The sequence below is a fragment of the Malaya genurostris genome, chromosome 1, assembly GCF_030247185.1.
Source record: "Malaya genurostris strain Urasoe2022 chromosome 1, Malgen_1.1, whole genome shotgun sequence".
Taxonomy (NCBI): Eukaryota; Metazoa; Arthropoda; class Insecta; order Diptera; family Culicidae; genus Malaya; species Malaya genurostris.
This window is the reverse complement of record NC_080570.1, coordinates 53306915-53379003: the sequence shown is the minus strand read 5'-3', so window position 1 is coordinate 53379003 and position 72089 is coordinate 53306915. Positions and strand designations below refer to the sequence as shown.

The 72089-nt window shown below is 37.8% G+C and overlaps 1 protein-coding gene across 1 annotated transcript; it reads right to left on the bottom strand.

Moving 5' to 3' along the window:
- Nucleotides 1–22334: 22334 nt before the first annotated feature.
- Nucleotides 22335–58848, bottom strand: LOC131439576 (retinal dehydrogenase 2-like). Its single transcript, XM_058610754.1, has 4 exons — nucleotides 58468–58848; nucleotides 23216–23996; nucleotides 22641–23148; nucleotides 22335–22573 (listed from the first exon to the last, which is right to left on the bottom strand). Exons 1-4 carry the CDS (start codon nucleotides 58501–58503, stop codon nucleotides 22429–22431), a joined length of 1470 nt encoding a protein of 489 aa, XP_058466737.1. The 5' UTR covers nucleotides 58504–58848; the 3' UTR covers nucleotides 22335–22428.
- Between the last annotated feature and the right edge of the window lie 13241 nt (nucleotides 58849–72089).

Below are 72089 nucleotides of genomic sequence, written 5' to 3'. Positions count from 1 at the left end.
TATCGCGTAAGACGTTGTTGTTCGATTGATGACGAACGAGTGATATATAGCCAGTATTACGGCTGCTATTTCAAAAAAAACAGAACACAATGAATTAAATATATGAATTGATAGCGAACCTCCCGACAGCCGATTACCCGGAGTTTTACGAGTTTCGGAAGAAATTTTTACATTATCATCAATTCCTGATCATTTTCTCGCCCCACTAACACCACCTCTCCTGTGACACTTGTGGTGATGCAGAGAATTCCTCGGTCACTAGTAGCAACAATTGTTGAACTAACATTCCTTCCCTTCCCATATTGACCTGTATGGGCGTGGCCATCTACGTTATTGGTCAGTCCATGTTCTAAGTCAGTTTAGGTTGCACATTGAGTATGATCTACGACTCCCCAAGTATCATGCATTTGGTTCAATATGAAATTTCAACTAGTTTCTGATCAATTACGAGAAACTCACGTCAACTAAGCTAAGTTAAGCTAAGCCAAGCTGAACAATTTCTGACAGATTGTTTCAGTTTACGAATTTGAATAGTGAGGTGTACAGTTTTAGTATTTCAATAGCATACTATTGAAAAATTTGTTTGAATCGACCTATGTTTTCACGAGCCAATCACACTAAAGTTCTACGGCGTTCAATTTCAATTCCGTTATTCGTGAAACATTTTGAATAGTTCTATGTTTGGCAGGCGATCTGTGGATGAGTCAGTATTTGACACCGAAATCGAGAAAAAATTCATGAAGAGAATTACGCACATTACGTGACCTTATGTAATGTTCTCGTTGATATATTTCATCGGAAAAATCGTTGCTACTCACTACTGCCGATATGAGAAATTAAGAAAAATCATCCTTTTCCTAATTTTAATTTTCGTACACAAAAGATGAAAGCGTATTTTTGTTTCTGAGCAAAGATTTACTACCATCGTCTAGCTAACTTTTCGCTAATGTACTTTAGTGGCAAAGCTCCACTTGCCAAGCACCAAGCCAAGTTTCGCTTATAAACGTTGAACTTATTATTTACATTTAGATTTAGCAGTTGATGCCCGGGTGAAACTCTAATTCTCGAGTAGAATTCGTAGGACCATCAAACATCAACAATTTCCAGTGCTGAGTGAACCCGCCGGGCTTGTAAAAAAGGTGATCCTAATGTACGTTATTTTTTTTTCTTCGCTGCTCTTCTCCGTAACTACGTCCATCATGCAACACCGAAGCTTCAGCCTGCACACCTTCCACCGGTTATATAACTACATCTTGGTCGATTTGTACGACAGCTTCAGAAGGAATATAATTACGGTTATGGAGCTCATTTTTCTTCCTCTGCTTGTTCCGTTGGCTGCTGTTACTGTTCGGCAGCCCTCAACTGGTCCATTGGAGCGGCGCGACTTTCGGATCCATCCAGCAATAATCTGCACACAAACGGCGAAGAAAGAAGTTTATCAAATTATCATACTCGATATTTACGCCTCCAGGTTTGACCGTGGCTTTGGAACCCATCAAGAAACCCCAGCGCCGCCGTCTTGACGTCACAATTTATGGCAATCGATTTACGGAATTCTTCTCCCCGACTAGCGGCCTGCTCACCGTGAGATGAGCATCGGACGGAACAGCGGCAAAGAAATATTGTGGCAATTTTCACGGGAATTCTCGGAACGGTTTTCACTTCCTGCGTAGGTGAAGAAGTGATGGATATGGTTGCTCGCAGCCAACAGGATCCACACACTCAGAAGATTTTGCGAACAGGAAAATGGAAAGAACCAGCCCTGGTGGGGAGTTTTTCGTTTCTTCTGGATGCGCTCTCGAAAACCTGTTCCGATTTATCCTATCGGTTTGATGATGCATTTTTTTACGATCATTCAACGTAATAATGGTACTCGAAGAACCTTTAAACTCCGTTATTGGTTAGTTATATTGTAGCAGTAACCATGCAATTGTATTGTGCTGATGCCAGGTCTAAGCAAGAGAAATCTTTTTCGGACCCAAAGCTCCGATTCGAGAGGCGCAAAAATTTAAGGATGACCAATCGTATATCAAAGTTGACATCGAACAGGATTAAAATTCTACGGCGTTCAATTTCAGTTCCGTCATTCGTGAAACATTTTGAATAGTTCTATATCTGATAGGCGATCTGTGGATGAGTCAGCACTTGACACCGAAATCGAGAAAAATTACATGAAGAGAAGTCTAGTAGTCGTATAACTATAAATTTTTCATCGGGGAAAAAATTAACAGGAAACAATACACAAAGGGTTTATTTTTAGTTTTTCACATCCTACGACAACAGAAGCATGCGGTGCTCTCGGGATCCTAGAGTTACGACAAACTTCGAACGTAATTCCGAATGGTCGGAAATTATGCTGACCGCGATATGCACGCACATTACGTCAACCTAGTTGTAAAATCGTTCGCCCTGAGCAGCTCCGTTCAATTGATTGGCGAAAGTAATTGTACAAGGATCCTGCCCTGTGATCCACAATTAAAGCATTTAAACCGAGGCGCAGTCGGTGCAGTGGCGGTATGCGTGTGTGGCCAGTTTCATCATCATCAGCAAATAAACACTACTCGTCGATCTCGACTAAATGAATAATCAACCATCAAAACAAGGAAGCTGCGCTCCGGTCATGTAATAATTGCACACTCGCTTGATTAAACAAAAATTTACGAGAAACGATCCTTTAATGAAATGAAATAACAGATCACGAGTAGTGCATACTGTAGAGCTATTAATCATTGCCGGGTCGGGTCCCGTTTCGCCAGTCGGGCGCTGCACACGAACGGACACCGTAAGGATAAACATAAAATTTTTCGAGATATCTGATTCAACCGTAATCAGAAGAATCAGAAGACCCGAGGAGCACGCGAAATTGCGAAAAGTGGGAACTAACAAATCCGTTAACTCAGGATGTTCAATCATTTCCATACTTGGAATGTGAAAACCGTTATGACATTGTGCTCAATATCCCGAACTGTACCTGAGAATAACTGGACCGATTGGTTTCTAGCACCAATATGCAGACGATATAAATGTTGGAGGCTAATGTTCATTTTAATATTTGTAATATAAAAATGAATAAATGTCACGAATAGGTGAAAGTTTTTGAGGCTTCACTCTGTTTTCTGAACAAGTAGTAAGACTCAATCGATACAAGATCAAACCAACATAGAACATAAGAACACAATAATTGGCAACTTTCTACTTAATGTTCTTCTTCTTCATTTTTGGTTGCTATATTGCCAGTTAATTTTCGTTTAAGGAGTGTATCGAAAATAAGCTATCCATAAATTTTCCTTTCAAATTATGATAAAAAACGATATTTTTTTCAAACTAAAAATTGATCCTTTATTGTATGAGTTTAAACTTAAGCATAATGAAAACCGGATGAAATTTAAATAATTTTTTCACAAATTTTCGAACTTTTGATTGGACGCTCTTCATCAAGTTCCGGACAAGTGTTGCATCGCATTTTTTGGACGCTTGAGCCCAAATTTTTTTGAACCCATGTTTTTTGAACCCATGTTCCCAGCTGCCTCACCAGTCTTCTTGAAGACCCTCTTCACGATTGCCCAGTAACGTTCGATGGGTCGAAGCTGAGGGCAATTTGGTGGATTAATATTTTTCTCAACGAAATTTATACCCTTTTCCACAAGACAATTGAGAGTGGTTTTGGCATAGTGAGCCGACGCTAAATCCGGCCAAACTCCACTGTACTATGCTTCTTATATAAAGGCAGCAATCTCTTCTGGAGACACTTAGACTGATAGATTTCTACATTTATTTATTTATTTCGTCAAGCAAATGTAGACTACCTATAAATTGTTTACAATGTTCACTTACATACTACGCATTATTTCTACGACAAAGCTGAGATTTTATTTGATTTTTTGACATAGTAAGGTCAAGATGTTCGCAGTATTGATTGTAATGGCGCATTATTCGATTGACTGGACTGAATTTTGCATAATTTGTTCTAGCTTGTTTTTCTAAAAATAATTTCCTGGAACGTAATTGACGGCTAGGTATATAAAAATTTAATTGCGATAATAATGGAGCTGATTGAATGCGTTGAGAAATAATGTCGCTGATAACATAAAGCATTGCAAAGTCGCGGCGTTCTTTAAGTGTTTGTATATTGATGAGCATGCAACGTGCTTCATATGATGGTAGAGGAAATGCTGTCCAGTTTAATTTACGAAGTGCATATAAAAGAAATTGTTTTTGAATAGATTCGATGCGTTCTTCGTGAATAATATTGTATGGATTCCATACTAGGCTGCAATATTCCAAAATAGGTCTGACATATGTAGTGTATAATAATTTAATTGTGTATGGGTCCTGAAAGTTATGACTGAAGCGTTTGATAAAGCCCAGCATGCTATTAGCTTTATTGATTATGGTATTGTAGTGTTCCACAAAAGTGAGCTTGGAGTCTAAGATTACGCCTAAATCTCTTACAATTTTACATTTTTCTACAAGTTGATTCCCTAGATGTATGTTTGTAGATATAGTTTCATTCTTCCTACTGAAAGTTTTTTTTGCAGCACCAAATGTGGAATAGATTGATTTCGTTCTGGAATATTACAGCGTCGTTGATATTTTTAATTTCCATGAAGAGTTTCATGTCGTCTGCATATATAAGCACTTTCAGATTTTTTAGTATGAAGGAAATGTCGTTTATATGTAAAATGAAAAGGAGAGGCCCTAAGTGAGAACCCTGAGGTAGGCCAGAAGTTACATTAATTGGTTCAGACAGAATGTTTTGGAAGCGGACTACCTGTACACGATTCGTTAAGTATGATTTGAGCCATTCAAGAAGAGTATGTTTTATGCCATATTTTTGTAGTTTGTGTAGAAGTAAAGGTATGTCAATACGGTCGAAGGCTTTGCTAAAGTCATTGTAAAGAGTTTCTACGTAGTTGCTGGCGTCCATTGCATTCAGAGTGAATGTCATAAATTCTAAGAGATTTGTTGTAGTTGAGCGGCCTTTAAAAAAACCATGTTGTTTGTTTGTTATTACATTTTTAAGTTGATGAAAAAGTTTTTCGTTTACAATTTTTTCAAATAATTTTGGAATGCATGAGATAATGGTTATTCCACGGTAGTTCCGAATGTTACATTTTGCACCAGATTTAAATATTGGTACAAGAAAGGAAGATTTCCATGCTTTAGGAAAAGTACATTTATTAAGTGATAAGTTAAAAAGTAGTTGTAGTGGTAGTGTAAGTTCTTCAGCAAGATTTTTTAAAAATATTGGTGGTATACTGTCAGGTCCAGGCCCTTTTGAGGCGTCTAAGTTTTTCAGTGCTGTCGAAATGTCATGTTCTGATAGATAGTTTACAGAGATGGAGTTGGAAAATGCAGGTATGAAAGAGAAGTATTCACGGTCACGGTCAGTTTCTGAATAAGATGTATATACTTCTTGGAAAAAATTTGCAAAGTGATTGCAGATTTCTGTACTATTTTTCCCTACATGTTCGTCGAGGTGCATTTGAGATGGAAAATTGTTGCTTTTTAGTTTAGTTTTTGTGTTGTTAAAAAAGTTCTTAGGGCAAGTCTTTATTTCAGTTCCAAATCAACAGTCGATGTGATCGGATGCGTATTTACGTTTCTCTTAACATTTGTCCAGTCGAGCGTTTTAATCCATTCTCAAGGTCATTTTGCTCTCTCTGTGTGCTAGCGAGTGTTAGTATCAATAGGCACAGTTGGCCAGTACCGGGTGCTATTGTGATATCACTGTATATTGTGTTCTGGTGAAAAGTGCCGTTATACGTTGAACATTATAGACAATTGTGTTTTTTTTCCTCGGGGAGGATTTTTACACACCATCTGCGGTGATACACCGATCTGCAAAAGCGAGAACTTGGTGGACGATCAGCCGGATTTTAAGATAAGTACTGTCTTCTCATTGTTTATTCTCCCGCCTTTCTATTATCGGTTCCTCATCATTTTATCCTCACAACTATCCGTGAGGACATGAGCAACTCTGAACCTGATCCTCCCCCTCCCGATGATAAGATGGAGACTTCTGCTGACAGCAGTAAGATTCGCATTAAGAGCTATCCGGATGGGCTTGCACTCCCGGTCGGACCTTATGCTGTATATTTCCGGACCAAATCAATCGACAAAAAATTGAATACTTTGAAAATATCTCGTGCCCTGTCCTCGCGATATTCTACTATAAAAAGAATAGATAAAGTACGACCAGACAAGCTCAAGGTCTTACTAACCAGCTCTCAGCAGGCAAACGAGATTGTTCGAAATGAGCACTTTACGCGGGACTACCGCGTGTACGTACCAGCTCGTGAAGTCGAAATAGACGGCGTGGTAACCGATTCGACTCTGACTTGTGAGGACATTCTTAAGTACGGAGCAGGTTGTTTTAAAGACCCCTTACTTAAGAATGTCAAGATACTGGATTGCAAACGCTTGCATTCAGTATCGATCGCCGGGGATGGAACAAAATCTTATCCCCAATCAGATTCTTATCGAGTTACCTTTGCTGGCTCGGCTTTACCCAACTACGTCCTCTTGGACCGGGTTCGTCTGCCCGTTCGTCTCTTTGTACCGCGAGTAATGAACTGTACCAACTGTAAACAATTGGGGCATACAGCTTCTCATTGCTGCAATAAGCCCCGGTGCGCCAACTGTGGGGGAGGACATGCGGATGGCTCTTGCGGTAAGGATACTGAAAAGTGCCTCTATTGTAAGGAGGGTCCGCATGACCTCTCGGCATGTCCCGTGTATAGACTTCGCGGTGACAGAATGAAGCGCTCTCTGAAAGAACATTCTAAACGCTCTTTCGCCGATATGCTGAAGAGTGCCACTCCCCCAAACAAATAACGAACCCATATGCCTGCTTGTCAAATGACGAGAGTGATTATGACGACCCTTTGGAAGGTACATCTTCGGCTGTCCCTCAAAGCTATAGAAAGAGAAGAAATATATCCTCCCACAAGCTTCCTAGTAAGGGTTCGAAGATATCCTCAGAAGGGCCTCTAAAAGTTACAGCTAGAGGAAGTGGTGCTAAAGCAAAACCGAAGCAAAATGCTCCTGGTCTAGGAAATCTAAATTCTACGAAAGAATTCCCACCACTTCCTGGGACATCAAACCCCTCAAGCGTCCCCGAAAATCTATCTGAGAACCAACTCAGTGCTGGACTTATCAAGTTCTCAGATATTGTGGACTGGATTTTCAAAAATTTCAACATATCTGACCCTCTTAAAAGCTTTTTAATTGCATTCATGCCTACAGTGAAAACATATTTGGAGCAGATGACTGCAAATTGGCCCCTTCTTTCAGCGATCGTATCCTTCGATGGCTAAGTCACCCACCGAGGTCACGGATACAATCACTGTTATACAGTGGAATTGTAGAAGTATCATCCCAAAAATAGATCCTTTCAAATTTCTAGTAAATAATCTGAAATGTGACGCATTTGCATTGTGCGAAACTTGGCTAACTTCTGATGTACCCCTAAACTTCCACGATTTTAACATTATTCGTCTGGATCGAGATGATCCCTATGGAGGAGTACTTTTAGGGATCAAAAAGTGCTATTCTTTCTATCGCATTAAGCTCCCCTCGATACCAGGTATTGAAGTTGTCGCATGTCATGTTACAATCAAAGGTAAGGACCTTTGCATTGCTTCCATCTACATTCCCCCAAGAGCCTCGGTTGGGCATCGGTGGCTCAGTGATATCGTAGAGCTCCTTCCTGCACCGACGTTGGTTTTAGGAGACTTTAACTCACACGGTACGGGATGGGGCTGTCTTCACGATGATAACAGATCAACTATGATCCATGATATTTGCGACAACTTCAATATGACACTCTTGAATACGGGAGAAATGACACGGATTCCTGCACCACCAGCAAGACCAAGTGCGCTGGATTTATCCCTCTGCTCGACATCGCTACGGTTAGATTGCAAGTGGAAGGTGATCCCTGATCCCCACGGTAGCGATCATCTACCTATCGTAATCTCAATCACCTGCGGATTAAGACCATCGGAGACAATCAATGTTTCGTATGACCTCACACGAAATATTGATTGGAAAGACTACGCAAATTCGATATCTGAGAAACTCAAAACAACACAAGAACTTCCTCCGGAGGAAGAGTACACGTTTATGGCTGGCTTGATTCTCGATACTGCGATTCAAGCTCAGACGAAACGTGTACCTGGCGCGAAAACTAACATCCGTCCTCCCAATCCGTGGTGGGACAAAGAGTGCTCATCACTGAACGCTAATAGAGCCTCCGCGTTCAAACAGTTTAGAGCCAATGGAACACCTGATAATTATCGTAATTACGCAACGTTAGACACGCAAATGAAGAACTTAATTAAAGCAAAAAAACGCGGTTACTGGCGCCGGTTTGTTGACGGATTAACAAAAGAAACATCGATGAGCACTCTTTGGAACACAGCCCGACGAATGCGCAACAAAAACACCACAAACGAAAGCGAGGAATATTCTAACCGCTGGATATTCGATTTCGCTAAAAAGGTATGCCCAGACTCTGCTCCGGACCAGAGGATCTCCCGCGCCGCGACGTCAAATGCAAACGAAATACCGTTTTCGATGGTAGAGTTCTCACTTGCGCTTTTATCGTGTAACAATAAAGCTCCGGGGTTAGACAAAATCAAATTCAACTTGTTGAAAAATTTGCCTGACTCTGCCAAAAGGCGCTTATTGAATTTATTCAATAGGCTTCTTGAGGATAATATTGTCCCACATGACTGGAGACAAGTAAGAGTTATTGCCATTCAAAAACCAGGGAAACCAGCCTCCGATCACAATTCGTATCGGCCGATTGCTATGCTTTCCTGTATCCGGAAATTGTTCGAAAAAATGATTCTGTTTCGTCTAGACAATTGGGTCGAGACTAATGGCTTACGTTCAGATACACAATTTGGTTTCCGCAGAGGAAAAGGAACGAACGATTGTCTTGCGTTGCTCTCAACAGAAATTCAAATGGCATTTGCTCGTAAAGAACAAATGGCATCAGTTTTCCTAGACATCAAGGGGGCTTTTGACTCAGTTTCCATAAATATCCTATCTGAGAAGTTGCATCAGCATGGTCTTTCACCAATTTTGAATAACTTTTTGTACAATCTATTGTCCGAGAAATACATGTATTTCGCGCATGGTGATTTGTCGACAATACGATTCAGTTACATGGGTCTTCCTCAGGGCTCATGCTTAAGCCCCCTTTTATACAATTTTTACGTAAACGACATCGATAAATGTATCAATACATCTTGCACGCTAAGACAACTTGCCGACGACAGCGTTGTGTCTATTATAGGACCCAAAGCTGGCGATCTGCAAGGGCCGTTACAAGATACTCTTGCCAACCTATCCATATGGGCTCTTCAAATGGGTATCGAGTTCTCTACGGAGAAAACTGAGTTGGTTGTATTTTCAAGGAAGCGAGAACCAGCACAACTACAGCTTCAACTAGGGGGTGAAACCATAGCTCAGGTCTTCACATTTAAATATCTCGGGGTCTGGTTCGATTCCAAAGGCAACTGGGGATGTCACATTAGGTATCTGAAACAATAATGCCAGCAGAGAATCAATTTTCTTCGCACAATAACCGGAACTTGGTGGGGTGCCCACCCAGGAGACTTGATCAGGCTTTACCAAACAACGATATTGTCCGTTATGGAATATGGATGCTTCTGCTTCCGATCCGCCGCGAACACCCATTTCATTAAACTGGAAAGAATTCAGTATCGTTGTTTGCGTATTGCCCTAGGTTGCATGCAATCGACTCATACGATGAGTCTCGAAGTGCTCGCGGGCGTCTTACCGTTGAAAAATCGATTCTGGGATCTCTCATACCGATTGCTTATCCGATGCGATATCTTGAATCCGATGGTGATTGAAAACTTCGAAAGGTTAGTTGAGCTTAATTCTCAAACCCGTTTTATGTCCTTGTATTTTGATTACATGGCTCAGAATATTAATCCTTCTTCGTTTGTTTCCAACCGTGCTCATTTCCTGGATACTTCTGATTCTACTGTGTTTTTCGACACATCCATGAGAGAAGAGATTCGTGGAATTCCGGATCACATACGCCCTAAAGTGGCCCCTAATATTTTTTATAATAAACTAAGAACAGTCAACTGTGAAAAAGTGTTTTACACTGACGGATCAAACATCAACGAGTCCACAGGCTTCGGTATCTTCAATCAGAACATCACCGCTTCGTACAAACTCAGTGATCCGGCTTCAGTTTACGTCGCAGAATTAGCTGCCATTCAGTACACCCTCGAGATCATTGAAACCTTGCCCAAAGACCATTACTTCATTGTCACGGACAGTCTAAGCTCAATAGAAGCTCTCCGGGCAATGAAGCCAAGAAAGTATCCCCCATATTTCCTGGGGAAAATACGGGAACATTTGAGAACTTTATCTGGACGGTCTTATTCAATATCGTTAGTCTGGGTCCCTTCGCATTGTTCCATTCCGGGCAATGAAAAGGCAGACTCATTGGCTAAAGTGGGCGCATTAGAAGGTGATATTTATGAAAGACCAATCTGCTTCAATGAATTTTTCAGCATTTCTCGTCAGAAAACTCTCGAAAGTTGGCAAACTTCATGGACGAATGACGAACTGGGACGATGGCTACACGCCATTATCCCTAAGGTATCGACGAAACCTTGGTTCAAGGGGATGAACGTGAGTCGCGATTTCATTCGCGTTATGTCGCGGCTCATGTCAAATCACTACACTTTCAACTCACATCTCCGGCGTATTGGGATCGTGGAGAGCGGGCTCTGCACCTGTGGCGACGGTTACCAGGACATCGAGCATGTCGTGTGGTCGTGCGTAGAGTATCGTGACGCCAGGTCGAAGCTACTGGAATCCCTTAGGGCCCGAGGTAGACCGCCTGAGGTTCCGGTTCGGGATGTGTTGGCGAGTCGGGATAGTTCATACATGCTTCTCATATACCAATTCCTTAAACACATTCGTATACAAGTGTAATCTATTATATCTTGCAGAGAAAGTTCCTCCCATTCCTCGACGATATTTTAACTATGGCTAAGAATAATCTCCAACTGCAGGTTCGACACTAACATCCGCCCGATTCTATCGACCCCTCGTCCTGTCCACCATCTTCATTGGAACTAACTAGATCTTTTTTTGTCACTAACTTTTCTGTTCTCCCTTTCCCTGTCTCTTCACCATCTCGTTGTCAACTAATTAGATCTCTGTCGTTTTCTAGGCATTTCGTTCCCATATCCCCTTTTTACCCCGTTTTTCTACAATATTTACTAGTCTATGTCTCTTTTATTCTCTTCCGTAACATAACAATCAACCCCAATGGAAGACCGCTCCAATCGATGACCAGCATGCGGGCCACCCGCCGTGTCTTCGTAGCCTGGGGGTGTTTTCCGCGGACCCATACGGACCAAAGGATGCGGCCAGCATAAATATTTACCAATTCATCTGGAAGACACACGCTATATTCAGTTCAGTTTACAGTTTTATGTTAGTCGTTAACTAAAATTAGAAAAAGCCGGCATCTTAGAGCTTAAGCAGTGTGCCTTAAAAAATTATATTATATTGTTGAATAAAAAAAAAAAGTCTTTATTTCGTTTTCAATTTTGCGGTTGTATTCTTCGTGTGCTGTGTTAATGGCTATTTTGAGTTGATTGCATAGATTTAAGTAATTTTGAAGATGAGCGTCACTTTTTTCTTGTTTGTAAGTTTTGTGTGTTTTTTGTTTCCTATTTTTCAAATGTTTTAGTTGTGAATTGAACCATACAGGTAATTTGCTGTTATGATTTTTTCTTCTTCTTCTCATGGGCAAAGTTTCGGCTAATATTTTGTTTATAATGTGATAGAATTTGTTTACTTCGACGTCGACATTTCCTTCTGTACTCAGTATGTTCCGCCAATTTATTATACTTAGTCTACACTTGACTTCTTCAAAGTCAATTTTATTGTATTCCGGCACTTCCTCATATTTCAAGTCGTAGGGAAGGGATGCATTGTGTGTAAATAATGAATATTCAATTGCGGTGTGAAATGCTTCATTTTTCCATAATGGCAGGTTTGATGCGTTCACACAAAAGTCTTCTGTGCAATTTGTGAAAAGAAGGTCTAAATATGCGTTTTGTTGATTTTTTACGGAGTTTACTTGATGCAGGCCAAAATTAGAAATTTTGTCGAAAAAGTAATGCAATGTTGGGTTTTTTCCTACGACTGGAAGTAAGATTTATAGTTCCGGTAGTACAAAAAATGGTTGACTTCAAATCACAGGAACATATTGCCTGCCATACCAGTACCTTTCGACCGAATTTCTCCACTTTAATCGACCTGTTCGCATCGCTCACAACCTACCAATCGACGACAGTAAAGTATTGTGGAGCTGGAAGGGTTTTTGAGTCCTCCTTCACATAAGTCTCATCGTCCATCGAAACGCATTTTCGGGTCCTTGGCTCGCTTCTTCTGTTCTACACTTTGTTTCGAGATTTTCTGCTTCTTGTAGGTCTTCAGGTGATTTCGCTTCTTGATACGCTGGATCATTCCGACACTCGTTCCGGCTTTTTTGGCCAAATCACGTATTGACATTCACAGAAAGAAAAGAAACTTACACGACATGTAAACCAATAGTACTATTAAACAGACGTCAGTTGAAACGAAAATCTGATTTGAAACCATGATTGATGTAAAATTACATTGAAATGCATTTACTTTTTCATTGAACAAGGCTGTATATTTACAAATCGCTTAGTTTTGTGATGTAACTATCCATTCAATTACCTGCTCCAAATATGTGCATGAAAATAAATGTAAATTCACAAAATATGTTTATCTGTGTTGATTTATTCTTCATGATTAGAGATTCCACTTTCAGGTCCAGTTTTGGGTTGGAAGCAGAGCTAATAAAAGTCATTTTCATTGACTGAAAAATAAACGAAAATGACAAGAAATTATTGTCACTCTCAGTTTCGCTTGCAAACTATGAGAACGAAATCAATGTCCAGTCAATGACATAAACGGGAAAGTAGTTTCAAAATTATGTTTTTTCTTTCATTTGCCCTTTCAGTCATTTGCAGTTTTCAGTGAAAATCCTATAGTATTCAGTGTCGATATTTAACCAAAGCTGTGAGAATTGAAAACGACAGAAAAAGGTTTCACAATAAGTTTTAACTGTTGGTGCTCGAATTTGTAGTAGTTTTGGTTTCCAAAGAAGTTCTGGGATGTAATTACTTCGATTTGCCATATTTTAGTCACTTTTTATAGCCAAGCGTCACATATTTTCAATAAACCGATGCAAGAATGAAAATTTGAATTCTGCTGTTGCTACCTGAAGACGTTAGTTTGGTTTCGTCTTGTCATAGAGGAAAGAGTGACGTTGGCAATTATGCTCTCTCATTTTTTCGATGAGAAACTAAAATGCTTCGTCTCTCTTCGTTTGTTCTGGTGTCAGTCATTTGCGAATGAGACAGTAAAACATTGAAAATGAGACTGCTGAAATGGTTTCTTTCATTGAGAATGTGTGACAATTTTAAGCTCTGGTTGGAAGAACCGGGTTTTCTGCCTCTTCCTGGTATCTCATCCAGGGTTACCAGATATACGGATTTTTCAGTATTCTACTGATTTGTACATTGGTAAAATTTACTGAATTTTATACGGATTTTGCAAAAAATACTGATTTGATACAGATTTTTAAGGAAGTTTGTTTTTCCGTAATATAATGTTAATCGGTTGGACAATCGGGACGATTCCGACCGACAAATTTCACTGGGTTAAATCATTGAAAAAGTGCAGGTTGAACTCAGTAGAACTAATTACCCCTTGAACTTCCAGAATGCACCTAAAGTTTGTAGTACATGTCATAATTTTGAACGATAATAACTCAGTCATTTGTTTCGAGATTGATATATTTTAACAATCAATCGATATGGAAACATTTAACTTAAACATGAATGTCAACTTTGTTTCAGTATTTCAGTAGCGTACTACTGAAAAATTGGTTTGAATTGACCAATGTTTTCACGAGCCAATTACAGCATTCCATAATGATGTCATCCTTTAGTCACTTTTGTCACTGGCTGCGACCGAAACATGTAGCTTGTCTAGTGAATGGGTGACAAAACAGAGTTACATTCATTCGCTCGCTGGATAGTCACTTTTATGCGGTGTATGGATGTTATTTTCCATCTGTTGCATAGCGTGTTCGCTTGAGTATATTGAATACCGAGCAGCTGTTGATTCTCCAGTAACTAGCAGGCAAATTTAGAACTATCAGCATAAAGATTTTTCGTACCTAATTTGAAGCGCTTGTATCTCGGTGACTTGTTGATGGATTTGTCACATTTAACTTGATTCGGAAGCATTACTTGAATATTCTAACTTATAAATGAATTGATTTGTCGATGGGGTCGTGCATATAATGGAAACACAAATTTCGAACGAAACGGTAGCTTGCTAATGGATTCAGTTCAAAGTTGTGTTATAAAGATAATCATAGATACTTCTTTCTCATAAAAATGTGCAGCTGACGATGATATATTAGTAACTGAAGGTTCTAATACATTTGTCAATAAAGCAAATTGTATGTTAGGAATTTATTAAACGTTTCAGTCATAAAAAATATAAGACAAATTATGCCAAAAATAATCCTGCTAATAAAATGATGCGCTTTAACAACGAAAATTGCCAAAAAATTGATCTAATTACATTCAGGAAACAAATTAAAGAAAAATTGAGACCAAATCGTAGAAATAATATATAGTAGATAAGAAACCTTTGTTACTTTTTTTTGTACATTTGGAAAAATGCCTTTACTGGTTGTTCCACAATTATTTGCCTGGTTTTCAAATTTGAACCTGTTAATGGGAGAGTTGGACAATTGCATCTTAATGTCATCATGATCGGTCGTGTATCGTACACAACACTGTAATTTTTTCGTATTAAATAAAAGGTTCAAAAACCAAAAAAACGCCCTTGAATAAATTAAGCAACAATTGATATAAAGAGATATAATAGATGTAAAATAATTTATACGGATTTATACAGATTTTTTCTCCCCTGTCACCATTTCGACACAAAATGGAATACGGAAATTCAGTGCGCACGATCTGGTATCGCTGATCTCAGCCAAAGAATAGTGTTCCCCAAACTTATTGACGATGGTTTTAACACTGGCATGATTAATTCCAAACCGCTTCGCCAATTTTCGCATAGTAATACCCTTCTCACTTAGCCATGTGTCCAGAACCTTAAATTCCTTTTCAATATGCGACATTTTGAAAATGAAGAATTTCAACCGCACAAACAAGTAAACAAACGAAAGCTGACAGCCAAACACACAGCATGCTGTGATCTGTGCATAAAAACCATCACAAATACATGCATACAACACAAATGTATGTGAATAGCTTATTTTCGATACACTCCTTACAGTCCAACGGACTTTCATTTCACTGGACTACCAACGAAAACTTCGCTGTGTTGCAGCAACAACTCGCCAAAGAACATACTCGAATTTTTGTCGCACCAACACAAGATGACGTGTACTTTTTTACAAAAATCTGTATACCTAAAAATTGTGACGGGTTCATTTTATTAAGCAAAAAAAAATGTTGCTCAATGTTATACGAGCTCAAGCCAAAACCGAAAATCGGTATTTATCTATATGAACAGTTAACTATCGATATTTTAGGAGAACATATCTGTACTACTGTCAAAAATCGATATAACCATCGGTATACCTGACAACGTCGAACAAAATAATGTTTGGATTAGTTCGTTTTGGATTCACATTTTTGCGCAGTTCTTATTGTATAGTAATTGTATAGTAAAAGATTGCGATGCAACAAGATAGTGACAAAATACCGCAAAGATAGCAAAACAGTCATTCGCATCGATTCAACTCTTTCGAGACCACAAACCAGAAAAATATTGTTTTTAAATTGACCGTTTAATGACAATTGTTTTTATAACAAGAATAATTATACAATAATACTTTGTATTAATCGACGTCTTTGCCTTCAAAAACTCGTACATACTTGATGCTTTTAGTGAAAAAAAACTAATTCTTGCGCTAGAGAATATTACCTTCTAAATCTGTAATCAGCGATGGCCCAGCACACGGGCTTTATGAGAACTGGCTGCTTTAAAAAAAAACACGCACACGAAGTCTGAAGCACACGCTCGTGTGCCGTTTTGCTACTAGATCGAGAGTCGTGTGCTTCGTAGAACCAGCTCGCGATTCAACTGGTGTGCTGGCTCATCTGCTGGCTCATGAGCTGGAATGGGGGGCTAACTCGAGAGCTGACTCATGTGCTGACTTGATTGTCCGTTCTTTTTTTTTATTCAATAATATAATATAATTTTTAATCACACAATGTCCGATTTTGTCTTGTCTCTTGTCAGTAGGTGGACTACACAAATAGCACACGCTCATGAGGCTGGTTTGAAAGAGCAGCTCGTGTGCTGAGCTCGGACATCACTGTCTGTAATTGCCGTTAATCCACCAGACGATTCATTTATCTATTCACACTAATGCTTGATATGAAAATGCTGTAAACTTCAGAGCAACAGACAGCGAAGGGATTAAAGCAACTATCCAACTTTTGGTAGAGATACCAGGTAAAATTTTCACATCTGAATACTAGAAATCCTACGATCCAAGTGTCATAACTTGCTATTGAATTTCATTTGGATCCGACCTCCGGTTCCGGAGTTACATGGTAATATGTGAAAATCAGAGATAAACTAGACACTAGATTTTCTCTGGAACGGCTCAACCGAGTTTTACAAGTTGCAAATGAAAGGTCTTATAGTTTCCTAAAAATTTCTAGAACATTTTACCCGAATCCGACTTCCGGTTCCGGAACTAAAGCTTGATATGTATAAAATTACCAATTTCATTAGTATTTTTTCACGAACGATGGTCAAAAACAGGTACAAATCCCATGAAATGATAAATTCTTCTTGTTTGCAGAGCTTATTAGTTTGTAGGCACAAAAACTTGATTTAGCATTATTGGTCACCGCTTTTCCTGTTCCGGAAGCACCGAAAGTGGTGAAGAAAAACTCCAAAATTAGAATTGACTTCAATTTTTCTGCGATGCTTGAACCGATTTTTACAAATCTTGATTTGAATTATTCATCTGGATTCGACCTCCGGTTCCGCAGTTACAGGGCAATGAGTGTCAAAATTTTCAAATCGCCATATAGAATGACAATATGTACAACATCAGCACGTGGTGATACGGTGGAAGATGAAAGTACAAAACGAACGATGCGTGCTCTATTTTGTACACGCTATTAAGAAAACGAAACGGTTACGGATGTCTGCTACTGGTGTGTGATATTGGTAAAAGACGGTGCGGCGGTTGATAAAAAAATCAGCTATTTAATGATAAGTGCGACCGAATAAAATGAATGTCATGCCAGGGTAAAATAAATGATATAAAAAAATAATAGAAGAATGTCCATGAATTGAAATTTATTTGAAAAAAATATGCAATTTACACAGCCTGTAGTGCAGTAATACCGTACCGGTGGTGTAGCGATGCCAAAAATAATAATAATAATAATAATAATAATAATAGTAATAATAATAATAATAATAATAATAATAATAATAATAATAATAATAATAATAATAATAATAATAATAATAATAATAATAATAATAATAATAATAATAATAATAATAATAATAATAATAATAATAATAATAATAATAATAATAATAATAATAATAATAATAATAATCCGGATTCGGAAGAATTGGAAATTGTGATTAAAAACGGCAAATCGCCAAACTCTCTTCTAGATGCCCAAATCGATTTTCAAAAACACAAACACAAACAGTTGTTTTTGAAAATTCCACAGTGTTATATAACATTCGACTCAATTTGACGAGATCGGAAAACGTCTCTGTGTGTATGTGTGTGCGCTGTTCGAAGATATTTTTACCGCTCCATTTTCTCAGAGATGGCTGAGCTCTTTTTTCACAAACTTAGGTTCGTTTGAAAGCTGTTAACGGGCTATTGATCAAGTTCGAAGATCAAATGGCAGTGACTTCTCGTTCCGGAGATATGATGGTATAAGTGACGTAGCTGATAAAACACGTTGTTTTTTCACCGCTCAAATTTCTCGGAGATGGCTTAACCGATTTCAAAAAGATTAAGCTGGTTTGAAAGCTACTATTGGGTTGCATCTGCGATTAAAGCTTACTTCATTTAGAATTGGAACAAACTTTTGCTCATATTGTGGCGCTTCTGGTGGACGGATTTGGAAGTTCTTGGCGCTCACTTGTCGGGAATTTTGTCAGCTCCACGTATGATTTTTGACATTCCGCAAATCGACTGTACTTTGTAAACAACCAACATGGAAGTCGAAAGAAGGGAAAAATTGTGCACAGTTTTTTTGGAAAATGCATTGTGGTCTGCATCTAGGCTAGCTAAACAGCTGAAATTGCCCAGAAATACCGTATGGCGAGTTATAAGGAAACATTGACGACGATTTGGAAGCCTCAAGCCAATCGTCGGAGTGGAACTGTCGACCGTAAACTGCGTGGTAAGATTTTGAAGACGATTAAGAGAAATCCTAATCTGTCGGACCGTGATTTGGCCAGAAAATTTGGTGCTGCCTGTAGTACCGTGACGAGAACTCGTCTTCGGGAAGGAATCAAGTCGTATCGAGCTAGCAAACAGCCAACAGAATAGCGTTCGGCACGTCAGAAAAGACATTGCACTTCGTTGCAAAACAAAAAGTGTTCTGTAAGTAGCAGAAACTTTACGTCTGCTTAGCGGTTCAAATTGAACTGCCGAGTTTAGCACTAAGCAATTCAATTTGAACTGCTCTGCACTGATGAGTCAAAGACGAAACGTAAAAATAATGAAAACGGTTATGTGCCCTAGCACAAAATTTGGCTAACCCCTAAATGACCATACCTGCATCGGCCAGAAATAGTCGAAAACACGTTTTCGTTCGGCACGTCAGAAAAGACATTGCACTTCGTTGCAAAACAAAAAGTGTTCTGTAAGTAGCAGAAACTTTACGTCTGCTTAGCGGTTCAAATTGAACTGCCGAGTTTAGCACTAAGCAGTTCAATTTGAACTGCTCTGCACTGATGAGTCAAAGACGAAACGTAAAAATAATGAAAACGGTTATGTGCCCTAGCACAAAATTTGGCTAACCCCTAAATGAGAATAGTGTGGTCAAAATTCGTGCTCGGAAACTATATGACCAAGTGTTGACCAAGTTCGACGGGTGTCTTCTGATGGACGATGAAACCTATGTCAAGGCCGACTTCGGGCAAATCCCATGTCAAAAATTTTACTTGGCAACGGCTCGGAGGGATGTTCCAGCCAAATTTAAATTTGTTTTTGCCGACAAATTTGCAAGAAAATTTATGATTTGGCAGGGCATTTGCAGCTGTGGCAAAAAAACGAAAGTTTTCAATACAAATAAGACAATGACATCGGAACTATACCAAAAAGAGTGTCTCCAAAAACGAATATTGCCGTTCATTCGATCCCACGACCATCCCGTAATCTTTTGGCCAGATTTGGCAAGCTGTATGCTATGTATGGAATGGTATGCGGAGAAAGGGGTCCAGTTCGTTCCGAAAAACCTTAACCCACCCAACTGCCCCCAGTTCCGCCTTATTGAGAAATACTGGGCAATCATGAAAAGGAGACTCAAGGCAAAGGGAAAGGTTGTCGAAGACATCAATCAAATGACGACCTGGTGGAATAAGATAGCTAAAACGATGGACGAAGAAGTATTTTTCGTATCCGTATTTTTTTTAAATATGAAGAAAACGCTATATTTGTATAAAAAAAGATCTTGAATTCAGTAGGGGAGAGTGGGACTACTTGAACCACTTTTTTTGTTAATTGATATATCTTTTAAACTATTTGGGGTAAAATATGTTTCACATATGGTTAATCGGAACAAACCTTTCTTTTCGATATTCAATGTAATCAATAAATGTAAATTCGCTTCTTGACATAAATAGCAGCTTTTTACAATATTATGTCAGATGGTTCAAGTATCCCCATGCATGGGGATACTTGAACCACCCCATGGGGATAATTGAACCACATTTAAGGAAAGAATAAAAATATATAGAACTATATGAAATTTTTTTTGTTATTTTTGTTGTCTCTTTTTTTACAAAATAAAAAATAATTATCAGATTTATTTAGTATAACGTATGAAATGACTTTGTCTGCCTTTGTTTGAGAATCTGTAGCGGTGATACTTTTTCCTCGAGTTTTATACTTTCTTGGTTTAGCCTTTGGGAACCTTCGTATGTTTTCTGGAGATTGTCCTTTAAGAAATCCACATTTATTTAGCATTCTATTGTCTTTTTAGGCATTATGGATGCCAACGGAATATTGTCAATGTTAGAGAGCATGTCAGACTGAATTGAATCAATGTTAGAATTTTCGACGATGTTCTCGGTGCTAAAGCTTCTGTTGGTAAATTTACTTCCTAGAAAATCTGATACAGAAAATGTTTGTGGATTAAAAGGAAAAATTCCTGTCTAATTTCCAGTTTTTACATTCGTTGGAGTAATTGCAGTGTCATGCGCAGCATTCATGCATTCTGCAACCTCGTAAGTTGTAAATCTGCATGCAGAGAATGGTCGTAAGCTGTTTTAAATGAACTGTAAATGAAGTTCTGTCTAATGGTTGCATTTTATTGTGTGGTGGTGTAAAGTTAAAATTGTAATGCCATTTTTCTTTGATAAATCCAATAATTCCAATGCACAGGTGGCCTTCGTGGTTTTCGAAATTTAATAATTTCAGATTTGTTTTCAACGTGTTCGAAAATTGAATAAAATGCTTCAACACCTCTAAAAACTATTCTGCATTCATGCATCCTGTTTTATTTGCAAGGTCGAGTGTAGTCGGCACACTGTTTTTCAACATTTTAGGAATGAAGTTATCCAGTGGAAATACCGTCGCATGTGGTAGAAAACCTCCAGCAGCATTGACGAAAGTGGTTCATGTAACTCCACAAAAAGTGGTTCATGTATCCCCACAAATCATTAACAGATTGAAAGTGTTTTCAAGACGGCAAGAAATTTTTTATCTTTTCAAACTTTTTGTGAAAATGAATGAATTTGTGTGTATTTACTATAACAATTAATGTTATGCAGTTATGTACCACAGGTGGAACACAATAAACATTTTCCAGAATAAAGTGAGGTCGCGATTCGTGCAGTTTCATGCAGAGAATAACTTTTATAATTAATAACAGTAACAACAAACGTCAGAAGCGTGCACAAATATGTGTGAGGTTAGGTTACCGATAGGGTTACTGGTACACCTTATGATCGTAGAAAAGTTTTTAGTCAGTGAAGAAATATCCCTAATGGTTCATGCATCCCCGTGGTTCAACTAACCCCAGTCTCCCCTAATATATAACTGAAATACAGGCAGTTGAGTTTGTTCTAATTCTATCTGAAGCAAGCTTTAGCAGCTTAATAAAAAAACCTTTCTGCGCAATACAGAACTTTTTGAGCTTTGAACATGTTTTGTTTTTTATACTCAACCATGGTGAAACACAATCTTAGATAAAAAAAAGCCGACATGTGTCAAAAATGAGCTTCGTATAATTATCTCATGCTACTCAAAGTATAAGAGAAGAATCAAGAATTATTTTATATTTGCATTGCAGCGTGAAATGTTCTCGACTCTTTCCACATGGCGTATTTTGAAGAGGGGTAAAAACACACTGTACGTATTACGTTCAGAGCTTTAGAGCCTAACAAAGCAGTAGTAATTCCTATAATTACTTGTGCAACTGTGATAGGGACACCAAAACCGCATTGCCGGGAATATTCATTTAAAAAAACCTGAATATTTTAAATTCAACAACCAGTGAATCAGTTCAAAATGTAATCAATATTGGTTCGATTTGTTTACTTCGCAACGAATACACGCCATTGCTATATGCTCGCGATTTCAATTATTGCCTACCTTCTTTAGGCTCATCATTTCGCTCGGAACCGTATTGGGTCCTTATCAAATCCAGCAAAAGCAGGAACAAACCTGTCCAGTCGTACAAAGTTGCCCATCCATATGATTTCGACAACTTTCTCAGAATTCGTGCGCTGAGCACGAGGCAGCCGGTTAACTTTCTTTTCTTATTCGTTTGAAAGTGAATTAATATACCGTCATAAATAAATCGCGAAAACAAGCGAATATCTTCCCGTTTATTAAACCTATATCGGCATCGGTAGCCGGAGCAAAACGGAGAGGAAACATTGCTCCCATGGATTTCGGATTATTTTACCCAGCGGCTTCGCGGTTAAATAAACAATAAATCGAATGTCAGTGATAATTTTAACTGGGCTTTTATTACAGTGAACCGGTAGACCTTGAGACAGTTACACATCTATATAAGCTCGCGTAATGTTGAATGCGGCTTTTCATTAGACTTTCGTTGGAAGCTTGATAGTTACGGTTTTAGTTTCGGTGTACAGTTCGATGCCACTATAGCCTAGTTCCCGACCGTGGCCCGATTGTTTGAATCCTCCGAATGGAGTTGTTGGCACAACATAGTCGTAACAGTTGACCCTATTAAAAATACGGTAGTTTGTAAAGCACACTGTAATGTCAATGTTTCATCGGTCAGTAAACTTACCATACCGAGCCAGCTTCTACGGCATTTGTGAACACCAAAGCATTGTTGAGGTTATTGGTCAAAACGCCCGCTGCCAAGCCGAATTCGGTGTTGTTTGCTCTCTCGATAACCTCATCCAGTGTCTTGAACTTCAGAATACTCTGCACGGGACCGAAAATTTCTTCACGGGCAATTTTCATATCGTCAGTTACGTCCGAATACACGGTTGGTTCAACAAAGTACCCGACTGTGCCGAAACGTTTGCCTCCGGCTTGTAACTTGGCTCCCTCTTTGTTGGCGGAATCAATGTAACTCAAAATTTTGTTAAACTGTTCCTCGTCGACTTGAGGACCCTGCTGAGTACCTTCCGCAAACGGATCGCCTACCTTTCGTGCCTTGGCCATCTCAGCTGCTTTAGCTACAAACACATCGTAGATACCTTCTTGCACGAATGTACGACTTCCGGCACAACAATTCTGTCCGTGGTTGGCGAAGATAGCATTGTGCGCGATTTCAACTGCTTCATCCACTAAAAAGAAAAAAAAAAACACTCGATTAAAGGCTCAAATTACAAAACACGTCAATTTATCACATACAATTGGCGTCATCGAAAATAACCAATGGACTCTTGCCGCCCAGTTCCAATGAGACACGTTTTAGGTTCGACTTGGACGATCCTTCGCTGATGATGCGTCCAGTTTCTACCGATCCAGTGAACGCTACCTTTCTGATTACGGGATGATTTACGATAGCAGCTCCCACCGTGGGACCATACCCATTGACAACGTTTATAACACCATCCGGAAAACCGGCCTCCTTGGACAGAGCCGCCAGATACAGTGCACTCAATGGAGTCTGTTCCGCCGGTTTCAGAACCAAAGTACATCCTACTGCCAGGGCTGGGGCCCACTTCCAGGACAACATAAGTGCAGGATAGTTCCACGGGATAATTTGTCCGACGACACCGACGGGTTCTTTGCGGATGTACGTCAACACCGGGCCATCCGAGGGTATCGTGCTACCATGTACCTTATCCGCCCAACCGGCATAGTACCGGAAGACGTCAATCACGCAGTTCATATCGAACAGTGAGTCATCGAATGATTTTCCGTTGTCCAGCGATTCCAGATTGGCCAACACATTGATGTCACGTGCAACCAAATCGGCCAGTTTATTCAGTAGCTTCCCACGCGCAGAAGCATCCATCTGCCGCCACGGAGAACTGCGAGCAAAGGCTACCTTGGCCGCTTGAACCGCTGCATCGACGTCGGCACTGTCGCCTTCCGAGACATCGATGATTTTCTGACCGGTGGCTGGATTGATGGTCGGGAATTTCTTGCCACTTTTTGCTTCCACGAACTGATTGTTGATGAAGAGCTGCAAGAGGTGAAAAATGAAAAACAAAAACAATCAGAAATTGGGATTTCTCAGTCTTGATGTATATATATTAAGGCAGAAAAATGTTGTATGAAAGAAGAGGTTACCTATCTTAGAAAAACTGTTCGAATTCTATTTGGATCCTTCAACATCTACAGAAAATATAAGCTTAATTATAGTATGTTTAAAAAGCAGTTTCCTATGAGAAACTCGTTCTATCCTGAACAATTCTTATTGAGACTCTTAAATTCTTTTGAAGACCCTGTAAAAACCTTGTGGAAAAACTTTTTTAGAAACAATCGACTGCTCCCCAATATATATATTTCTTCAATTGAACATTTTTCCTCGTGCAAAGTATTCTGCCAACATGAAATCAGCATCGGAAACAATGAACCTGGATATGAATTCAGACTAACCAATTTTAAAATGCAAATACATAATTTAGAAATAAAAATTTGTAATTTCAAATGCACAACAATCATTTCGAACGTGGTATCTTGATTTAATTAGAATTTTATACGATCAATACTTTTTATACCCAAGGAAAGAAGTCTGATGAACATTTAAATATTCGAAAACAAACTTGTAGTAGGTAATGTTAGAGACATAACCGCGAGATTGACATAGTTGTTGACAAGGGACGGAGAACTTTAAAAATACACATCTATTTTGGTTCTACTAACAAATTATCCATTTCAAGTAAAATATCATTAGATCTTTGTAAAATGCTTATGATTCTGAAAAGTTACCATTTCCCCAACTTTCAATACAGTTGACAATTATTTCCACGAGCAAAAATCCCGAACAAATCGGTTAGCTCTCGTGCGGCGATCGGCGCACAAAGAAAATCTACCGCATGCTTGTGTTCCCTTCCCTACAGCGCTAACATTCCGCACCGAGTCGTGGCATTCTGATGGAAAATCGATTTTTATATAACCAAATTAATGTATATGAGAAAATCCAATTAACTCTTTGCTTGATTCTATGTAGATAAAGACTGTCCCAGAAAGTATGGATGCGTCCTGTTGTTTACACTCTTCTCTAACCACTTGTGCAGTTGTTCATTCGCTTTCATTAGTTTGTTTCTAAATGCGTGGACTTTCAGCAGAACAACGTCGAAAAAATGTGTACAAATGGTGCATAGAACGCGGACTGTCACTGAGAAAGATAGCAAAAATGGAAGGAGTAAATGAAAAAGCCGTGCGAAATACAATCAGGAAGTTCGGTGAGGATAACGAAAACGGGTCGAAAAAAGGTCCTGCTAACCCTCAGTTGGATAAACGTATACTGAAGGCGTTCGAGCAGTAAAAAAAGGAGGTTTCAGTTCGAGATGTGGCCAAAAAAGTGGGCACTTCGAAGTCAAATGCTCTTCGTGCTAAAGAACGTTTGAATCTTCGAACCTATAAGAAGTAGGAACAACCAAAACGTAGTCCGAAACAAGAAGCATCGATCAGGCCAAAGATTGGAAAGCTGTACAATACGATTCTTGCTGGAAATTTGAACTGCATAATCATGGACGACGAAACCTACTTGAAACTTGATTACAAATCCTTGCCGGGACCACAATATTATACGGTGCGATAAGGGCAAGTGTTAAACCAGTCCGAGACATCAATTGAAGTCGAACAATTTGGTAAGAAAACTATGGTCTGGCAAGCAATTTGTAGCTGCGGTAAGATTTCGAAACACTTCATCACCACTGCTTCAACGAACAGCGAACTATACATCAACGAATGTTCACAAAAACGACTTCTACCCATGATTCGAAGCCACAAGGATCCTATTGTCTTCTGGGAGATCTTGCTTCTTGCCACTACTCGAAATCAACGGTAGAATGGTATACTACCAAAAATGTCACTTTCGTCCCAAAAGACATGAATTCACCAAATTGCCCACAACTTCGACCAATTAAGGAATTTCGGGCATTAACGAAGACACATCTTAGGAAACATGTCTCGGCAGCCGAAACCATTCAACAGTTGGATTGGAAAAAATTGTCAAAACTTGTCGCCAAGAAGTCTGTACGGAATTTAATGAGGAACGTTCGCAAGAAGGTGCGCCAGCTAGTCTACAATGGCTAAGTAGCAAATGTTGAGAATAATTTTCTGTTGTTGTACTCTAATATTATCAGTATATCGAATAAAATTTGAATATCTGACACTTGTGAATTATTTACAGCGAAATCAAAGTGCGTCCATACTTTCTGGGACAGTCTTTACACTGAAAATGGTTTGGAACTAAATAATTTTACCGTAATTGCGGATTATAACACTATCATTGATGGCCTTTAGAACTGTCGATTTGTATATGTATTCTCTCCGTTGTGTTGATGAATTTTTCGCACTTGTTCGAAGCGAAAGCCGCACTGCACAGTGAACACAATAGATCAAAAGTTCAAAAGAGCGGTTCTAACAACTACAATAATACCAACGTATACAATAACGTATTGATTAGTAGCGAGCAGTGCCCTAGTTTGTCTGCTAAAAATCTCCGGCTTACGAATTTTCCTGCCATAGACAACGGTTTTGAAGGAGTAAGCGATATATCAAAAGGGCATCAAAAGGCATAATTCTGATTGGTCAATCGATGCAAAAGCGAAGCGAATTTATCAATAGAAATAAAATTATAACTAACGTTTCAGTCCTACGCGTAGCATGCTAGAGGTAGGTTGTTGCTAGACAGCAAGACAAAAAGTGCCATAAAACGATTTGAAGCTTTAATTGGTATGCACTGATCTTGTGTCATGCAAGATCTTGTGTCGGATGAAATTCCATGTTATGTCGTTTCGCCTGACAAATTGAAAAATACCCTAGGGCAAATTTTGAGTGCTTAAGATTAATTTCTAACATATATAAGATGAACTCGATTGATAATCAGAAAAAGTTTATCGCTTCAACCGACATCGCAGAATGGTAGAGAAGCTTAACGCTATAAAAATAACTGCTTGCATACAAAACTTGAACACAAGCTTGGCGAAGAGAAGCTTAAATATCGAAATCGTATCGCAAGTATGTACAAAGATATAATTGCATACATTTGGAATATTGGTGTAATTTCGTCGGCTATAAAACAAACAATGTTCGGTTTTTTTAAGCGGATTTCTCAAGTTACGCGGTTTTCATATTTTGTCTTAGAAATGCATGAAACGTCGAGATCTGGTATAATCTTCTAAGACATTTGGCATCAATTTTTTTTTCCATTTTGCGATTTTTTTCTACGGGGATTTTCGAAGTTACGCGCTCTCAAATTCTCCCGAAGTCCCGAAGTCGATTAGAAATATTTTTTTTGAGATTTTACTAGATCTGGACGTTTCATGCATTTCTAAGACATTAGGAACCAAAAATTTTTTTCTTTATTTTTACAGTTTATTTTTACGCGGATTTCCGAAGCTACGCGGTTTTTTTGCGCGCTTTTTGTTTACACGGTACGTATTCCCCGCGTAAGAAGAAACCTCCGTGTACAAAAATTCGTCCTATACTTGTACGTCTTTTCCTTAGCTTTCAAATAAGCGATTCCATAAAACAATCTTTATAGTTTATTTAATGATAAAAGTTAAAAATTAATAAACAAATCAGAGGTTAACTTAATGTTGGCAAAGTTTCAGAGTGGAAAGATTAATACTTTCGGAGCAGTGAATTTTTCAATTATTTTTGCTTGCAAAATATCGAATTTCTCAAGAAGGGAAGAAGAAACTCGACGCAACGAATGCTTTTGATTTTTGAATTCATTTTTACACCGCGATCTTAACTGTAACGTTGCCAACAATAAACTGTTATAGTTAGCATTCGATCAGTGGCGCGGCATGTGTCGACAAGTTAAGCCCGCATCCGTGAGAGTTGCGCTGCAGTACGCTTCGCGCGTGCGGGTCGTGATTGAAAAATTCACTGCTCCGAAAGTTTTAATCTTTCAACTCTGAAACTTTGCCAAGATTAAGTTAAATCTCTAAGGCTAACTGAACTAAAAACAGAAAAAAGTAAGCCCCACGTTTGAAATTTTTGATTTGTTTATTAATTTTCATTTTTTTTTCATAAAATAAACTCATTTGAAAGCTAATGAAAAGAGGCACATTTCAAGTTTTGAACAAATTTTTATATCTTTATTAGATTTTACAGTATAGGATGTTGAAAAAAGGCTCTTTTTTGTAAACGCGAAACTTCAAAAAATCATATCTCGAAAATTACACGGAAATAAAAAAATACGTGTCAAATATTTTCGAGTTCTTTACCGAAAAAAATAGATAAAAAAATTTTTTTGGGTCATTGATTTTGCGTGGAATGCACCATATGTTTCTTCAATACACTGAAGTCTTTTTTTATGCGAGTATACGTACCGCATAAAAAAACCGCATAAGAAAACCGCATAACTCTGAAAATTCGCATATAAAAAACCGCATAACTCTGAAAATTCGCATAAAAAAAATTGGATAAAATAAACCGCATAAAAAGACCGCATAGAAAAAGACCTTAGTGTATGTGTGTATCATGTCGGGTTTTAATGCAATCAGTAAGAATATGTTAGATTTTAATTACGAGTTTAAGGCTTTTTCTGACCGTAAAAACTTCATGCGCTTTAATTTTTATCGTAAATGTATAGATAAAATTAAGAATTACAACTAATCGCCTTGGGGACGGGTGTAGCGTAATGGGTAAGTCGATGCCTTTCACGCAGCCCACCTGGGTTCGATTCCCAACCCCGCACATAGGGTCAGACAGTTTTTCTGGCCCGAAGAGGCGAATGACCTTAAGGTTAAAACCTCTATAATCGAAACAAAAAAAATCTAATCGCCTTGAAATAAATGCGGTATTTGCGAAAGTTTGCATGATTGTAAAGTTAAATTTTTATGATTCATCGTTATTTTTGTAAAAATTTTTTTCGTTGCATCAAAACTTTGGCAAACATTCTGAAAATGTATCTTAAAAGTCCATCATATTTCCTCGTTTTTGTATTTCGAAGATTATTTGATGTCAAAAAATGCTATGGTCAAAATGGTAGCCATGAAAATTTTTTTAATGCAAATTACACTTAACTTAAGAAGTAATAAATCAAATAGCACACAACAGATGTGTAATAAATTTTATTTAGAACCATCAAATTTGCTCTGAGTGAAACTTTCATCCAATGAACCGGCACACGCACAGAACTAGATTTATGAAAGAATTGAACTGACAATAATGTTTTAAAGATAATATTTAAATGCAATGTTGAGGGTGTATGCATGGTTTTATTTTAGTACAAGTTGTTTTAGTTGTTAGTCTGGGTAAAGGGTTTTATAGAAGCTTTAAAAACTATTATATTGCTTGTTAAAAGAGGCACTTATTATAGTTGTCATAAAACTTGAAGTGATTACAGAATCATTTACAAAACTCTTATAAAGTATAATCAGAACCATAAGCCGTTCGAATTGTTGCTTTTGATTCATCAAAATGGAAATTGGAAACATGAGCCGATTTTTTAAATAAAAAATTCTTTGTATTCGATCTCGTTGTCACCCTTTTTCTAGGGGGAGAGGAGCTTCCATTTCCCTCCTGCGAGGATTGTGGGGCACTTTGTTCGTGGCTCGTCTCGTCGTCCATTGACGCATCGGTGGCATTGTTGATTTCCGTCTTCTTTTCGTTTTCCTTGTTATTCGCAGTCTTGATCTCGTTGTTAGTTACTGTAGAAGCGCCTTGTTGTACATTGGTTGCAGTTGCTGTTTGGTTAGATGGTGAAGGTGATTTTGAAACAGGAGCACTGCACTCACTTGTTTTCGCAGTTTCAGTGCTAGGTTTGCCGTAGTGTGCAGGTTGTTCACAAAACTGACATCTAACCAGTTGATTTTCATACGTAATCAGCGTTTTACACGGATGTTTCCCGTCTTGATTAAAAATGATGTAAGATGGAATTGCTTTACGTAGTTGCATACGTACCACTCGCACGGCATTCCGGATACCCGGAAAAAAATTCCGCCATACTTCCCTTTCGATGGAAAGAACTTCACCGTACTGCGACATAGTTTCCCGAACATACTCATCGCTGGACTGCGGGGGAAGGTCATGCACGCGTACTTGTATGGCATTGTCCACCATGTGCACAGGAATTTTGTATTTAATGTTGTCACACTCAACGCTGTGCACCTCGTTGTTAACCGAAGCGAATGCAATTGCATCGCTTTCACGTTTAAACATAATGTACACACAGTTAGACGCCTTGTTGAATTGAATCTCAGTTACATTATTAGCGTCTAGATGCATTCGTTCTTTAAGTAAGATTTCAATTTCATTTGCTGCTGGTCTAACTTTGCAACGCTTGAAATCAATACAAATTGAATTTGGCCTTGTTGGCCAAGTTTCAGGCTTTGTTAAATCGTATTTGACCATTCCGTACACTCTATTGTTCACTGCACTGTATTGTCTTTGTTTCTTTTGCTTCGACCGCAAACGATTTTCGACTGCGTTGGCTGAGATGCGAGCACGAACTGGAAAAAATCCGCATTTGTTCAAATAGAGTTTTTCGTTTTCTAAATATACCATCATAAAAATAATCAGTTGTGAACTCTATACCTACGCCAACCATATTAGTACCTCATCCACGGACAAAAGGTCACTTTCCAATCCTTCATAAAAGGTTATTTTCAGGATCGCCATTATTTTATTATAAAGAACTATAAAAATTACTTCGTACTATTTAATTGTGTGTCAGAACGTTTGATGTAGCTTATCGTTACTTTGTTTTGTAGAACATATAAATATAATTGCTTGCAAGCAAAACTTGAACAGCAATTTGACGTAAGCTGATAAAATAATTCTTCGAATTTTCACACACGAGAACTTGTCGTGTTGCTGTGTGGACATTTGCATATCAATAATTAAGTATAAAGGCAACAGATTGAGATGTTTAATAGGCTTTTTTTAATTTGGCTGCCTTGTTTCACATCACCAGCTTGAAGAATTCCAATTGATCTTTGCAGTTTTTATACCGTCTGGTTTTTGAATCAAAATATCTAAAAAGTTTACAGCTTTTTCAAGCCTATCCATTCACGTAACAAAGCAATCAAACTTTTCCGAGAATTCAATCCTAAATATCAATTAGTAGTCTTTCTCTCTCATCCAGCTATGGATTTATAGCAACATAAAAAGACGGTACGTCTAATCTGCTATTTGCAAATCTAATTGACAGAGCAATGTCATAAACTTTTAATGGCGGAAACAAACCAGTGACAGGAATGTTAAAAATTTACAACACCTTTCGCCAAGAGCTCGCAAACAACTGGCAATTTATTTGTCCTAATTTCAACCTGTCGGATAAGGTGCATACATTCAGCTCGGCTTCTAAGGTTCATCATCTCATTTTTCTTCTAGTGAGCGGCCAGCTCTAGCGGAATGCCAGCGAATCGTGGCTTACGATGGTTATCGTTGGCTAATTGTGAGAAATTCCATCCCCCGTAGAGCAACGGTAGAGGTCTGTGGAACCAGCGGCTGCCAGATGAATAATTGGCAATGATAAAATCTCATTTACGGCATCGGAGACGGATTGTCCTTCGTTTGGGTGATCCATCTTCCGTCGCGCCTTCAACCAACTTAACTTCAAGCGTTGGTAGTCGTGGATCGTCCTCGAAGATAAACACTGTCCAACTGTGAATAGCGATCGTAACTTTAGTACAAATGAAGAGATTAGAAGCATCGGAATTCGCTTCACTTGCTTACGAGAGACGAGCCCGATCAGGGGAGTGTACTTTCTTACATTGCAAGTGACTGCTAGAAGAATCGGTTGGCAGGGAGCTTTTTGTATAATGTTCTGAAAACATTCGAATTTAAGTGTATGAAAAAACTAGATGTATTTTTCTTACGCTGGAATCTTTGAATCATCAGTGGCAATAGTACCTAACTAGTCAACCTAACGGATCAAAGTGAATCATTAGCAGACACAAAGTTCAATTCTCATATAACTCACATTTCTATAAACAGTACTCCGGATTCCTCGAAAAACTATTCTTTTAATCTCGAAGAACAAGGAAGTTTATTTGGGCTTAAACTGGCATAACCTTTACAATTTGTGTACAGATTTTGGCCATGCTTGGAGAATTTTTGGATTTTATGCATTGTCGCTCTTAATGATAGATTTGAAAACCTATTTTTTATATTTTGAAAAAAGTTTCCTCAATAATAAAGTTTTCCAATAATAAGATATCAGTCACCACTCATTTCTACAATCGATTTATTTCTACAATAATGACTTCCTTTTTTTTTCGAGTGATAAATCAACATGACAAATGGCATGTTAAAAACCAATAAAAGATTGCATCGAGCATATCCTCTGCTTACCTGAATGACCTTCAGATAAGCCTTCATCTACTAATTAACCGCAAAGTATTGTCATGCATATCATTATGTTGATAACAATTGGGGCGAGCTAATGATCGATAATCCGTAATCTAATCAAACCGAAATAAACTGCAATATTGCCAACGGAAAATGAATTTAATTAATTCTTCCAGTCTGTGGCGACGGAAGAAAACATCGCAATATGCAGAGACGCCTCCTGAAACGCGCCTGAAAAATTAAAAAATTAAGTTATTAAGCCCGTAAGATTTATGAAGCGGAGAAAACAGTGTGAAACACGCATGCCTGACCGACCGACCGACCAGGAGACGCGACCAGCAACACCGATATCAGTGACTTAACTCGCGAAAAATGTTAAGTAAGTTATTTTCCTTGCTTCCAAGCCACCGAAATCGAAGGGTCTGCTATTACAATATGGTTGTTTTTCACACACCGCAGGAAGAAGACAAAAAAAACCTCTTCGATTACTCAGCTACCTACTTCCCAATTCGACGCGGCGACGGACGACGTCGTTCGGCCGCGTGCAGATCACCGTTTTCTTTGTTCGCGGAATGTGCCTCTTTCATGCGCGGCAGCCGTTGCTGCGATGTTTTATGGCTAATTGTCTGAACCCTGTGGGCCCCCTTGAGTGACAGGGGGGGGGTCGAGCTAGGTACATATGTCTGGCACGCCGAACCAAAGGGTCTCACAATCGGCGGGCGATGATGATAATGATGGCTATGGCGAATAGAGGGAACCTTGAGTCATATTTTGACCTGAACCACATTCTGACTTTTGGGTAAAAATGTATTGCGACCGCAAAACCGCACGAACCAATGCGAAAGGCCCGCGCCGTGCCGTGCCGCAGTGGTCGAAAGGTTCGCACCAATCAGAATTTCGTCGCACTGGCAATCACGAAGCGTGCAACTTATGCAACAGTATTGAGCTTTACAAGGCGGAACTGAACCACTATCCGGAGGGCGCAATATACATTTCAATTTTCGGTTGTGTAATTACAGGGATTGGGCGCTAGGTGTGCTCGATATTTTTCGAATAATCGATGCACGATGATCACGATAAGATTGAATCATTCGAATGCAGATGCAAAATTTCAACTCACAACTTTCGAAAAAAAAAGAATAGGCTTCCATCAATAATGCGTTTCCAGTGCATTTTGAAGGTTGGCAAAAATATGGCCGACTTCCATATTGAAAGATTGTTAGTTGGTGCGGTGTATTTTGATTTTTCTAAAGCTTTCAATTTTCTTTCCTTATGTACGCGCTGATGAAAAATTGACACAAAATTGATTCCCTGATTGAATGAACAAATTGAATTTTTTTTCGTATAATACGGATCGTAGTGCTTCTGTTCGAGTCGGAACTGTACATTCTGATTCTATTGATATGATGACATCAGCAGTTCCCCAAAGAAGTCATCTCGGACCACTTCTGTTTGTGCTATTTGGTAATGATCTGTTTTTGCTTTTCGGTAATGATAAACTGTCGTCGTTTAAAGTGATGTATACCGATGATCTAAAAATTTTCCGAATCATCAAAAGCTTCGCAGAGGTCATTCTTTGTAATCGCAACACTTGAGGGCTGAGGACAGTACCGTAAAGTGGTAGGTTTTTTTGCTATTTTCCCGTTTCAAATTAAATTTTCTTGGAAACAGTGCAGAATATAGAAAAACCCACCTGACAATGTCTTCGAAATTTAGTTGAGAATATTCTGTGAAATTTTCAGAATGATTCATTGAGTTTAGCGGTTGTGTTGTATTTTTTCCTGACTGAAGAACTGCTGAAAATTGGAACGCTCGGAAATGCATACCTCTACTTGTTCATCGAATATCTCGGCTTTGAAGGCTTGTATCATAAATCTACCGTGACAAAGTCTAGATAATTTAGTTTAGATGCGATAAGTACATAAAAACATATATGTTATCGCGATAAAAATAAAGTGTTGTATTTTTCTGTGTAACAAAGTCAGTTTCAATGCATCCACCATTTTTTGTCAATAAAAATGCCTTACTCTTCACTATATGGGGCCGGGTGTCAATTCAAAGTTTCAAAAATAGTCGCGTAAGCTTTTTGTGTCATAATTTTGAACGTTAATAACTCGATCATTTGTTGATGGATTGTTATAATTTAACAACCAATCGATTCGGAAACTTTTAACTTAAACATGTATGACGACGTCGTTTCAGTATTTCAATAGCATACTATTGAAAAACCGAATGGAATCGACCTATGTTTCATCCACCAATCCCTGTTGTACAAAATGACGTCAACTTCTTGTTCGGTATAGGAGGCTTTGCGTCATGCATAAAAAACACCGCATCGTTATACGTAGTATGAAGAGAAATCTATAAATATATGCTGCAAAATATTTCTTTGCCTAGTCGATGCTTGACTGTGTATGAAACAAGTAGCTCGTCCAGTGAGCTGATGATTAATTATTTCAATTGCATTGGATGGAATTGACCTATGTTTTCACGAGCCAATGACAGTCTCAGTGAATGATGTCAAACTCTCGTCCGATTTGCGCAGTATGAAGTAGTATGAATCGCTTGTATCTCTGTGATTTATTGATAAATTTTCCTCATTTAACTTGATTCGAAAAAGTTTAAAAATGTTTTAATTTTCTTTTCCATGAATACGTTTATTTCTTAAGGCAGTTTACATAAGTTTTCCTTCGCCGTGGTATCACTTTTACATAAAATTCTTATCCTAATATAATTCTAAAATTGTCACAACGATTTAAATTTATTACAACATATTCCTCTTATTACTTAAATATCATTTTAGGTAATTCGCCATCAATTATGAAATCTACTCGGAAATATTATTTGAACCAAACGATTAACTTCTATAAATTATAAAATACGCTGTTAATTTTAGATATTTTGTTGATAATTTCATAAACTATTTCGAGTTTGTTTGTATCATTACATAATTTCTATTCTAATTTAGCTATTGGTTGAACTCATAGTCGCAGCTGGAATCAGAACTAAGTCTTAAAAGGGTCCTTTATTAAATTGAAACTCCAATTTTCTTTATGAAATGATAAAGAAGTTTCATATATGGAGGGTCGCGACAAGCAAGAATGTCTCAAACTGGGACATTGGATAGTCTACCTTGAATACGCAAAGAATTTATTAGTTGAGATCTGACATCACGATACTCCACGCATGTCCAAACGACATGATCAATATTCCGATAACAAAAAAAATGTTTTAATTTGTCAACGGGTAGTTTGCATACTGAAATCTCCATTTACATACGAACAACACGATGGCACGCAAATAAATTCAGTATAAAGTTGTGTTATGATGATAATCATAGATAATTATTTTTCATTAAATGTGGCGAAATACAAAGAACTATCTTTTAGCATAATCCCTCAGACCCTATTATGAAATCAAACAATAATCGTGTAACCTAATTCAATAGTTAGGAATTGATTTAGTCGTATAAAGCATAATATTTTGGCCTAATCTTGCTTCCAAGAATCTTATAGAAGGGATCCAGACTAAGTGTAGCAAAAATAAAGCAATGCAAATCGTTATGCAGTATCGATTTGAACAAGCTGTTGTCCTACCAGGAATAAAACGCTTCAAAAGATTCGAAACTTAGTACAAATAAGTTTCACCGACTCACATATATAGAATTATCAGATGCAATAAAATACAGTATTAGAGATAAACTCAAGACAAGCTGATCTGCGATTTTACATGTATCATTTAAATCTTTTCTAAACTCGGGTCATCGCCAGTTTCAGTTAAATTATCATTTACATCAAAACAACAAGTGTCTTATCACTACATGCGTTGTAACAATGACAAATTCGTTCATGTATTAATTAAATCAAGTTACTATATGAACAAAATTAATGAATTTGGTTGCATATGCATTGGTTCCTTCATATGCAAAAGTGAAAATCAATTTAAGTAACAAAATATGTTCTGCAGACTGTGTCACATATTTTCTTCCTTGTATTGCTGCCATTCTATTTTCAGACACTTTCCGAAGATTATTGACGCTTTTTAATGAAGGATCATTAAAATTACACAATTATACTGAGTTTATTGGTTGACGGTTATTCAAATTTTTCACATTCACATTTTTCGATCAAAATATTTAATATCTTCTCCAATCGCTGTTTATAAAATGATTAAGTTTGTACGTTCTCTGTCTTGAAAATTATTATGATATAAAATCGTTTCATTTGTCTAGATTTATATCTTGAGGTTGTTCGTATCCAAAATTGACCTTTTAAGTAACTGATGGCGCTCACCACACGATTATGATGAGGCTCATCTGAACCCTACGTTGTGTTTAAATTGTACGGAAATATGAAGTCTGGGACGGCTTCCAACTTAAGCCTGGGACGGCTTTCGTGCAGATTGGGACACTGCGGACACTTCGAATACATTAAGCCATGGTACGGCTTTCGCACGGGTGGGGACACCGCGGAACACTTCGGATGTGATGTAATAAACTGGTACGCGTTTATTCTTGATTAACTGACTAGTATATTAAAATGACTATGACAAACAATTACTATGACTACGACAATCACGACGAATATAAAAACTTAATATACTATCGAAGTACCGTAGTACTGTAGTACCGTAATACCGTAATACCGTAATAGGTATCGTAATACCGTAATAGGTATCGTAATACCGTAATAGGTATCGTGCCTGATCTGATCTGCACTGCCCTTATATAGTTTGCGTACATTATTATATGAACAAAGTTTGTCTCTACCGGAAAGCATATTACGTGGAATATGCCGGAAAGCCTATAACGCAGACGAATGTAATCGCAAACTCTCTCAACTACTAATAAAACTGATCGAATAATAAAGTTGATCGATTTCTACTTCATGTACAGTGAAGCTCACTTAACTTGTCTTCTGACATGCAATTGTGCATCAACATACCGCCCGCCTTGAAAGACTACGCTTTCAACAAACTTTATCTGATGTCAATGACCTGACCTATCTTAGCATGATACAATTGAGACTCATTACTGCTGTGTAATACTGTATGCGATTTCTGAACTGCCTACTGTTATTACATATCCAAAATTACTGTACGAGTTCTATTTCCCTGACTAGCCTATTTATCACAAATTCTCTGTATTTGCTATTCACAATAATTTTAGTATGCTGCTTGCTGGTACTCGATGATCCTTTGGCGAACCATGGGCGTCGAGGACGGGAGACTTGAATTCGACTCCGTCAACTGCTATGCAGCCGGCGTCGATAAGACAAGACCCGAGCGACTCCGCTGGTTCCACCACTGCGATGAGCCGCGATGATTGCTAAGACCGTAGCAATGTTGTTGACTGGGATAAACTTCGTCGAACAGCGTGTTGTTGCATGGAAACGGAATGTTGCTGCAGGACAAGTGAGCTGATGATCTAGTAGACTACAACTGATACATGGATCCACTTTCTTTGATGAAAATCTGGTAGTTGAATTCCTTCTGTTAACCGTCTCCGTAGTTCTGCTTCACCCTTGGTGGTGATGAATTATGATCTGCGGTAATGTTGACTATTACAACGTTGCCTGTATGGGAGGACGGATCAGTTTCTGCTGCTTTCAATTTAGATTGTATACTTAACTTGGAATAGTGTTGGGATGGTAGTTCTGATCACCTCGATCAGAAACTGAACCATCCCTGCTTGCTTCGTTGCTGGAACCTCGAAACCACTTCTGACATGTGGTTGTCAACCGCTGATTTTGTTGACATTGTACAGCATACTGGTGAGAGAGTGTATCGGAGACATCGATGACGAAGATTAAGGTTAAACTGCTTCTCTGACGTGATGGTGATTATATGCAGCTGTAATGATCCTCTAACTGGCGAAACTGTTTGGTACATGAAGTTGATGCTGACGATCGGGAAAGTTGACTATGGATTTCCAATAAAACATTGCTGATGCTCTGACGAGAATAGTGCTTCGACTTTTGCTGAACTGTTTCCTAACATACGATAATTTTTGTGTACTTTTGTTCCGATGATACGAAAGAAGATGAATTGCTGGTAATGGTTGAGGCCTGGGACAGCTTTCACCCTTAACCCTGGAACGGCTTGCAAACTAACAGTGAGGAACGTCGGTGACGGTGAATTAAAACCTGGGACGGCTTGTTAGCTAACAGTGAGGTACGTCCTTTTAACCTACGCCTGGGACGGCTTGCGAACTAAAAGCTGGGACGGCTTGTTAGCGGATAGGAACACCGCCGGAAACTGTTTCTCCGAATTATAAAGAATGCTTCAACACAATGATAAACTTTGTTGACTGGCGACGCATCTCCTACGCGAGCCTTTGGAGTTCGTACTTGATCGGATGAGTACGCTGATGGTTCAATATAGAACTTGATTGAATTGTGCTGAATTCAACCCGAAGTGAATGAATGCCGCTGCTTGTTGTAGAAACAAGCCCGAATGACTTACTGGCACGCACCGCTGTTGAGTCATTTACATTTCGCAAAATGGATTATAAAACCATCCAGATGATTGGAACACCTCAGCAGGCCTGAACGAAACAAAGCACGAACGATCCGATACTGTAGAACTTAACAACCGACATTTTGCAAAATTATCAGCTTGACAGTTTGCTTTTGCTCTTTACGTGAGGTCATGACGTATGACAATAGACGGCGGAGATGCATTCTGCTCGTATTTCATGATGGGTGAGTGAAGGTGCGCACATTTTGATATTCGATAGGTATCACAGTTAGAGTGGCATTACTCAACGGAAATATGTGGGGATCTAACTTCACAAGTGCATGCAATTTTATTATTCGATGATGAATTTCAAGACACAATGGGAACGTTGCCATACCGGCATTTTGGGCACATGTCACACATATTTTCTGAACAGCATTCTCGTTTTGCGGAATAGCTTTACACTGAATTGAGTACTTTCTGGTTACCGTTTTTATCGACAGGGTTTCGCCGCACATCAAATAGTGAGCATTCCATTTCATTGCGAACAGAATGCAAATGACAGTGAAGGTCGTTCTGAAACTTTAACAATGGCGGTTTCGGGCAGGCAATCGTACCCTTCCACGTGGTGATCATAGATTATCGTTTTCTTCTTAGGAATTGGACTTATTTCTTCTTATTATGAACGGTAATGAAAAACCGTATGGAAAATTGAACTGCATTTTCACATTTCAACCGTCGCGTCCGATACATTACATTACACTGGTAACTGATTGTTCGTCTCGCAAGGAGAATTCTGGTAACTCTACGTTCGTCTCCCAAGGAGAATCCTGGTCACGGCACCAAATTTATGATGGCGCTCACCACACGATTATGATGAGGCTCATCTGAACCCTACGTTGTGTTTAAATTGTACGGAAATATGAAGTCTGGGACGGCTTCCAACTTAAGCCTGGGACGGCTTTCGTGCAGATTGGGACACTGCGGACACTTCGAATACATTAAGCCATGGTACGGCTTTCGCACGGGTGGGGACACCGCGGAACACTTCGGATGTGATGTAATAAACTGGTACGCGTTTATTCTTGATTAACTGACTAGTATATTAAAATGACTATGACAAACAATTACTATGACTACGACAATCACGACGAATATAAAAACTTAATATACTATCGAAGTACCGTAGTACTGTAGTACCGTAATACCGTAATACCGTAATAGGTATCGTAATACCGTAATAGGTATCGTAATACCGTAATAGGTATCGTGCCTGATCTGATCTGCACTGCCCTTATATAGTTTGCGTACATTATTATATGAACAAAGTTTGTCTCTACCGGAAAGCATATTACGTGGAATATGCCGGAAAGCCTATAACGCAGACGAATGTAATCGCAAACTCTCTCAACTACTAATAAAACTGATCGAATAATAAAGTTGATCGATTTCTACTTCATGTACAGTGAAGCTCACTTAACTTGTCTTCTGACATGCAATTGTGCATCAACAGTAACTTTGAAATCATCATAATTGACTTTTATTCAAAGGATATTTTCCAAAAATGGTCAAATGTAAAAACTTGTTGAAGGCATAAAATAGAGTAGAATCAATTGTTTTGAAAGAATCCAATTGTCATTATGATCATTCGCCAAAAATGTAAACACTAAAAGCTGAGTAAGTTTGCATACAACCCTCTAATTTTTTTCGCTTTGGTTTCCTGATAGCATTCTGAAAAAGGAGAGAGAAATAAAATTGGCTCGACAAGGCTGCCAAACACACAGACATTCAATCTTTGTGAAAGTTGAATATTTTTTCATTGTTCATTGGAATCCATGTAATGTCCAACTTCTCATCAAAATGATAAAATGTATGCTGGCAACCCGGTACAGTTTGCTCATATACGAGAGAGTACAAGAGAAATACGATGCGCAAAGGGAATTGAGCGAGCCACGTGGTCGATTTAAAACTCAACACGTGCCCCCCTATCCTCAGACCTTAAGAACGGAAGGACGGATTTAAATGATTCTTTTTTGTGTGATTAGTTTATATCCCCGCCGGGATCGTGCATTAAAAAATCAAGAAAATTTTTTCGGAAAAGTAGGGAAAACCCATAAAGTTGTTTTGCATGTAGTATGGAATTTGCAATTAAAAAAGTCTCCTATGCTTGCTAGATCATCGATAGGTATTTGGCGCATTTCGAGTTGCATAAGTGTATGACCGTCGAATGAAATAATACTAGATTGTTGAAAAAATTGTTTGGCGCGCAGCGAATTGTTCTGTGTAGAGATTTCACATGTAAACTTGATCCATGTGATTCTTCATTTCGAATCACGTGCTTAATTGGGTATCAAAATTGATATTTGCTAATGTTGTATTCGCTTGCGAAAACTGAAACTGACCTAGGGCAGTTTCAACAAACATACACTTTTCACGAAACTGTGTTGGTTTCGCACTTAGCAACGGGGGTTTGAGCAAACCTGATATAAAAACCAGGTTCGAAACTTACTCGATTTTCAGATCATCAACGTTAAAACTAGGTTCAAAACTAGCTTCAAACAAACGGTTTGACAGCGTGGAAACTGGGTTAAGTTTGGCATCAAGCGAAAACGAAATAAATGACTGGCGGAATGCATATGACTGTCCTAGAAATACCACTGAAGGCAGGAGAAAAAGTTCTGATATCGTTCACCAGTTGATGGATTGTGTGTGATAGAATCAGATGAATAATATTGGTCATTGTGAATCAATGAAAAGATTGTGCTGTAGAAGCGTAAAGTCAAACTTTAAGATTTTCCTTGCATTTTGCTTTCGAATGATTTAGATTACACGAAGCGCACGTAATGAGTGGCAATTCGATATCAATATTCGAGATGGATTGAGACTATTTCATATTCTGTGAAGAAAGTTCAAATTCTCCAACCAACCACAGTACCTGAAAAGGATACACTTTATTAAAGCTCTAAAGTACGCGTGGTACATTCTGGCAATGTGCGTACAGAAAAAGTTCTGAGAACACTTTTTCGCTGCTTAAAAACTGTACAAGGAACTGCTTTAAAGTTTGTTATGTTGCGTCGGGTGAACATTCAAGTATTAGTAATTTCTTAAAAACGGACTGCTCAAAATGCTTTGTACGCTGCTTAAGCCAAATCTTTTTTTACGAAATTTTGGTTACTTGGGCTAAATACAAATTGTAAATATATTGTACTCTACCTAATGAATAACTCTAGAAGAGAACCTCTTTAACATTGTGTTAAGTTTATCAATAGAAAATATCGATTACCGTAAGCAAGAGATGTGCATAAAAAACATGGTACATATTCATTATGTCGAAGCCATTACAGAGAGATCTCTGTCCAGTGCATTGATTCAAAGGATGAGACGACAATCTGTGCATTTGCTCAATTTTTGCTTAACATAAGTATTTCACATCTTCACATTAATTTTTGGTGGTATTTCTATTTGGGATAAAGCGAATGTGTGTCGAATTCCGTTGATTGAAGGTTAAGTAATCAGAAAAATAATGGAGATTAACGTTAACCACTTTGTCGTTTGACAATTCTGTTGTCCGAAAACATAAATTTGCGGTGGGTTAGCTAGTATCAAATAAAAATTTAGGCGTCGTCTTTCCAAGCAAGCAAAAGTTCCACAGTACCTGAAAAGTATCCTTTTTATTAGAGCTCCAAAGTACGCGTGGTACTTTTTGGCAACTTGAACGACAGAAAAAGTTCTGAGAAAATTTTCTCGCTGTTTAAAAGCTGCACAAGGAACTGTTTCAAAGTTTGTTCTGTTGCGTCGGGTGAACATTCAAGTATAAATAATTTCATTAAAAAAACGTGGCATTTTATATCCCTTATGTCGAAGCCATTAGAGAGGGATCTCTGTTTAGTACATTTGCTCAATTTTTGCTTAACAAAAGTGTTTCAAATTTTCACATTAATTTTTTGTGATATTGTTTTTTGGGCTAAAGCGAATGTGTGCCGAATCCCGTTGATTGTAGATTGAGTAATTAGAAAAATAATGGAGCGAAACGTTAATCTTCACTTCGTCGATTGACAATTCTACTGTCCCAAAAGATAAATTCGAACAAATAAATTTTGAGCGAAACGCAGTTCGACGGGTCAGCTAGTAGTTTATATTATCGAAAATAACTCCGAAATAAATAATAGTTGTTCTAATTTAATCTAATTTGTCAAATTTTGTGAAATGGCGATTTTCTTGAGAGTTATCAGTCAGAATCAAAGTGTAATTGAAAATTACTCACATTCTCTGATCTAGCTGGAGGGACAGAAGGTAAATTTGATTTATGATTGTATATGGAGACTTCTCTTATGCAATAATACCACATGGGGCGAAACTGTGAATTGAACTACATAGCGACCGTACAAAGTTGAACCTGTGATGTGATGCTGTTCAATTAGGTTGCTCTCTGAGTTGTGTATCACTTTCGGAGTAGTTTCATTGATGAAACGATTTTCCCGAATAGAAAAAGTACTGGGTTCTGGCTGTGTGGTAGCTTTGACGTAGGACTACGTCTTTCTTTACTCTGCTCTCCTGGATGCATTTTCCGAATTTCACAACAAGAAAGTGTAACGAAATTATTCCAGATTTGTTTTCTGCATAGCTTTTGCCCTGTTGGAGTATTTTCTATAATTCTGTCACGAAACGAATGCAAAAAGAGGTAAGATTGTTGTTAATACCACGTTTATTACGAAAACATTGTTTAAAATAGTGAAAAAATAGGTCCAAACATGAAACATTAAAATCAACCGAATCTATATATATACCCTGTTGCACGTTTGCTAGCATCAATTTATGATAATTCATGAACAGAGACACATCAGGTGCGCAAATGGCAGCCAAGACACCCGGCGTTATTCAGATGGTGCTTCAGTCAATGGCGAACATGAGGTTCCGTTCATCCAGCCTACACGCAGAAATACAACAAATAGTTCTTCTGTGAGCATATCTGCTATTGGACATTCACAGTGTGAGTTTCACATCAAACAAAAGTGATTGCAGCATCCAGCTTCTGGTCGATTGCATTGGAGAAAAACGAAAAGTTGACAACAATGGGAAACATTGTAGAAAATCAGCCATTCTAATGGCTCTAAATGGTATCTAAGAACTATTAATATTACTTTCTTTACAAATCGAAGGTAAACATTATCAGTCTAGCGTAAATCTAGAATAACTTCACAGGTTATGCACGTTTCGTTGTGCAAAATTCGCACAAAGTGAATACAAATAAAGCCAGCAAACGGCATATCAACATCGCAGAAAATATCCCTTTCTGAAAGCCTGAAATGAATCCTGCGATTACATCATTCAGCTGGTGGCCGTTTGCGTACGAGTAACAGGAAAAATACTTTTATAGGCTCGAAAAATGAAGTAGTTATGAAGTAGTTAACCAATCATTTATAATTGAAAATACGTGACTTGATACATTCAAACGAATCTTAGCAATATTTCCAATCAAATAATGAAATAATATTAATAATTGATACAAAATATACTGAGCTGTAAGTGTTTAAAACCTGACCACATTTCTACGTGTAGTTTTCCTTGAGTTTCTGATTTGCTATTTGAACTTTTTTGGAATTATTGGAGATTATGTCATACAATCATCAAAATATAATCATGTTTGCGATGGCATGGAGCAAAAATTATGCTGATACATTAGATACAACAAGAGATATGAAATGAAAAAACGGATAGGTGTTCTAGATTTAATCAATTATAAATTTATCTTTTCTGTTCTAAATTTATAACTGATTCAATCCAGAATACCTATCCGTCTTTCAATTTCATATGTTTCGTCTCTCACAGTTAATACTTGCCGAAAAGAAGCAACCAAATCGATATAGTAAACGATATATGTGAATTTATTATTTTTTTGGAGACCAAAAAATGACTCCGTATTCGAACACCGATCGGACTAGAGCTTTCAAGAAATGAACGAAACTCTTAGTGATCTGAGTGCTGAAGCCACGGAGTTTGGTAGTTTTCGAATTTACCTATTCTATATAATCCTAGGAATCCAGTAACTGATCGAGAATTGTTGCATAGCCCTTCCGCCTAAGAACATTTTGCGAGATGTCTAATTATTGATCGTCTTTGTTTTCGAATCTTTCTATTTCGGTTATATTCTAACGAAACTTTAACAACTTTTTTATGTCACACCACTTGACGAATGAATCTATCAGCAACCAAAAAACTTGCATCTTTAATTTTCTCAGAATGTACAGTGTGAATGACATTTTTAAAACATTTAACTAAAAACTTGAAATCATAGCGGTTGAATCAAAATATAATCGGTCCTAAATGACTTCCTTGAGGTATTCCAGAGGTTACAGTAAATGGAGGTGCTGTTGGGCAACAATTTATAAATTTGATAATAAATATCCTGGTCCACTTAGTTATCGCTCTGCCATTTTGAAATGAAGTAACAATTTCTGATTTGATCGACACAAAAAGTTCCGCCTGATTCATTTCTGATAAACACGAAGTTCGGGTTCATCAACTCAACAATAGTTTTTGTGTCCAGAGGATTAGCAATTTTTAACAATTGATCCACAATGATAATTTTAGTTAGATGAGTTATAAGTAAATTTGTAAAACGTATCCAAAATTCAGATTGGGTTATGTTTCAGAGTTGATTTTTCAAACTGACTGTGTAATATGAATGAACATTCAAGTATGACAACGGTGGAACATATTTAGGTTTCCATAATATTCGAAGAGTTGCACAGTTCTTACTGGAAATATTAGACGCGTCTTCAATCACTCAATAGTTACGAAAAGAGTTGACTATTAACGTACAACAACAATGTTTGTTACTTGGGCTGGCAAGTATCAGTAAGGCAGTGAAATTTTGACCTTTGACCTGGCAGCTGGTCGCGGGTATAATTCTTCCATTTTTCTGATGTCGGGAAAGTTAAATGTTTATTTATAGCAAGCATCTATAAATAACCATCAGTATTTTAACATCTTGTTTTTTCTCTCGCAATTTTACAGCGCAATTTTAACCGTCGCCAGCCAAACCAAAGGCGACATAAGAAAAACACCCGGCACGTAAGACGAATGGCTTCGGTAATGCGATACAGTGCGAATCAACCGACAGCCGTGCCAAAGTCAAACTTATTGGGTCCGTTATTCGAGAAGGGGCCACAACTTCGCCAGCCGCTCAAGGTTGATAGGCCTTAAAACTGTGATGACACTTACGGTGGTGGTGATATGCATCTTTTCCAGCCACGACATTGCTGTGCCCCGTCGCGTCGCCAAGCAACGGGCTCCCATTCCAGGACCTCAAAAAAAAACTATCAGCTCCGGTACTAAACGCCTGAATTGTTTATGCTTTTCAGCGATGAAAAATGTAAATTATTCTCGAGTCATAAAAATCGATCCTCGTCGGTGCCTTGGTTGAGGTGAAGGAAATCAAGTCGTTAGGCTCCGGCAGCTGCTGGCACTGTGCTGACGAAATACCCCTGATTTATCGACCGCGCCCAATCGAAACTGTTTATAGTGGTATCATGTGCCCGTTGTCTTACTTTGGCACCTTCGATTACAGCATGTGCAAGCATATCGCGCCTACTATGTGCATTCCAATTTGGATATTCTTGTTGTTTTTGAAACATTTGACATTTTAGTAGGCTCTCATTTCAGTATCTGCTTGGGAATGTCAACTGCACTACATACCTTGTCCAATATTCAGCGCCAGCATTGAATAACAATTGAAGAGGGCTCGAGAACTTATGTTATGCAACTGTGAGGCAAGCCGTTGGAATGCCGTTGCATGCTTTGCAATCTACAGTCGGTCCCCGTGAGCACCGATTGTGATAAGTATTGTCTGGAAAGCTCGAATTCGAAAGAGGCCTCGCTTACCACCCAGCAGGGAACGGCATGCGAAACATGTTTGGTTAATTTTATCGTGTTCTGCAATGTTCAAAATGTTTTCATTTTGAGTTCGCTCTCTTCACAGCGCAAGTGAGATCATACTGAAATAACTCGATCGTGGGAACTTGAATGTAATTAGTGCAAAGAATGTAAAAAATAAACAATCAAAAGATTAAAAGAGTCAAAGAGTCAAAGAGTCAAAGAGTCAAAGAGTCAAAGAGTCAAAGAGTCAAAGAGTCAAAGAGTCAAAGAGTCAAAGAGTCAAAGAGTCAAAGAGTCAAAGAGTCAAAGAGTCAAAGAGTCAAAGAGTCAAAGAGTCAAAGAGTCAAAGAGTCAAAGAGTCAAAGAGTCAAAGAGTCAAAGAGTCAAAAAGTCAAAGAGTCAAAGAGTCAAAGAGTCAAAGAGTCAAAGAGTCAAAGAGTCAAAGAGTCAAAGAGTCAAAGAGTCAAAGAGTCAAAGAGTCAAAGAGTCAAAGAGTCAAAGAGTCAAAGAGTCAAAGAGTCAAAGAGTCAAAGAGTCAAAGAGTCAAAGAGTCAAAGAGTCAAAGAGTCAAAGAGTCAAAGAGTCAAAGAGTCAAAGAGTCAAAGAGTCAAAGAGTCAAAGAGTCAAAGAGTCAAAGAGTCAAAGAGTCAAAGAGTCAAAGAGTCAAAGAGTCAAAGAGTCAAAGAGTCAAAGAGTCAAAGAGTCAAAGAGTCAAAGAGTCAAAGAGTCAAAGAGTCAAAGAGTCAAAGAGTCAAAGAGTCAAAGAGTCAAAGAGTCAAAGAGTCAAAGAGTCAAAGAGTCAAAGAGTCAAAGAGTCAAAGAGTCAAAGAGTCAAAGAGTCAAAGAGTCAAAGAGTCAAAGAGTCAAAGAGTCAAAGAGTCAAAGAGTCAAAGAGTCAAAGAGTCAAAGAGTCAAAGAGTCAAAGAGTCAAAGAGTCAAAGAGTCAAAGAGTCAAAGAGTCAAAGAGTCAAAGAGTCAAAGAGTCAAAGAGTCAAAGAGTCAAAGAGTCAAAGAGTCAAAGAGTCAAAGAGTCAAAGAGTCAAAGAGTCAAAGAGTCAAAGAGTCAAAGAGTCAAAGAGTCAAAGAGTCAAAGAGTCAAAGAGTCAAAGAGTCAAAGAGTCAAAGAGTCAAAGAGTCAAAGAGTCAAAGAGTCAAAGAGTCAAAGAGTCAAAGAGTCAAAGAGTCAAAGAGTCAAAGAGTCAAAGAGTCAAAGAGTCAAAGAGTCAAAGAGTCAAAGAGTCAAAGAGTCAAAGAGTCAAAGAGTCAAAGAGTCAAAGAGTCAAAGAGTCAAAGAGTCAAAGAGTCAAAGAGTCAAAGAGTCAAAGAGTCAAAGAGTCAAAGAGTCAAAGAGTCAAAGAGTCAAAGAGTCAAAGAGTCAAAGAGTCAAAGAGTCAAAGAGTCAAAGAGTCAAAGAGTCAAAGAGTCAAAGAGTCAAAGAGTCAAAGAGTCAAAGAGTCAAAGAGTCAAAGAGTCAAAGAGTCAAAGAGTCAAAGAGTCAAATAGTCAAAGAGTCAAATAGTCAAAGAGTCAAAGAGTCAAAGAGTCAAAGAGTCAAAGAGTCAAAGAGTCAAAGAGTCAAAGAGTCAAAGAGTCAAAGAGTCAAATAGTCAAAGAGTCAAATAGTCAAAGAGTCAAAGAGTCAAAGAGTCAAAGAGTCAAAGAGTCAAAGAGTCAAAGAGTCAAAGAGTCAAAGAGTCAAAGAGTCAAAGAGTCAAAGAGTCAAAGAGTCAAAGAGTCAAAGAGTCAAAGAGTCAAAGAGTCAAAGAGTCAAAGAGTCAAAGAGTCAAAGAGTCAAAGAGTCAAAGAGTCAAAGAGTCAAAGAGTCAAAGAGTCAAAGAGTCAAAGAGTCAAAGAGTCAAAGAGTCAAAGAGTCAAAGAGTCAAAGAGTCAAAGAGTCAAAGAGTCAAAGAGTCAAAGAGTCAAAGAGTCAAAGAGTCAAAGAGTCAAAGAGTCAAAGAGTCAAAGAGTCAAAGAGTCAAAGAGTCAAAGAGTCAAAGAGTCAAAGAGTCAAAGAGTCAAAGAGTCAAAGAGTCAAAGAGTCAAAGAGTCAAAGAGTCAAAGAGTCAAAGAGTCAAAGAGTCAAAGAGTCAAAGAGTCAAAGAGTCAAAGAGTCAAAGAGTCAAAGAGTCAAAGAGTCAAAGAGTCAAAGAGTCAAAGAGTCAAAGAGTCAAAGAGTCAAAGAGTCAAAGAGTCAAAGAGTCAAAGAGTCAAAGAGTCAAAGAGTCAAAGAGTCAAAGAGTCAAAGAGTCAAAGAGTCAAAGAGTCAAAGAGTCAAAGAGTCAAAGAGTCAAAGAGTCAAAGAGTCAAAGAGTCAAATAGTCAAAGAGTCAAATAGTCAAAGAGTCAAAGAGTCAAAGAGTCAAAGAGTCAAAGAGTCAAAGAGTCAAAGAGTCAAAGAGTCAAAGAGTCAAAGAGTCAAAGAGTCAAAGAGTCAAAGAGTCAAAGAGTCAAAGAGTCAAAGAGTCAAAGAGTCAAATAGTCAAAGAGTCAAAGAGTCAAAGAGTCAAAGAGTCAAAGAGTCAAAGAGTCAAAGAGTCAAAGAGAGTCGAAGGGAGTCAAATTGTGGTTCTTAGACTTTTTGTTCTTGTTATTGTACCTGATGCATTTGTTTCCAGTGCTTTATGTACATATTCTTGTTTTTATCTGTTTATGTACTTTTTGCCTTTCTCATATTAAAAGGCTATGAAATCACTGTGAAAACCGACTTTCTAACCGAGGCCCGGAGGGCCGAATGTCATATACCATTCGACTCAGTTCGACGAACTGAGCAAATGTCTGTGTGTATGTGTGTGTCCGTGTGTGTGTATGTGTGTATGAATGTAACAAAAATATACACTCACTTTTCTCGGAGATAGCTGAACCGATTTTCATAAACTAAGATTCAAATGAAAGGTCCAATGGTGCCATAGCCTGCTATTATTGTTCCGGAGTTACATGGTATGCGAAAATTAGAGAAAATGTGTGCACTCAATTTTCTTGAAAACGGCTCAACCGATTTTCCGGAACTAAAGTTTGATGGTATAAGTGACGTAACCGACAAAACACGTTGATTTTTATCGCTCTTATATATATATATATATATATATATATATATATATATATATATATATATATATATATATATATATATATATATATATATATATATATATATATATATATATATATATATATATATATATATATATATATATATAAGGGTGTCAAAATTTTGGGATCAACTCTATTTTCGTTAAGTTCTAGTGCTCAAAAGTTTAAGCACCTCGAAAAAAGCCTTCATGCAAAATTTGACCTAAATCGGACATGCTTAAGGGGTCCTGCCCGGTGATAAAGGTTTGACAATTTTCGATCTTGAAAAAGCACCATAGGGGGGAGTACATGAAATTTCCAAAATCGAAAATTTTTTTTGATGCCGAAACTCTTGAAACTGCATAAAACATCGAAATTTAGTGTCCTCCAAAATAAATTTTTTTTTGAAAAAATCAACTTTCTGGGACTTAGAAAAATTTTCATATTTAAGTCCCAAAAAGTTGACTTTTTCAAAAAAAAATTTTTTCGCCATGACACCAAATCTCGACGTTTCATGCAATTCTAAGCCTTTTGGCATCAAAAATTTTTTTTCGATTTCGAAAATTTCATGTACTCCCCCCTATGGTGATTTTTCAAGATATATGAAAATTCCACTAAGTGGACTAAGAAGGCTTTTTTTAGATTAGCATCACTGATTACAAATAGGCAACGCAAATGTCAAGCACTAGTTTGGAAAAATGATGCTGACTGTGTGACATAAACACTGAAGCATGCTTTTGTGAACTACTCGAATCAATATGCATCAATTGTTGTCAAAATTAGTGTCCAAAATTATTTAATAAAAGTATGAAACATATTTTCATGAGACTGTTATGAAAGAAGAGAAAGGCATTATCACACCACTAGGTGGATTAAGAAGGGTTTTCTTATTCCTATGCTGTCTGGTTTTGTTCTTTATTTTCTGTATTTGTTTCTTCACTTTCTGTTTATGTTCCTGCACTTTCTGCTTTCGTTCCTGTACTATCTCAAATTTTTCCTGTACTTTCTGCAGTTGTTCCAGTATTTTCTCTGCTTCTTCCTGCACTGTACTGCTCCTGGTTTTAGTCAAGGGTCCAAAGGTAAGAGGGTTTATTTTTTTCGAAATCGTTTCCGAGTTTCGTTTTCTTGCTATCGATCAATCCTAACGGGGCGAAAATATCACCTTTGTCGGGTACTTATCTTGCCGGTGGTCCGTGTAGCAACAACAGATAAGTAGGTAATTTCGGAAGGCATCCGCATCGAAACCCAAACAGAACGTTGCTGGTCAGGTTCGAGGGACGGTAACATAAATCAATAATGCTGCTATAAAACTCCGACCGAAAGTGATATCATCCTCGGTTGGTGCGTGATAGCGCAGATTGGAGTCGGCCGACCGAACACGACGAGAGATTAGCGAAATTAAGATAGAGCAAATTGAAAGAAAAAATGCATTAAAAATTGATTACTATTATCATAACCACATCGAAGCTGCTCACACTGATTCAGAGAGTTCAGTTTCCGAACAAAAATAACTGCGAAGAAAGCGCACGACTTATGATAACGAACGGTCTGATGATATATTGTAAAGGTCCTCGCTCCTTCCACAGACTTCACGTAACGGAGGACTCACGCGTGTTTTTCTGTCGACGGCGATTATTCTTCCCAGTTGCGAAATGAGGTATCCCATCAATTTCCGCCACAAGTCGCTGGCACGTCTCGTATGGAGGAATTTTTACGGGTATCCGACAGCGTGAAAAATTAAGAAATTATGTTTAGCGCTAATTTCCTTACAGGTCGTCCCACCCGAAAAAAAAAATAAAATAAAATTCACAACAACGGGCGAGTGAATCATACAGTCCTGCAGGCATTCATACGCCGAAGAACCGGTTGGCTTTCATCATCATTATTTATAGCTAGTTCCATTCTGTTGTTGCTTGCTTGTCAAAAGGAGGGATCCTGTTATGCGAGAATCGAGTGCAGTCCGATCCGTGAGAAAATGAAGGATTGCAGGAAATGCACGTTACTGGGGTCAGAGCTTTCATTGGCATTTGACCGAAGGAAAAATAGAGAAATGAAAGCGTCTTCGTTATTTGGTCGTTTTAAACGTTCATTTTGTTGTCTAGTGCTTTGGTAGTATCCGACAGAGCTTAAAATTGTCACGCATTCTCAATGAAAGAAACCATTCCAGCAGTCTCATTTTCAATGTTTTACTGTCTCATTCGTAAATGACCGACACCAGAACAAACGAAGAGAGACAAAGCATTCTCGTTTCTCATTGAAAAAAGAAAGAGTATAATTGCCAACGTCACTCTTTCCTCTATGACAAGACGAAAACAAAATAACGTCTTCAGGTAGCAACAGCAGAATTTCAATTCTCATTCTTTCATCGATGTGTTGAAAATATGTGACGCTTGGCTATAAAAAGCGACTAAAATATGGCAAATCGAAGTAATTACGTCCCAGAACTTCTTTGGAAACCAAAACTACTACAAATTCGAGCACCAACAGTTAAAACTTATTGTGAAACCTTTTTCTGTCGTTTTCAATTCTCACAGCTTTGGTTGAATATCGACACTGCATACTATGGGATTTTCACTGAAAACTGCAAATGACTGAAAGGGCAAATGAAAGAAAAAACACAATTTTGAAACTACTGTCCCGCTTATGTCATTGACTGGACATGGATTTCGTTCTAATAGTTTGCAAGCGAAGCTGAGAGTGACAGTAATTGCTTGTCATTTTCGTCTATTTTTCAGTCAATGAAAATGACTTTTATTAGCTCTGGTATCCGATATGGTACTGTTTTGTAATGATGAGGATGAGAAGATTGACCATATGGAAGCTGCATCCGCATCATAAAGTGCAAACGATTGCAGCTCCAATTGCATTTCTTTTTATAGACTTGAAAGATTAAATGTATGATGATAAATACACGCTAGAGTTTTTTCATTCTCTGGCGCTCATGACTTACGTACTGCGTTATCAAAAACCCAAAGTAGAGTTGAACTAAATTCCAGAGAGAAATCTGACCAATTGTTTTAACAGATAGCATATTAAATGTATGATTTTTTAACTGGTTTGATCAACATTCAAATAAACCTCAGAAGGTTACAGTCAAAGCACAAAAAAACACAAACTTAAGTGCAATTGTTTTGTGAAAGTTTTTTTTTAAATTATTTGTTCCTTTATCCTGCCTTGAAATCAGAACGGTTAAACAAAGTCGACTTAACGTTAAACTCGGAAATATTTCGATAACAATTTTTACTTTTTCCTATTTTTAAAGTCAAGGGCAGAGGACAGTACCGTAGTGGTCGTGCAGTCGGGAAATCAAAACAGGTGCACTGTGTTTTATTGATTTGAATCGCACGAAAAAAATGCACTTTCGGGGCAATTCGCGGGCAACTGTTTTGAGCCCCTTTTTTTTCCGAGTAGCATGCGTGCAAACCAAACTTTACAAAATCGTTTCATTGATCGGCTGTCAGGGAAAAACACTGGCACCGAACGAGTGGAATCAATGAAAAACGACAAGAGTAAGCTCAGAATTACCATCCTTTCAAATGTTTGTCATTACACGCAAAATCCAGTGTTCGGAAAACAACTAAAATATTAGGTATTTTTCTAAATTTAATTGGTTAAAATTTGGTACATCTAATCGATTGCTATTTTAACTAAACTGTCATTTTTGTCTTTCTCTATAGAAATGTATTAGAATTGCTGGAAAAACCGACTTTCGAACGGAGCCTCGGAGACCCATAGTGTTATATACCATTCGACTCAGTACGACGAGATCGGAAAATGTCTGTGTGTGTGTGTATGTGTATGTGTGTGCTTTTTTCGAAGATATTTTACCGCTCAATTTTATCAGAGATGGTTGAACCGATTTTAACAAACTTAGGCTCGTTTGAAAGCTACTATCGGACCATTGATCAAGTTCAAGACCAAATGGTTGTGACTTTTGGTTACGGAGATATAATGGTATAAGTGACGTAACCGACAAAACACGTTGATTTTTACCGCTCTTATATATATATATATATATATATATATATATATATATATATATATATATATATATATATATATATATATATATATATATATATATATATATATAAGGCCAAAATTTTGGAATCACCTCTGTTTTCATAAAGCTTTAGTGCTCAAAAGTTTAAGCACCTCGAAAAAAGCCCTCACGCAAAATTTGAGCTAAATCGGACATACGTTAAGGGTGCTACTCGGCGGTAAAATTTTGAAAATTTTCAATCTTGAAAAGCACCATAGGGGGGAGTACATGACATTTCCAAAATCCAAAATTTTTTTTTATGAAAAAACTCCTAAAACTGCATGAAACGTCGAGATTTAGTGTCATCTCGAAAAAATTTTTTTTTGAAAAAATCAACTTTCTGGAACCATTTGGAATTTTTTTCGAGGTGACACTAAATCTCGACGTTTCATGCAATTCTAAGTCTTTTGGCATCAAAAATTTTTTTTTGATTTCGGAAATTTCATGTACTCTCCACTAAGGTGATTTTTCAAGATATATGAAAATTCCACTAAGTGGACTAAGAAGGGTTTTTGCCTTTCTCTATAGAAAGGTATTAGAATTGCTGGAAAAACCGACTTTCGAACGGAGCCTCGGAGACCCATAGTGTTATATACCATTCGACTCAGTTCGACGAGATCGGAAAATGTCTATGTGTGTGTGTGTGCACTTTTAGAAAATATTTGAACGCGCTCAATTTTCTCAGAGATGGCTGAACCGATTTTAACAAACTTGGGCTCGTTTGAAAGCTACTGTCGGGCCATTGATCAAGTTCGAAGATCAAATGGCTGTGACTTTTGGTTCCGGAGATATGATTGTATAAATGACGTAACCGACAAAAAGCGTTGAATTTGAACGCGCTCAATTCTCTCAGAGATGGCAGAACCGATTTTAACAAACTTAGGCTCGTTTGAAAGGTACTATCGGGCCATTGATCAAGTTTGAAGATCAAATGGCTGTGACTTTTAGTTCCGGAGATATGATTGTATAAGTGACGTAACCGACAAAAAGCGTTGTATTTGAACGCGCTCAATTTTCTCAGAGATGGCTGATCCGATTTTAACAAACTTGGGCTCGCTTGAAAGCTACTGTCGGGCCATTGATCAAGTTCAAAGATCAAATGGTTGTGACTTTTGGTTCCAGATATATGATTGTATAAGTGACGTAACCGACAAAACACGTTGATTTTTACCGCTCTTATATATATAAGGGTGCCAAAATTTTGGGATCACCTCTATTTTCGTTAAGTTCTAGTGCTCAAAAGTTTAAGCACCTCGAAAAAAGCCTTCGTGCAAAATTTGACCTAAATCGGACATGCTTAAGGGGTGCTGCCCGGTGGTAAAGGTTTGACAATTTTCGATCTTGAAAAAGCACCATAGGGGGAAGTACATGAAATTTCCAAAATCGAAAATTGTTTTTGGTGCCAAAACTTATAAAACTGCATAAAACATCGAAATTTTGTGTCATCTAAAAAAAATTTTTTTTTTTTAAAATCAACTTTCTGGGACTTAGAAAAATTTTCATATATTTTCTAAGTCCCCAAGTCGATTTTTTCAAAAAATTTTTTTTTCGAGATGACACTAAATCTCGACGTTTCATGCAATTCTAAGCCTTTTGGCATCAAAAATTTTTTTTCGATTTCGAAAATTTCATGTACCCCCCCCTATGGTGATTTTTCAAGATATATGAAAATTCCTTTCATGAGACTATTATGAAAGAAGAGAAAGGCATTATCACACCACTAGGTGGATTAAGAAGGGTTTTATTTATCGTGCTGGCAGTTTAGCAATGACACCCAGCAAAGACACGCACCACACACGAGTGATGAAACGTTACAGTTTAGCGGAAAATTAAACGTTTCAATAAAGTGTCACTCGTGCAAGTAATGACACAATCCCAGCAAAGTTAGCTGCATGCATGATAGCAAAAAATGTCTCATTTGTTTTAACCAACTATTCAGTTATTTGAACTTAAGGCGCCTATTGCAATAAATATTGTTTTAATGCTTGTCAGCTTAGAGGGCGGCTAATCGTTCACCGCTTGAACAACGAAATTTTGCCTAAGTAGTTGCTTCTACACGCTCTTTGAACATAACTTATGATTTAAGTTGCGATAACTCAAATTCATCAACTGGAACCAAATGTCAATATTTGAGTATGGATTTGAGTAAAATTTGTTCAGGCCGTGAGATCTCTCGCATTTATTCATACAATAGAGTAAGCGTTGAATTAAAAAAATACTCCTAGCAGTTCAGTGCGTTTTCATTATCGGAATATTCTTATCGAATTTAGGAATGCAAGAATAGGTCGTTTTAATTTACCGTTTCTGGATCCGGTTTTTGAAACCATAAATCATCAATCGTAGATGTTTTCAATAGAAATTTTGTGGTTTCAATTATGCTAAGTGTTCTCATTTCCAACATGAGAATATCAAAATCGTTCAATTCCGACTCCAAACCGGTCAAAAAGAAACGGGTTTGAATCACTCTTTGGACTTCCCATTTAAAAGAAAGAAGCATTACTTTGTACATAAACATTAACGAATAAGAATTTTTTTTTAGAGTGTAAATTTCGAAAAAAAATTATTTTTTTTTTTTTGAGTAGAAAATATTCAAATTTTGATAGCTCCGTCACTACCCAAAAATGAGTAGATAAGTGGTAACTCAAGTTTAGAGTACGTGCACTTTTTATGAATTTGAGTGGTGTGACACTTATCGGTCATTATCACAAACAATTACCTGGCACATATGTACTCTAATAAACTCGACAAGTTTTCTTGGGAATTTCGTCCTGAAGATTGTGAAAATAAAATAAAGAAAAACAAATAAATCTATAAAGTCTTTCTGGATTATTTTAGAAGTACGATTGTAGTTCAACAAAATGGGAATATACATTATCACTTTTTGTCTTTATTTCAAATCAAATCCAATCACGATATGAAAACTATTGAAGAAATCTATGAAATGACCCTTCGGCGAAATGGCGTTCGGCGAAATTACCCTAATCCTTTGGCCACTAAAATAAATATTTGAAAATTTGCTAGAAATATCTTATGATACAACACTTTTTTTCTGTAATCCCTGTAATTCGTCTCTGTAATCGTACATATTTCTTAACTAAGTTACTAATTTACTACAATGTGAAATGTGCTATACTTCATCACTTTCAAATAGTGGTTATTACTGGAATAGTAAGGAAAATGGTGATCAAGTCATAACATTCGGACCTCTCCATTCCCTCTATAATTTTTTTTTATATTGCAAAATTTAATGATCTGTAGTTACATTTTTTACAACTCTAATACAGAATACATTCCCAAGTAACAATTCGAATGCCTTATGGTTTTGATTATAATTTATAGGAGTTTTGTAATTGATTTTTCAATCACTACCTGTTTTATGCCAACTATAATAAGTGTCTCTTTTAACCAGTAATATCATAGTTTTCAAAGCTTCTATAAAACCCTTTACCTGCACTAAAAATAAAATTAAAATAAAACAATTTGCACTAGAATAAAACCATGCAAACACTCTTAATATTGCTTTCAAACATTTTCTTTAAAACATTATTGCCAGTTAAATTCTTTCATAAATCTAGTTTTGTGTGTGTGCGTGTTCATTCTATGACAATTTCACTCAGAGTAAATTTGAGGGTTCTAAAGTACATTTATGATACATTAGTTGTAGGCTATTTGATTTATTGCTTCTTAGGTTAAGTGTAATTTGCATTAAAAGGAATTTCATGGCCGCCATTATGATGTTCTATACCGTAGCATTTATTGACATCAAATAAACTTCGAAATGAAAAAACGAGGCAATATGTTGGACTTTCATGATTCATTTTCAGATCGTATGCACAAGTTTTATCGCCACAGAATAGTTTTATACAAAAATGGCGATGAATCACAAAAAATAATTTTCATAAATCATGGAGACTTTCGCAAAAACCGCATTTATTTCAAGGCGATTAGTTATAATTCTTATTTTTATCCTTACATTCACGATAAACATAAAAGCGCATAAAGTTTTTACGTTCGGAAAAGGTCTCAAACTCGTAATTAAAATATAATATATTCTTACTGATTGCATTCAAAGTAGACATGACACACATAGTCAAGAAAAATATCAAAACGACAGTTTATTCATAGCGGAATTCATTCCATCCAAAGAAATTTAATGTTGATCGTAAAGCTGGTTTCAAAATTTTCTTGAATTTGGAGTTTTAAAGCAGGTTTATGCTGATTCTTCATTTTGATTTATAAACCTTATGAAGAATGGTCCACTTTGCAGGAACATGCTCTTATAGAGGTTTTCAGTAGGTTTTCGTGGAGTTTAAAGTTTTATTGCAAGATTTATTATGTAGCATTGAAGACAGCTACAAGTATTTAATAATATTAAAAATGTTACTTGGGATTACTTCTTCAAATTATTCAATGACTTTGGATGCGTAATTAAAGAGTCAATGGGATACATGAATAATGAAAACAAGCTACAAGAAAGACTTCGAAACACTGTGGTGTAGATTCTGCCGCAATGAAATTATGCAAAAATATCCAGGCCATTTAAATCGATAACGAAAAAAGTGGCTTACGTTTTCCGGCAATGATAACATTGTTTTAAAGAATTATCATTTGCGTAGCAACGCGAAATTACAAATATGAAACATATTCAGCATTGCAGAATTGATTTTTGTGAATAGAATGCAGATTGTACACTTACGATGAACAGTTACAAAAGCATTTGCCCACTTACCTTTGTGTACTGAATCTCCTGGTTGGGGTTTGCCATCTTAACTGGATTCTGCAAGCAAAAAATCACTACGCAATTGAGCAAACACACGCGTTCGACCAATCTGACTCAAAGGGTGTCAAACTACTATTTATTTTTAGCCTAAACTGGACCCTTTACTAGAGTGGAACCGGCAATGCTTTCAATGTGTACGTGTTCCTTTCACTTGTTATATTTGCAGTTTTATGAATCTAATCGGTCAGACAGGCCGGTCTTCGTGATGGTGAATTCGCACGATAAGAACGTAGCCGAACTCACCACGTTTGTTTCTTTTTCTATTTATCGTAGCAACACGGAAACAACTCTCAACTGAAGATGGGTAAGAACAATTGGCAACAGGTGCCGGTCGAATGAGTTTCGGTCGGATGTTGGACAGTGTGCGTGTGAGATATTTTGCGGCGTCGCAGTTATTTTATTGTTCGCAGCAGAAATCGAAGAATGCTATGTATTTTATAAATAAATATCCGATTCGAATGTTATTATTTGTTTCGTTCATCATTCGACAGTAAAGGACGATTGTATTCTACGCTCGGATGCACGTCGGAATGGTGTAAGGGAGGAAAAGAACTGAGCAGTTTAATTACGATGTATGCTATTTGTTTACAAAATCCGTTCATTTGAGTGTGACTTCAAAGTAATAGGTTGTAAATAGATTGTTCTTAAATTTTCAAATGTTATGTGTTCGGTTAGATCATACTTTAGGCTCCATTTCAATAAAGAATGTAATGGCCGTGAAAAGCAAATTCCAACTAATGGCAGCTGTCAGGGCCGTCTCAAGGATCATTTTTGGTGTAGGCAAATTTTGTTGTGAATCATCCGCCAACTATACCCAATTGATCATCCCGCAAAAGGTCATAAATCATATAAATGATCCTTTATGGTTTGAATCCTACTCGTCTACATTCCGTGCATGGCAAGAAAAACAAACAAAAAGTTTTCCAAATTTCTGAATTTAGGCGCACCTTCGATCTTGGCACCCTAGATGACCGCCTACTTCGCCTATGTCTTTATCATTATCATTATCTAAACAAAATAATTAGCATGCCAAATGAGTTTTTATTTTTAATATATTTTAGTCACGAAGAGTAAAACAACAATTTTTAATAATTTTTCATACTTTTATCAGATATGCAAAATTCTCGGTTGATTTTTCAAAAGACCATGAGAACAAGTGACAGTGTCTTTTTGTTTACTTTGTTCTCTTCTATTAATTATCAAGCAGTTTTCACGTTGATCATTGAACTCTTTGTATAAAATAGTATCCGAAAATTTCGACTTTTAAACAAAATTGTAAAATCCAAGAAAAACTTTATAATCACTCCATAATAATCGAAAGAGAAAGTGAACAAAGAGTCAACTGCCGAACAAAATTCGGTTTAAGCGATAGGAAGTTTATTTTTGGTTTTTCAAATGAAAAAAACAAAACTGTTGTAATCTACCTATAAGTAAGATGTTAACCTTCTAAAAATTCAATTTGTTGATATAGAATGCAGATTGATGTGTAGTTTCCGTAAAGAAATATCGAAGATCAACAAGACTTTGATTAGTCATCAATTGGAAAAAGCTACATGTCGAGGCAATTTGGAACAGATTTTTTTAGATATTCAATCTTTTGGGTGTCATAATTTAAAGGGGATCATATTTTCCATCACACTCACCTGTCACTCCAGAACCACAATTCACAGGCAAAACGTTGAAAAGGAAAACGGTTATGTGCATCTAGCTCAAATCCGGCACCCATGCGGTACCAAAACCCCTGAATAACCACAACTCACAGTTTCAGATAAAATTCAATACCAATCGATAAGACAGTAAGGACCATTTTTTCGCGTATGCGTTAATTGCATTATTTTTGTAAATACACTGTGAATGAATATTCATTTAAAATGTTACTTCAGTGAAATTTGCAACATTTTTCGTGTTTGGAGCTCATTTTCGAGTGTACAAATTTTTGGCTGCGTTCAATTGCCAGTGAAGCGTCGCGTTGGGTGGATATGCGCATGCCCACATTATCAAATCCGAATGGATTCCGAATCAATTCCGAATCAGCGAGAAATTTTCATTCGGAATTTCATGTGGAAATCATAATGGATTCCGAATCAATTCCAACTCCAGTGCAACAACCGATTCCGAATGAACCGGTTCGCCTACAACCGGTTGATTCGGAAATCATTCGGAATTGAGTGAGAAGATGCGGACTGAATTGTCAATTCGTCTTCTTCTTCTTCTTTCCTGACGTTGCACGTTTTCGTGCTGATTTTCAGTTTATTTTTAAACGAAAACATTATATAACTCAATATACAAATTTAAATCTTCATGTTTTTCGGATATACAGAACTAGTAAATAACCAGTTCTTCTTAGAATCCCAACATAAACTATTGAAATTCGCTGGAAATTAACAAAACGGCCTACCTTAGTCAGCATCATCCATTCCTCTAGCTGGAGTGTAGTGAAATGGCTTAAGTCGCTTAAATTTCACACTAACACATTCATAAAATGAGCGAATATTCAATGATATTTATAATGTCACTGTCAATCAGGTTGATCGAGCAGCCAACTCAGGCGAAAATTCTAGCACTGAACCGATCGAGCACTAAAAAATCATGCAGTCGAGTAAGAATTCATTGCTCATTCCGTCATTTCGATAATGTGGGTGAGCGTTACTTTACCACACGGTAAAATAAAGTAACCAACAAACAGAGTACAATTAGAATTAATTAGAAAAAACAGATGTTCCGGCAAAAAATGTAGGATTTGTATTGCTAAAAAAACACTGCAATACACATGAAAGTATAAATATTCCCTTTTTTAACGAACAGGAGTAATTTAGCTCTGAATGACGAATGACTTTAGGGTTATAACCTCTATAATCGAAACAAAAAAAAAAACAAATTAGAACGAGAATATATTTATAGATTGCGTATTACGCGAAAGATCGTACTGTCGCTCTGCGATATTTTTATAAATTACATGGAATGAGAATTTCCGGCCCTAACAAAGCGAAAGTCGATTTTTTACTGTGAAAACTTTTTCATTCTTCAGTATCGCTCGAAATGGAGATTGTGCACTTGACCTTAAACATTTTGATGCCCTTTAAAAAAAGATTTGTCAAGACATTCAAAATAGGCTTCCATTTCTGCAATGACCGATTCAGATTTGGAAATAGATAATAGTCGCTGGGGGCCAGGCCGTGAAGAGTACGGGGGATGGTGGACCGAAATTACTTACATTTTTTCTGTGAGAGGCCCGGGACTTTTCATTCCATGTAGTATGTCGCAAAAATTCTCTATACCGACCGAAGAAGAACTGCAACTGAAATAAATACAAGATGTAAATATCGTGGGTCATGTTAAAGGAATCAAGAGGATGATATCGTTACGGCACGCTATGATTGGCTCGTGAAAACATGGGTTAATTCGATCAATTGTGTAATATTGAAATACTAATACGACCTTGCAATATGTGTTTGATTTGAATGTATACGAATTAATTGGTAGTTAAATTAAATAAATCTTTCAACAGATAACTGAGTACTTTGCGCTCAATATTATGACAGAAAAAGGCAAAAACAGGCATCATGAATTTTCTTTTTTGATATTCGTTCATACCAAAAATTTTGGCAAACTGATACTACGGAAAATTGTTAGAAATTGCTGATCATATGACATGAAACACAAACTATAATGATACGTTAGATACAACAAGTGATATTCACGATCAAGCACGTATCAGAGGTTAAATTTTGAAAAGGCGCCCCATAGTTAAATAAGACGTATTCACGTTAAAAGTATCTATGATTATCTTTATATGACCACTTTGAACTGAATCCATTTGCGTGCCACCGTTTTGCTCGTGAATCGAAGTTCCAGTATGAGCACGACTCCGTCGACAAACTAATCCATTTTTAAGCGATCAATATTAAAGAAATGCCTTCAAAACAATGCCTTCAAAACAATCCATCTACAAATCACCGAGATACAAGCGCTTCAAATAAATTTCGAGAAATCTGTGGTCGATAGCTCTAAATTGGCCTCTTGGTTACCGGGGAATCAAAATCAACAGCTAATTGGTATTCAATATATTCAAGTGAACACGGTGTGCAGCAGATGGAAAATGGCACTAACACATCGCACACAGTACAAAAGCGACTATCCAGCGATCGAATGGATGTAGCTTTCAGTTTAGTCATCCACTCACTAGTCAAACTACCTGCCTTGCTCACAACCAAGGGTTGACTGAGCAAAAAATATGTTGGAGCATATATTGGGAATGCTGTAAATTCTAAGGCTCCAGCGCTCAAAATTTTTACAGGAACTTTTATTGTCGCATACTAATATTAGTACAAAAGCCACATGCAGGGTTACCATATTCACAGGACACGGATTTCCTCACATTTTACAAAATATTACATATTCTTGCCGATTTTTTTTATTGTACCGATAAACTGACAGATGTTTAGATGTTTCTCTAAGATTTTCACACTCTGGCCACATGGCAGATTTTAAAAAGTTTGTGCAATCAAACTGTTTCTATGGTTGTAGAAAAGATCGTACGCAATTTTCTAAAATGTTCCAAAGATGCTATTTTCTTGCTAATTGCTTTCGGGAAAAACGCATGAAAAGTTTATTGTCTATAAAATCGAAAATACGCCGAGCTCTTGCCTCTTCGCGGTGTGAAATGATTAAATATAAAGGCCCATAACTTCATCAAAAGTTTTACTATAAGAAAATACAAAGGAAGAGTAAATAATCTAAGGTGAACCCTACCCGCCCCTTAAATCTTAATATATTGTAATACAAAGAAAAAGAACTTTTAGGAATTTATATGTGATTGAATGAATTACGAAACTCGCTTTCTGTAGAAATCTGATAACACCGACAATGATATACAGACGGCGCTTCGATCGGTTTGGTGATCGAAAGGTGGAGGCAGCACTACGATGAACATCTGAATAGTGCACAGGCGGACAATCAGGCGTTGGAGGAGGAAGATTATGTCAGTGTCGCAGCCGACGGAGATGTACCAGTGCCCACTATGAACGAGGTCAAGGAGGCTATCCAACAGCTCAAGAACAACAAAGCAGCTGGTAAGGATGGTCTAGGAGCAGAACTCTTCAAAAGGGGACCGGAGAAACTGACGGAATGCATGCACCGAATAATCGAAGAGATCTGGGACAGAGAACAGCTACCAGAGGAGTGGAAGGAAGGGGTCATCACCCCGATATACAAGAAAGGTGACAAATTGGACTGTGCAAACTACAGGGCAATCACAGTGTCAAATGCCGCCTACAAAGTGTTATCCCAGATCCTGTTCCGGCGCCTATCACCACTGGTAAATGGATTTGTCGGGAGTTATCAGGCCGGGTTCATCAACGGTAGATCAACAAACGACCAAATCTTCACTATACGGCAAATCCTCCAAAAATGCCGTGAATACCGGGTCCCGACGCATCATCTGTTCATCGACTTCAAAGCCGCATACGACACGGTAGACCGTGTAGAGCTATGGAAAATTATGGACGAGAACGGTTTCCCTGGGAAGCTGACAAGACTGACTAAGGCTACGATGGATGGTGTACAGTGTTGTGTCAAGATTGCGGGCGGTTTCTCGGAACCGTTCGAATCACGTAGGGGATTAAGACAAGGTGATGGGTTGTCCTGCCTGCTGTTCAACATCGCACTTGAAGGAGTTATGCGAAGAGCGCTTCTCAACATGCGGGGCACGATTTTCACGAAGTCCGGACAATTCGTGTGCTTCGCTGATGACGTGGATATAATCGGTAGAAACAAGAAGACGATAGCAGATCTGTATACCCGACTAAAGCGCGAAGCGGCACGAGTAGGACTGAGGATAAATGTGTCTAAGACAAAGTACATGCTGGCTGGCGGAACTGAAAGCGATAGGCAACGTCTGGACAGCAGTATTACGATCGACGGCGACGAGTTCGAGGTGGTTGACGAGTTCATCTATCTTGGCTCACTGGTGACTGCGGACAACGAGACCAGCCGGGAGATCAGGAGGCGCATTATATCCGGAAGTCGTGCCTACTATGGACTCCACAAAACATTGAGATCCAGGAAACTTCACCCCCGCACGAAGTGCACCATGTACAAATCACTGATAAGACCGGTGGTTCTCTACGGGCACGAAACGTGGACAATGCTCGAGGGGGACCTGCAAGCACTCGAAGTCTTCGAAAGGAGGGTGCTGAGAACGATCTTCGGTGGTGTGCAGGAGAATGGAGTGTGGAGGAGAAGAATGAACCATGAACTAGCGCAACTCTACGGTGAGCCAAGTATCCGGAAAGTAGCTCAGGCTGGAAGGGTACGGTGGGCGGGACATGCCGTGAGAATGCCGGACAACAGCCCCACCAAGTTGGTGTTCGCCTCTAATCCGACAGGTACAAGACAAAGAGGAGCGCAGCGTGCACGGTGGCTGGACCAAGTGGAGCGAAACCTGGATAGTATCGGGCGCCGACGTGGTTGGAGGCAATCAGCCATGGATCGAGTTACATGGAGAAGAATTGTTGATCAGATAAAATATTAAAGGATGTAATATCAGAAATATATATATTCGATCGGTTAATATCGTTGATTTTGTGGCGATAAATTGTCAGTTTCCGCCGCTTGAGCATTTTTAGTTTTGCGAACCAACATTATTCATTAAATAGTTCTCTCACTACTAAACACACCCTTGTCACACCTGCACTATCACTCAAAAATAACTGTTTCGACCAAATTTTTAACTATACGTATCAACATAAATCAAATAAACATAGATTTCCCACTGTACGGTGACACTAACAGCACCTTTAGTGATAAACGGGTGTACTTTTTTCCATTAGCTACTGTCATAAATATAATAAACCTAGATTTTCCAGTGTAATTGAACAATCCAATCAGCGTGGTCACCACGAGATAGCGTTATGGTGATTGTTTTGACATATCCCATGTATTTAGAAAATTTTTTGACAAATTTATCAATTTACTTGAGTTTGAAAGAATGCAGATGGCAAAACCTTGCAAATATGGGTAAGAAAAACGATTGTTCACGTGTTGTCATCAAACATATGATTTCAAATTGTCCTATATTCTTGACAATCGCGGATGAAATTTGAAATTTTCAGTTCACATACAGATTTGATTTAGATGATAAAACATGAGTAAATATACTAGTCATAAAACTTTTGATCATAATTTATCAATTAATCTCAAAATCCAACCTAAAACACAAAGAATATCCCAGATATAAAAACAGTACCCAACCTCACTTCTTCGAATTTGGTATTTCATGTTACGATTTCTCCATAAATATCAATCAAACATACCACGGAAAGTTACTGAATCATTAATGATCGATTTTTTTTACCAAATTTTCCCACGTTTTTGTATGTTAGTATTCGATTCATAAGAAAAAAAATAAAAACCCTGCATTTTGTTCGAATCTTCAAGCAAAATCTGAAAATTATCACCATCGCTTAGTTCAAAGCTCGCCACTCGGGCAGCGCAGCGATCGCAAAAGAGTTGGTTGGATTCTTCAATAGTACTGTAGTTGAGCAACCCGTGACCAGTGCAGTAAAACTTCATTCAATTCAATTGAAACTGAATGTGGAACACATTGACGATCTCTCTAATGCAGTAAACTTCACTCTCTGACACACACAATGTTTGCTGACGGCCCGAACGGGCAGCATTCAGTAAATCACTCGTTTCTCTTCAATCGAGGCTCAATTTAACCACCGTCAGTTGATCTCTTGAAGTAACAAAATATCTCCTTCAATAGTGTGAGAGAGGCTTTCAAATGAGGTTCATGTGAACATTCGAATTGGTTCAAGATAATAGATGAAAGACAAACCAGATAGCTGAAATATCAATCATAGAATACACATAAATTAAATTTTTCCTATTTCAATTTTCATTTTTAATACTTTACTCCGTTTATAATTCTATTCGATCGAACTTGCTTACTACCAAGAGCGAAGCCAATGAAGGAGCTACAATATTTGACACTCGAAACTGAGCAAGCAAAACTTCAAATGACTAGGTACGATTATTCAACTGACAATGAATTCCGGAAGCTTCACTTGAAAATGGCAGCAAAAGTCAAATGAATTAGTAGGGATATGCTGAGGGTCTGCGGCCATTAATTTCATTTTCATCTTATATTATTCGATTGAAAATGAAATTTTACTGCACTGCCCGTGACACCAAAAGCGCCGTCTGGTGAAGAATGGGTGCGTAAATGCTCCAAAAATGCATGTACAAAGTGGCCTGCGCATTTAGCACAACCACAGTAGCTAATGAAAGAAGTACAACCGTTTCTCACTAGAAGCGCTTTTAGTGTCTCCGTACAATGGGAAATCTATGTTTATTTGATTTATGCTACTGTGGTTGTGTTAAATGCGCAGGCAACTTAATGCATGCATTTTAGGAGCATTTACGCATTAATTCTCCATCAGACGGCGCTTTTGGTGTCACGGGTTGCTCATCTACATTACTATTACACTGGGAAATCTATGTTTATTTGATTTATGGTATCAAACAACACATTGAAATCAGATTTTTTTGAGAGCAGCACTTAGACACCGCATCTTACTGCCAGTGATGCCAACTCTTCCTCAATGAAACATCCGAAAATAAAGCGCTGTTCACTTTAGGCCGTAACGTATCCGGAGAGGGACTGGACCGGATCCCGTCCGGGTTACACTTCAAATTTGTTTAATGCAGCTCCAAGTGAATATTCTCACTAGACCGTGTCGTACCCGCGTCTGTATCGACACACGTCCGAAGCACGGTCAAAGCATGCGTTGACTCAAAGACACTATTGGCAGGTACTTGAATTGTCACATGCTTTCCATCCAAGGCTCCAAGACACAGCGGGAAATTCCACGAAAATCGTTAGCAATCTTCTTTCACATATCTGCTGTTGGTTTCGGCATTGCATTGTCGATTAATTTTTCGGTAATTACGATATATATCGTGAACAATCGGGTAGACAGCTCCAAGTCCTGTTGCTAGATATCCGAAATCATGAGACGAATACAAACTATAAGCCATCTCAATGCTCGTTATACAATTTTTGGTTGGAGTTTTCTTGATATTTATCTTGTTAACATGAAATCTTGTTTACAAATCAATGAAAATATGTTAAACAAACTGCCAGCCTCTCTCGGGGAGTTACTGCTAATCGGAATGTAGTGTCATGCTTTTTAAGATACGGATGAATTTTACTAAACAGAGAGTTGAAACAGTCATCTGACATTCGGAAATATTCCTTGATCTGGTCATTCACAAGCTGCTTATAAAATCTGATGAATTCACCCTGCTCTTTCTCGCCAAAGTTCGTGCACCCAAATCTTCTTTCTTTTTTGTTTGTTTTTAAACTGCCGATTATCTTCGTCATTCAGAGCAATTGCAATTACGGCCAATTCTTCGTTGGAAAAATGTGCCATTTTCGTGAGGAACAGAAAAACATCAAATGCAACGATTGTGTATGTTACTAATAGCAACGGCAGCGACACGGAAAGTGCACGGTATGATGAGAACATTTTACAAATAAATCCCGGCACGTTGCGGTCCCGTTCCGGATACGTCACGCCCTAGTGTGAATATCGATTAAAGCTGCAAGACAAACAGTTCCTGAGTTGATGTTTCATGATTAATCGTATTTCTTGTTTCCAAAGTTTTCCCTAGAAATCTCCTTATCAGTAGATGCCTAGCTGACTACTCCAACACCTTCACCACTTGGATTGAGCCATTGTAAATCGATACATCAGGTAGTTTTGCGGTTCCGTGAACTTCCGTGAAAAACTGTTGAAATACTAGTTTACAAGTCAGTTGTCATAGGTACGAGTCCCGACCTGAAAGGATTCGTAGTGTCAGTAGGTTCGTAGAAATAACCATGCAATGATTCTGTACGCTAAGAATCTACTGCCAAATTTCACAAAAGAAATGTAATGCTAAGACTTTGCTTTTTCATGAGTAGCAACGCAACACATATATACAACTACTCTTCAATATTCTTCTAGCTGAATTCAGAACAATTTACAACAGTTGCAACCCATCCATTAGAAAGGGATATTTTTAAATTACAATATTTTCGTTCGATAACTGCGAACGGATTCAATTAATAAATGTGTTGGGATTGAATGGATCATGCTAGATACTACAAAACACTGTTGACATTATTTACAATCGAATGACAAACCCAAAGTGACATTCGTAAGGTTCTCACGTAAAAAATACCTCTCTTTACAACCGAGGGATGGGACCAGTTTACCTCGTTACGTACCTTCACGAAACGGTGTATCTTTCAATGTTGCTCCAAACATAATCTCCTACCCGGAAACCAAACCCAACAAAGTAGATCGGTACCATGGGTAATAGAGTCATTGATGTCTGGAAATCGTGATTCTTGAACTTTGGTTATGCATTAATATTGAATCTGTAAAATAAATGCGATGGCGGTTTGGAGAGTGACATAAACATTATGAACCGATATCATTTCTTCTGTTTTTACATTACTGCGCAGCCGATCCGTTTCATTGTTCCAGCAGGAAGTAAGCAGCGGTACCTGGCATCGAATGAGCATACTTCGGAACATGAACGGGGACTGAAGGGCTTACACGAGCGCTTCAGAAAAAAAACCAGAAGGCACACCACCAGCGGGTGGGTAAATATAATAAGATTTATTTACTTGAAGTTTAGTCTCGCGGAAAAATTTATCGGCAACGTTTTTGTTTGGTTTTGTTTGTTTCACTTGTGTAACTGCCATGATCCTGGTTGAACCGCAGAGACATAGTTCGGTTGAAAACTGGCGGAAGTAAATTGAATTGACAGATGGCCAACCGCGTCAGTTTTGACAAGCGGAAAATAAGTTTCAACGGAAAGGTGCGCTAAGGTAGGACATCCTCAGTTGGCTGGGTTGTTTTCTTTTTGATATTTGGCGAATCATTTTCTGAGCGCGATTTCGCAAGTAGTCAAATAAAAACAGCTGCAGATAGCCGCCGGCCACGATAAAACCCATTTCTCAAAATACTACATTCCTTTCACATTCACCTTCCGACAAATGTAGACGAAAGTAATTTTCATCGCCAATGAGCAGAAATTAAATTCGTTAAATGGATGTAAATTACCACGTTTGAGACATTTGCTTATGAAAAAATGGTAATCAACAATCAGAGCATAGAGACCGCCAGTTTGGACCCCAGCGAACTGACCAAGGCACAGTGTACGTACTACCGAACGGAGACAATCGAGCCCACCGAAGTATAAATCATTACAATATTGTTGTTTTTTTTTTGTTTCAGTGTTCCACTCTCTTTTTAACTAACTGACTCTCTTTCTGTCTCTCGCTGTTGAGTAGACCAATGGACTGTTTTTTTTTCATGAATAAATCTCATTCACCACTGCTATGAGACCCCGGAGCAGCGCGTCCAAACAAGACCCGGCATCCGATACGATATGAGCTCGTGATGAAAAACCAGCTGGTGACAGACCGTAGCCTGGAAACATTTGCTCACGAACCTAAAACAACTCCAAAAGGACGCCCTGCGCACGTCGAGAGCCTGCGGGTCCACGGGTGTCATTAAATTTATGCAGTCTGTTGTGCTTTATTTATTGCAGGTTTGACATTTGTTAATTTTCAATAATGTCTCGGCTAATTATTTTCGATTCCAGCGATGAAGGGTCATATTGGGGGTTAGTTTGAGGTTTTCGACCGATGGGGTGGGATACGGGGGGGGGGGGTGTTAATATTGCTGTAGGATGCGGAAAATTTACGTTCTACTTATGTAACGCAGTGTACCGAGGCGACCGAGCGATAGCAGCTGTACAATCAAGTCATAAATGTTTACAATTCAGTTTAATCACTTCATGATTTATGATTGGAACATAATTTGTCAGAAAGGGAAACAATACTAAGTGGTGTAGACGGACTCGGATAAGGAAATGATATGCAGAAAGGATAAAATAAACAAAACAACAATTACAATCAACCACGCAATCAAGTATTTTTAGATCATTTGTCTTTCACTCAGACAATTACAATCAGATCATAGCGACGACTTTTCGTCCGGCATGTTGGTAATAATTCAAAACATTTAATCCGAAATTAGGTTTTTTACCGTCACTGCTAACCTCAATCGGATGGACACATTTTGACAGTTCAGCAGTACTGTTTGAAAACAGAAATTTTGTTTGTTTGTTTATTGACAAATTGGATCAGACCATTTACGGTCCGTATCGCCTAAATAAAGTTTTAAAACATTTGTTCACGATTGAATACGGTTCGTTTTTGATATTTATTAATTAAAAGTGACTAGTTGCAAAGTGTAAAGATGATTGTTTTAGATGTGCTGTTCGATTTTTGTTTATGCTTGTTTGTAAACAGTACCGCTGAACTGTCAAGGATGAATACTTGTTCATTTGTTTTAGATTTTTTATCGTGACGTCACAAATGAACAAGCATTCATCCTTGACAGTTCCGCGGTACTGCTTACAAACAAGCTTAAACAAAAATCGAAGAACACTCTTAAAACAATCATCTTTACACTTTGCAATTAGTCACTTTTATTTAATAAATCTAAAGAATGAACCGTATCCAATCATGAACAAATGTTTCAAAACTCTATTTAGGTGATATGGACGGTAAATGATCTCATCCAAATTGTTAACAGACAAACAAAAAAAATCTCTGTTTGGATGAATTTTTGTTCATTCGTGACGTCACGATAAAAAATTCAATTGAACGAGTGAACAAAAATTCATTCTTGGCAGTTCAGCGGTACTGTTTACAAACAAACTTAAACAAAAATCTAAGAACACATTTCAAATAATCATATTTACACTTTGCAACTAGTCACTTTTATTTAATAAATCTCTAAAACAAACCGTATCAAATCGTGAGCAAATATTTTAATATTTTATTTAGGCGATATGGACCGTAAATACTCTCATCCAATTTGTCAACAGACAAACAAAAGAAACTCTGTTTACAAACAGTACTGCTGAACTGTCCAAATGTGTTCATCCGATTGAGGTTAGCAGTGACGGTAAAAAACCTAATGGGCATTCTAAATCAGATCACTGCTAAAAATCGACACTTTTTTAAAATGTGTTTCTATAAATACAGTTCCAAGTCACTAACATTTCAAGTATGCTTCATTTGTGCTTCAAGATTTCAACGCATACAAATAAATTGTGTCGTCATATGGCTCAATCAAATATCATCACATTTTAATCTTAAATGCAGACATGTTGATATCGAATGGTTCGAACATAGGACTAAAGTGTGTAGCTTTATGACATAGATCAATGTCATAACATGTCAGTTTGAAGTATCGCTGTATTGATGTATGTTTGTTTTCTCAACAATCCTCATATTTCCTGACAATTGCTGCAATACTAAATGTCAAGCATATAATAGAAAAATTTTGAACAAAATGACTGCAAGAATCTTCGTGGGAGTGATTGAATCAGGCTTTCTAGCTCATACCTTAGAAAGTCTACACAGTAAGTATATCCATTACGTTATCGGGTACAATACCGTATCAGCAAGTGACAGATTCTTTTTGTTCCTTTTCACC

Coding starts and splice junctions, on each gene's coding strand:
- LOC131439576 (XM_058610754.1), bottom strand. CDS start 58,503: ATGGCAAACCCCAACCAGGAGATTCAGTACACAAAG. Junction 23,997..58,467: donor AGGAGATTCAGTACACAAAG/GTAAGTGGGCAA, acceptor CACCTCTTGCAG/CTCTTCATCAACAATCAGTT. Junction 22,574..22,640: donor GTAGAAGCTGGCTCGGTATG/GTAAGTTTACTG, acceptor TATTTTTAATAG/GGTCAACTGTTACGACTATG.